Here is a 54,165-nt window from a genome sequence, read left to right on the forward strand (position 1 = left end):
GCTGGCTGGGAAAAAAAATTAAACTGGAACGGGCCGTTCCAAAAATGGAACGGGCCGTTCCAGTTTAACCAAAAGACCTAAATTTAATTTTAAGTACGGGGCGTTCTCCTTGGAGAACGGCCCGTTCCCAAGGGAGAACGGCCCGTTCTCCAAGGAGAACGGCCTGTTCCCAGTGGAGGACAGCCCGTTCTCCTTGGAGAACGACCTGTTCCCAGTGGAGAACGGCCCGTTCTCCTTACAGAACGGGTCGTTCCAGGTTCGAACTTTAGCCAAAATGAGCCTGAAATAGAGAGAAAAAAAGCGTGAGAAAACGAAAAGAGACACAACAAGAACATGAGAAGACGAAAATCAAAACGAAAACGACAACAAAATTTACCTTATTGGAGACTTTAGAAAATGAGAGCGTCACAGATTAAAAAGAAGAATGAAGGGAAAGATTAAAGAGAATGAGAATGGAGGGGAATATAAAAGATTTCTGACGATACTTTTAAAATCGGTTATTGAAGAACCGATTTTGTATACTACATACAAAATCGGTTCTAAAATAACTGATTTTAAAAGTAGCACTTTTAAAATCGGTTCTTAAATAACCGATTTTAAAAGTAGCACTTTTAAAATCGGTTATAGAATAACTGATCTTAAAAGTACTTTTAAGATTGGTTATTTTATAACCGATCTTAAAAGTGGCACTTTTAAGATCGGTTCTTTTATAACCGATCTTAAAAGTGACACTTTTAAGATCGGTTCTTTTATAACCGATCTTAAAAGTACTTTTAAGATCGGTTCTTTTGTAACTGATCTTAAAAGTGTCACTTTTAAGATCGATTCTTTTATAACCGATCTTAAAAGTACTTTTAAGATCGGTTAAATTTTAACCGATCTTAAAAGTGTTCATTTTATTTACAAATTTGCCACCGCGTCACTTTTAAGATCGGTTACCTTATAATCGATCTTAAAAGTCCGATTTTAAATCTAATTTTTGCACTAGTGAGTGAAGCTCCAAAAGGCGCAGATCCAACTTTCTCTTGTTGCCATCTGCAATGTTAGTGTGTATGAAGAAAGCTTAGCACTTCTCTTATTTTTTTTCTATGCTCTTATGAAGAAAACAATGTTAAAATATAGAAAGCTGATACAAGATAAGGCGCAGATCCAGCTTTTCGAAGGCTTCAAGCCCTGTTTCAGCGGAGAGCATGGATTCCCCTGCACTTCTCTTCCATAGCTTAGCACGTTTAAAGGTGCCTACACTTTAATATAGAAAGCTTTTTTACGTCGGATATAATAAAGTCCGACGTAAAATGTAAAATTTACGTTGGATATTAGATGCATCCGACGTAGATTTTACATTAAATCTGACGTAAAAAAGTTTAAAAAAATTACAAAAATATCACCGCGTCTTTTTTACGTCGGTTTTTATTTTGACCGACGAGAAAAGAGTGACGTAAAAGACTATTTTTTTACTAGTGTGAAAAGGTTTTTTTTCATAAACTATAACAATTATAAATTTCATTGTTGGATAGAATAGTTTTTATTTTTGCTTCTGTTTAAAATTTTCATCTTCACCAAAAAAAATATGATTAGTAAAGATATTATTTTCAGAATCAATAACAATGAGTCAATGATCTTAGTAAGGACATTGATAAATTTTTCTACACCTATGTTATTTTTTATAAGCTAATGTATTTTTTTTCTTTATTCTTTTAATTATTTTTACCTATCATAATTCAAATAATAACCTTATTTTTAAAATAAATAAAATTAGTCTGATTCAAATCTTTCAATTTTTTCTTTTTAACCAAATCCTACAACTCAATATCTTTTTTTAAAAAAAAAACTTACCGTCACAATATACGGTGTTTAAGAATGAAACACCAGTGTGAACCCGAGAAGAAAAAACAAGGGTTTGAAAAATGGGACAAATTGTCAAGTAATAACTATAATAATAATATTCTGTAAAAAAAAAAAGTAACTATAATAACACCGGCGATGACAATGTTTTTTAATTCAATCCCATATATTTCCTAAATTTGGGAAATAAAAATTGAAAAGTTGAATGAAATGAAATGAGATCATATTCCATTCCATTGTAGTTTTAATAATTGTTACAATAGAATATGATAAAATGAGAATGACTCGTCCACTTATAAAAGAAAATATTCATTCACTTATCAAAATAAAGTAATAAAATAATGAAATGACTAATTTCTTCTTATATCCCAATGATCCAAACAAAGGCTGTTACTACATCTATCCTTTTCCAAACCCCACTTTGTAGGAGAGCCATGTGGTCTGTCTTCTTTGTTTTTCATTTCTTTTTATAATTACCACTTTCTCCTTTTTATTTCCAAGAAATTTTATTTTTGAACGGTGGTTCTGAAAAGCACGAGAGTTTTGTCACAATCTTTAATAATACAGGAAATTGCAGACAAATGTGATTAATAAAAATAGAACTACAGTGGCAGCAATGAGTAAAAAATATAAATAAAAATATGATGTTGCGTCCAAAATAGTAATGGCATACCAATTTTCAAAACCTTACTCGTATCTATTTTCTACAAGATCTGGGTTTTTGTTACAGCAACAGCTAAGGGCCAAAGATTACTTATTGCCACGCTGAAACATGCCATACATTATAAAGCAGCTGTCTCAGAACACAGAATTTTCTACAAGATCCAATCAATAATTAAACTTCTTGTCAGAAATGATAAGTTCTTTTTCCTTGCCATAAAAGAAATTTGAGAGACATACATTGCTTACTTAAAAAACAAAACAGAAATCTGACAAATTAATGACTGCCATAAGTCCATGTTTTACGGTATTTGAACTTTATATATAGGTGTATGTGATGACAATGTCTGTAGCAGATGTTGAAGGACACAGCAATTATTAGTTTAGTGACTAAGCAAAAAGAACAGCCAAGAAAAGATCGAATATTATTCACAGTGCTGTTATTGAACTGTATTCCTCCATTCATATACCGGCAGCCCCCTCACCTGATCACGTGGCCTCCTCATTCTAATTTCAGCATTTGCCATCTCTATCTTCATGTGTCATGATTGACAAATAACTATGTTTCTTAAATGTTGTTCGGATGGTTGAATGTAGGTGAACCAAAAGATGAGAACTCCAAAGGTGAGACTTAATATTATTGGAGGAAGATGATATTGATCACTTGCAAACACACTTAACCCCTAAGTCGTTAAGTATTTTAGTAGAGTCACGAATGAATTGAAATGCACCATGCCCCTTGACCAATTTTATCTTAGGAATTATTTTTTCTCTCATTAAAACGAGTCCTTTAAGCACCTTGCTTTTGTAGCCAACTCTTCCTACATGTGTCATCACGTTTATAAAATCAAGATAAGTAACTCACTACTACAAGATGCATATTTTACATCGGTTCTCTAAAGTTATCTACATCGGTTCTAAAACCGATGTAGAATAGAGCGATGTAGAAAATGTATACATTTTTACATCGGTTCTGAAAAACCGATGTAGATTTAAGCATAAATCTACATCGGTTCTCTGGAGAACCAATGTAGATTTATGCTTAAATCTACATCGGTTCTCTTTAGAACCGATGTAGATTGCATTTTTTTAAAAAAAAAATGCTTATTTGCAGAAGGGGACCAAATCTGCAACAAGGAAATAAGATATACAAGAAACCAAATCCAAAACAAATTCAGAAAGAACATTAGAGACAACAGCAAACCCAAGTCCTAAACTGAATCTTGAAAGCGAATACTCTGAATTTTGACTCCACTCTTGGCACTTTCATCAGCTCCAAAAAATACTGAAACATAATCAAGTTATTGAATTAACAAAGGTCAAAAGAATTCATTTTAATCCAAGTGTTGATGGTAAAGATTAACAAGAGTAATACAAACTTTTCCTTCCATGCATGTGTTACCGAGCAACCAATCTTTCATTAATGGTAGTTTAGGAAAAAAAAGGTATTTTTAAATGAGATAGTAAAATTAAATAATATTAACTAAATTTTTTGATTAGCACATAAATTAGTTAATTTTTTTTTATATTTGAGCCCGGAGAAAGTATAAGAAGTGCTTTGAAATTACTAAGTTTCAATTCACATTCCATCAATTGTTTCCTTAAAATAAAACTACTTCTCTTATTATGGTAGTTGACTACCTAATTTCTTCTCTCTTATTACTTGTAATTTTTCTCGAAATCAAACCAGAGTATAAGTAGTTTATCCTATCATTACTACTCTCTAGGGGAACTGTACACTTTCAAGACAGCCTAATTATCCTTCATGAAAACTTGAAGACACCAACACATAAATCAGTTATGGATATGCCAAAAAAAGACATCCCATATAAGTTCTCTCTGCTCACATTTGTCGTTTCAAGTATTATTATAATGTTATGGTTAAAAGAAATTAAAAACTATTAAAAGATAGTATTATTATAATGTTTGGATGTGATTTTACACGTCTAAATCAGAGCTACCTCTGGTAGCTTTTGCATCTTGGATGCAATTTCATTTTTGGATATACATTTTGGATGTACATTTTGGATGCGTGTCCAAGCACACTTTAAGGATTGTAAACAAGATTTAACACAAAATTCTTGTTTAATTAATTAAGGTAGAATTGATTTTGCTCCCAATTACATAACACATTAAACACAACCAAAATTAAGATCAGTGAAAATCAAGTTTGCCAATGCTTTGTTATAAATTTAGGACTAAACTTATATGCAGTTCCTTAGGTTCTTTTAGCATGTTCTTCAATCAAAATTAAAATTTCACCTTAGTAATGTATATTGATTTAAGTGCAAATTTTTATTATGCATTGCAGACTACCAAGGTAAGAAAAACATGCATAACTTATACTAGTAATTAACATGTCCCACCAACCCAAAACAAAAATCTACATCAACATCTTTCAAATGAACTAAATTTTACAAAATAGAAAAAAGACATTAACAAATTCAGCCACTTACCAGTTTAACTGGGTGATTCGGATTTATAACAGAAAGTGTAAGGTCTTCATTCCACTCAGGATTCACATCTTTTTTAATCACGCGAGTCTTTAGTTTCTGCCGGAAAAAAAAGGAGAGGGTTCATTAATCATCATCTTCCATAATTAAACAAGATATACCAAGAAACAAATATTACATTTAAAATGCTTCAATCACCAGAATTAAGAACTAGTGATGACAATCACGCATATCCCCAAATGTTATCATGCAAGCCAAAGTGCCAAACTTCAATTAAACTAAAACATGACACAAATTAAGAACTTTTTCACCCACTCCAAACCTATAAAAGATTAAGAACTATTAAAAGAGATGTGGACCATTTACATACCAGGCTTGACAACTTCGCCTGGATTTGACTTTATAAGAAGTTGACGACCATCCAAGTGAGTCAGCACAAATTGGAAGCCACATAAGGCCTCAGTGAGGGACAAGGAGTTCTCCACAAAATGGTCTTCAGACTTTCTTCTGAATTTGGGGTGTTCTTTCTGCTGAAGCACAAAGACTTTAATCTAGCATGTTTAATACATTTCAACCAAGCCCTTTCAGTCTAATAGCACACAACAACCTTCCACCCGAAAAGACCAGAACACAGTAAGCAAAACTATCTGCAAAACTCTTAGCATAAAAAAACAACACCAACTCTTTATTTCTCATAAATAATCACCAAAGTATAGAAAACGAAACGTGAAAGCAATCCACACTAATCACCAGGTGCGCTCGGTGGGCTTGAGCCTCTTCCAGATCCCCTCCACCACCTCCACGAGGGAGTCAAACTCGGTCAACAGGTGCGCGTTGGTGATCCCCGAGACCCTGTCTTGGCTATCGAAGTTGGCTCTGAGGAAGAAGCCGAGGTCTTTGGAGGCGCAGAGGAGCTGCTCCACGTGCTGCGCGAACCACCGCACCTAGGAGGTGGGGTCGGCAGTGCTACGGTGGAAGTTGGAGAGGTTGAGGTGGTTTCTTCCGCCGGAGGAGGGGTAGACGGAGAGCTGGTCCTGGAGGATGAAGGTGTCGTTGCAGACAATGTGGTGCACGAAGAGGCACTTGAGGGCGACGGTGGCATGGTGCGTGGCGTTGAGGCGGTCCATGAGGAGGTCGACGAAGGCGGAGGCAGTGGTGCGTGAGCCATCGGCGGAGGAGATGAGCGTGGCGAGGTGCTTGCGCGTGGGGGGCACGGAGGAGTCGTGGGTGGTGGCGTAGAGGAGGGAGAGGGTGGTCCATTAGGAGAGTAGCGCCGCCTTGCTCTGCGATGCTTTCTCTTTGATTATTCCGATTAGGAGTATTGAACGACGGTCAAGTGGGGGAGTTAGAGGGGGAGGCGACGACAACAGCGTAGGAGTGGAGGAGGTGGCGATGGAATCGAAGAGGGCTTTGGCGTCTTGGAGGTTTGGGAATTTGAAGAGAGGGGGAGTGTGCACCCGCGCGAGAATGTTAGGGTTTCATTTCCACATCGGTTATAAGAAAAACCGATGTAGAACAACTCCCGGATTTATCTTCTACATCAGTCATAAGCAAAACCGATGTATATATGTTTTTATTTTATATTTATTTACAAGTTTGTCACCGTGTTTATGATTTACATTGGTTCTAGTAGAACCGATGTAAATATGGCGATGTTAAATACTGTTTTTGTAGTAGTGACTCTTCAAAAGCCAAAGTTAAAGCTGCTCTTGTATGCGCCATGTAAGAAATAAAATTAATGTGAAACCTACAAATTTTAAATCAGATGATAGAATTAATATTCTGAAAAAAGCGTATATGTTACTGTGAGACCCCTTTATTCCTTTTCTTTCTTCCCCAGACTCTTTTTCACTCTCTTCTCACTCAATTCTCATTTTCTCCTCACTCCCACTCTTCTCATCCATTTTGCTGGCTGTGCTCTCATTGTCCTTGTGGTAACTTTGTATTGAACGTGCTGAGTAGATGATTGTTCTTCCGGGGCCCTGCCGTGCGGAGCTTCTCTTTCGTCCTCTTTTCTTCTCCGTTTATTCCTCTTCCCGGTGCTCGGATTCTCACACCGAGGTAAGGGAAGCTAGTTCTTCCGGATTTTGGTTGAGAGCGAGTTTTAGAAACTCCATTGCTGGTTGATGATTGATGATTCTTAGTTGAGATAGCTGGAAAATGAAGTTTGGGGGTTTTGGGGGGTTTTTGAGGAAATTTGGGAAATTCTTGATTTGTGGTTGCATGTACCAAAAGATGGTATTTTTGAACTCTTTGATGAAAATGTGGTAATTTGAACCGATTGCATGTGGAATTTCCTGATTATTTTGCAGGTTTTTGAAGAATTTTCGAAAGTATTAGGTTTACTACTAAACTCGCGTTGAGCGCAGTTCTCCGCGCCAGGCGCATGGCCATCTGAGGGCAGCATTTAGGCAAGCCCGCCGGGCGCAAAGATGTGTGCGCCGGGTGTGCTTGAAGATGTTAGCCTCTGGATGGCCCACGCCGGGCGAAGGTTGAACCGCGTTGGGCGCGATGTCGGTTGTGACTTGTTTTTCGGATTCTGGCATGGCGTTGAGCGCAATCTTGGTCTCGCTGGGCGCTGGGACTCCTTGGAGTCTCTGCCATGGAGGCGCCGGGCACAATTCGAATTGCGCTGGCCATTACAAGAAAAAGTTAAATTTCTCACGGACAAAAATCCGCCAGAAATTTCCCATGGATTTATATCCGTGGGAAATTTCCGACGGAATTTCTGACGGATTTTTAAATGATGGAATTTTCGACGGAATTTTCGACGGATTTAAATCCTTCTAAAATTTCCGACGAAATTTCCCACGGATTTAAATCCGTTTGAAATTTCTGAACAGAATTTCCCACGGATTTAAATCCATCTGAAATTCCTAAACAGAATTTCCCACGGATTTAAATCCGTTTGAAATTTCTGAACAAAGTTTCCCATGGATTTAAATCCGTCTAAAATTTCTGAACAGAGTTTCCCACGGATTTAAATCCGTCTGAAATTTTTGAATAGAATTTCCCACGGATTTAAATCCATCTGAAATTTCTGAACAGAGTTTCCCACGGATTTAAATCCATCTGAAATTTCTGAACAGAATTTCCCACGGATTTAAATCCGTTTGAAATTATTAAATAAAATTTAAGCCAATTATTTTTCAAATGCAACCAATCCTAATCGCATCGATACACACAACAATGCATTATATAATATTTTCATTATTATATGGGTGTTTTCAAAATATAAATAAGATAAATATAAATCAAAGTGTGTGAGGTATGACTTATATTATATTACCTATATAAAATTATATGTTTAGGTTATTATAAATTATAAACTAATTAGCATAAATGTGTTTTTTTTACTTAAAATACCAACACATGACGTCCAAATTTAAGAATACCATATCTTTTCTTTAATTATTAAAAATCACTCATCTCTTTGAAAATAACGTTATTAATTAAATAAGGGGAAAAAAAGTTAAATTATATTCTGCAAATATCATATATATGTATCTATCATTTATTTCTAAATTACATCCAATACTATGCATGTCATTTTCATGAAAACTTTCATTGATCTTCAATTTTGAAAATAAGATTTTTTTCAATTCATTTTCAAAATTATTACTTAAATTTAATATATTTTTTAAATCACAGTGTGCATGATATTTAAAATAAATTTCAAAAAAGTTGAAATAATGAAATAAGAGATCAAATCTCATTTAATTAATGATATTTGTATTAATAAATTATTTTCTCTTATTAGTATATAAATAGTATTATCTTTATGTGCCACTTAAATAAATAAATAAGAAAATTAATACTCACTTAAAAATTTGAGAAGAGATATGAGTATGACGTTATTGAGAAAAACTTCAAGTAGGGGTTAATGAAATTTTTTCTAGATTAAATCTTCTTTATTTAAAACTTAAAACATTAAAGTTAAAATAATTACACTAAATAATTATTTTTGTTCCTAATAACTGATTAATTTAAAAATCTCTCTTTAAGTTGTAGTAATTTCTTAAATTTACATTTTATTGATTTCTGAAGTTTATATTTAAGTAAATAAGTAAAATACAAAGTAACGAGTATAAATATGAGTATTTAAAACTTCAATGAATCTATATATAAAAAGTAGAGATAAAGACAGAGAAAATGAATGGAAGAAAAATAGTTAAATATATAGTTGTTTGATTATCTATAGTAATAGATAAAGGGAAATATATACGTCATCTTGTAACTGATTTTGTCTAAAAAATAATAAATAATCATACCCTTAACTGATTTTTATTTTATATATTCTAATTTTATTTGTAATAATATGATTATATATTTAAATAGTTTAATTTTAATAATTTTTAAGTATATTTTTGTCTTTTCACTTAAAATATTTGAATTTCTATATTTTAATTTGAATTATTTTTTAAGTATATTTTTGTCTTTTTGTCTTAAATTTTTGAATTTCTATATTTTAATTTTAATAATTTTTTATTTCTATTATTTATTAATTCTTTTCTTTTTTAATGTTTTATAACATTATTAAAATTTTATAATTTTATTTATAATTTTGTCTTACTTTTTATTTTATAAATATAATTTGGATTACTCATTTTATAATTAAATTAAGTTTTTTTTAAATTTTTTATGAGTTTACATTCTAAGAATGTATTAAAACCCCTCAATATTTGATTATTAGATAGCAATAACATGGATATTCTGATTATTAGACATTATGTTATAATTCTACTGATCATACTATATGTTATTTTTAAATTTGAACTCCTAAACTTTATTTGTTATGTATGACATTTTATTTTGTATGAATGAACTTGTTTTGATTTACATAATTATAATTGATTTAATATCTTTAAATAGGATAATTATTTAATACAATTTTGAATTAAAAAAAATTTTCACAGAATTTCCCACGGATTTATCCGTGGGTAATTTCCCACGGACTAATCCGTGGGTAATTTTCCACGGACTAATCCGTGGGTAATTTCCCACGGATTTATCTGTGGGAAATTACCCACGGACAAATCCGTGGGAAATTACCCACGGACAAATCCGTGGGAAATTACCCACGGATTAGTCGTGGGAAATTACCCACGGATTAGTCCATGGGAAATTACCCACGGATAAATCCGTGGGAAATTCTGTGAATTTTTTTTTAATTCAAAATTTTATTAATTAATTATCCTATTTAAAGATATTAAATCAATTATAATTATGTACATCAAAACAAGTTCATTCATAAAGATTGAGGGGTTTCAATACATTTTTATAATGTAAACTCATAAAAAATTTAAAAAAATTAATTTAATTATAAAATGAAGAATCCAAATTATATTTATAAAATAAAAAGTAAGATAAAATTAGAGAGATTAAAATTATAAAATTTTAATAATGTTATAAAACATTAAAAAAGAAAAGAAAAATAATAGAATAAAAATTTATTAAAATTTATTAATAAATAATAGAAATTCAAAAATTTAAGACAAAAAGACAAAAATATACTTAAAAAATAATTTAAATTAAAATATAGAAATTCAAATATTTTAAGTGAAAAGACAAAAATATACTTAAAAATTATTAAAATTAAACTATTTAAATATATAACCATATTATTACAAATAAAATTAGAATATATAAAAGAAAAATCAGTTAAGGGTATGATTATCTATTATTTTTTAGACAAAATCAGTTACAAGATGACGTATAACTTTATATTAAATGTGAATTTTATAAATTCAACCGTTAAATTAAAAAAAAATTTACTCCTAAATCATATATACAAAATGTTATATTAATTGAAGATGATTTCTTATAAACCAAAATTAAATCTGTTGGAAAATTTATATTTTCGATGAGAAAATTTTTGTAGGAAAAGCTATATTATTGGTGAAATATTTCAGACAAATTTATATTTGTTAAAAAATGTAAGAACTGGTTTTAAATTTGATATGAAAATATTATGATATTATTAGATAAGATTTTAAGTTAGTATTTTATTAATGGTTGATAATTAAAAAATAAAACAAGGATAAATACATTTTTTGAATTTTATATGTTTGATTTAAGATAACTTACAAAATAACTCTTGGTAAAGTTATTCCGCTCAATAACTCATGGTGTGTGTTGAATTTTATCGATCCAATTAATTGTTAAATTAAAAGTTATTAAATTTTACTAATAATTAATATAAAAAATTAATTAGTTTTGAAATGAATTATTTGCTAATTAACAATATAATTGAAACATTAATTATTTTAAATTATTTAACTAGAATCTTATTGACAATTTACTATATGATCTTAATATTTTTGTATAACTAATATCTGGTTTTAAATTTGATATGAGAATATTATATATAATTAGATAAGAATTTAAGTTAGTATTTTATTAATAGTTGATAATTAGAAGAAAAAAACAAGGATAAATACATTTTTTGAATTTTATATGTTTGATTTAAGGAAAATAAATATATTAAATTAATTAATAATTTATTTAAAATATTAAAATTTAATTTATATGTATGTAATAAATAAATCTTTATAATTTTATAAACTATATTATCATTATAAATTATAAAATTAAATAATTTAAATTATAATTTTAAATAAAAATAAGTAGATATTACTTATAAAAGTAAGTAGATATAAATAAATAATAATTAAATATATCATTATTATTATTATTAATTATTATTATTTGTAATATAAAATTATTATATATTATTATTATAGTACAAATATGAGATTGTATATTTGAAGATGACTTAAATGAATTAATTTGTACAAGTTATATTGACAACATACATATATATTTCGGTAGCTTACTCATCAGAACTTTACAGTTAAGCGTGCTTGAGCTGGAGTAGTACTGGGATGGTGACCTTCTGGGAAGTTTCCCAGAAATTGCACAGTAAGGATAAAACACGCTAAACAATGAAATATCGTGAAATATAACCCTTGAGAGGTCAAATATGAGGGTTGTTACATTAATAAATTTATTAAAATTAAAAAAAATTATAATTTTCGACGAAAAATTCCTTCAGGGTAATTTCCCACAGATAAATCCGTGGGAAATTTCCCACGGATATATCCGTGGGTAAATCCGTGGGTAATTACCCACAGATAAATCCGTGGGAAAATCCGTCGGAAAGTTACCCACGGATAAAAATCTGTCGGTAAATATTTCAGACGAGCAATTTACCGACGGATTAGTTTTCGTCGGTAATCCGTCGGAAATGCACTATTACCCACGGATTTTTGGCATTTCCCACGGATTTTGGCCGTCTGTAATAGTGAATTTTCTTGTAGTGGGGCGCGAGACCAAGGGAAGTCTCTACCTTCCCCACGCTGGGCGCGAGTTTGGGCACGCCGGGTGCGTGAGACTCCTTGGAGTCTCTGCCTAGCATGCGCTAGGCACAATTGGTTATTACGCTAGGCGCGTGAGAGCCTTGGGCTCTTTGGTTGAGTCCCGCCGGGTGCGGGCATGCTTGTGCCGGGCGCGCTGGCCCCCTGGTGCTCTCTGGTTGTGCTGCGCTGGGCGCAACCACAAGTGCGCCGGGCGCATAGATGATAATTTACTATATGCTGTACAATGTTGTTTTGTGCTGAGATAAATTGAAGTTGATGATTATGATGTGATGACTAGTAGATAAAGTTGTTTGATGATGTTGAGTTGTATCAGATGAATATTGTTGTAAGATGTTTTGATGTGCTGTAAGATGATATGTTGTGCTGTAAAGTTGTGATGTGTTGTATAATGATATGAGTTGTTGTAGGCCATACTGGTTGAGTTATTGTAGGCCATAATGGCTGAGTTGTTGTAGGAGATCTCCAAGATGATGTGCGTGACAACGCATTATTTGCCATTTGCTGGTTTGTTGTGCGATCGATGAGATGTAGGCTGACGATGTGTTGGTAGTTGTAGTTGTTAATATTACTTAAATCTTGCTATATGTTGTTCTTTTATACTAGCTTACCCTTTGTGTTTCCATGTGGTTGGACTGCAATGATCATACTATGTATGGGAGCAGAGCAGGGATAGGTGGGTGGATAGTGGTGAGTCTACAGCTGGCAGGCGGAGCTGATCATAGTAGATGTTTTGTTGTTTTCAGCTACTTGGTGTAGCAGCTTGGATATATTTTTTTGTTGTACATTTTGAATCTAGTCAGACTTGAGCCATGTATATATGTATATTATAGACACTATATGTATGCACTTGTTCCTTTCTGTCCAGTTTTCAGGTGTACTGTGTAGTGTATAATGACCAGCTGGATCGTTACAGTTACTGCAGACATAATAAAATATTACAAGCTATCTAATCATTACGATAATTTTATATGTATTTATACGGAACTTTAAAAAGATAAAAATAGAAATTAGAAAATTTATAAAATATAGTTAAGAATAGTCAAAGTACCCAAGAAGTGTATGTTATCGTAAATGCCACATGACACGATTACTATTTAAAGATGTCTGTACTTCAACGTTGAATCATAGTCTTCGTTTGTTATTGAATGAAGAAAATGGACAAACGGTCCTGTTTATGGTGGAAGTCGTTTTATGGATTCTTTTTACTCGAACTAGCATGTAAATGGTTTCAATTTAGGATTTTTGATTTAAGAACAGGAAAAGGAGTGAACAACTTCAGTAATTACTTGTTTCTAAAGATTCCTCTATAATTAACAAGCAATAATTTTCAGATATGTAAATACTAAGATGAACAGAATGGATAATGATAATATTTGCAATACAAATCATGGTTAATTTGCATACTGTTCCATAAGTACAATGTCAACGTGATGCAATTTCGTAGATTACAAGGGATAAATTTAAATAGCTACACTAATTCTACTCCTAAAAAGCAAGAGAAAAACGGCCAGGAATTAATCATACCCAAAAACGATTCTGTGCATGAAAGCCATATGCGCAAGCGGGAATGCTTGAGAATTGAGTTCTAACAGTATGAATGTTTCCGACCTTTGTTAAGGTGCGTAGTACTTGTATTTATAGAATTAATTAGGGGCAGTTAATTTCATGCACGTACATCATTAGGGGATAACCGCTGCCCACTATGCTCACCACGTGGTTTTAACTTGTAACTTCTCATAACCGCTTATCTCACGTAAATTAACTTCTCGACCCAGTCGTTAACTCTCCTTGTATGACCGTAAGTACTTTGCACCATGTTACTATTTTTCGAGCACATCGAATGTCCCATTTCAAACAATTACCCATTCGTTCATTGGTAGACGCGTGCCTTTATAATCTCTTTCGAGGAATCTTGCAAATATTTCGACTCGTTCGTCTTCGAGTTGCCCCAACAAATGCCCCCCTAGGAATTCGATCTTGAAGTGTATGCTGATCGGAGAGATTCGAATTCCTATAAAGACTTGCTTTGATTACTTACTTGTCAATCGAAGTACGCCTCTTTCGATGATACCCTATTCTAACCTGTACTTGAGTTTGCATTTAATGTACCTGACCGTTGAAGCGACATTGATGGCAAATACGGCGCGTGTGTCCGTTCTTTTTCTATTATTAAAATATCCTGGCGCCCATGTGTAATTTTTAATTTTGAATCTTATGATTTGCAGGCCCATTTTACCTCAAGCCCATCAAACTCCTTTTACCCTAAGGTAAACTTCGTATTCACCACTTCTTTCCTTGGCGCCCAAGTCTTTCTTTGCCACTTCGTTTTCTCCAGTTTATGAATCTTCTTCTCCGACGAACTCTGTACTCCTCGGTTTCTTCATTCTTCCATTCTTTGCTCTTGTTCTGATGGCTTCTTCTGCTGCATCCACCTCAACTTCCGTAGCCTCTTCAATGTCTCCTACTGCCACCACTTCTTCCCCTATTTTGACTGCTACTACTTCTGCTGCCATGACCACCACTCTTGTAACCACTATGGCCACCGCAACTACTAGCCAGGGCACTCCTCTGCTAATGGCTAGTGCTCAAGTTCAAAAGGTCAAAGAGGGTGATGACACTTTCATTCCAATTCCAGGCATGGAGGAGGCCAGTTTGAAAATATACCAATCTCAGGTACTTCTTCCTTTTTCTCTAGAAAATGGTTTTGTTCATGCTTTCCTTGGTCCTTTTGCTGGCCAAAATACCAAGAGATATGGTAATACCCTTTTGCCTGAGGACTCCACCACCCTACCTTTCATTTATTCCTCAGAAATAGACCTAAACCTTTTTGGGGATACTACCAAAATTTTTAGAGCGTTTCCCCCCGTTAAAGAAAGGCACCTCTCTTGGTTAGCTCGTGTAGAGGCTTCTATGTCCTCAGAGTGGAAAGAAACAGGTATTTTTGAGTTTATCCAACTAGCTAAGTTCGACCTCCATCTTTTCGACCCTCAAATGCTCCTTTCTGCTATCTTCTTCTGGAATAAAGAGACTCGGGCTTTCGAGTTTCCTTGCGGCTTCATTTTCCCGACGTTGCTTGATGTTGCTGCCATAACGGGGTTAATGCCTATTGGAGAGAGGTTTTATCCTGACGCCTTTGAAGAGGAAATTTCGATCAAGGATACTTCAATTTCTTGGGATAAGAAGACCTATTTGGCTTTTATTAACGCACATATGGGATAGCCTGGCACGCCTGTCTCACCTTCAGAGCATATTGCCTTTCTTATGTACTGGTTGTCCGCCTGTGTCTTTTGCACTCCTTCGCTTCAAGTCCCAAAATATTATTACAATTTAGCTCAGGCTCTTCATTTGCAAAGAAAAATTTGCTTAAGCAAACTTCTTCTGGCCTCTCTTTATACTTGTCTTGATGAAGCCTCCGAAAGTCTTGCTCGAGAATCTGGGCCTCGAAATCTCTCCGGCCCGTTATGGCTACTTCAACTCTGGCTCAACGCACTGTTGGAGAAGAAACTTCATTTGCCCTCGAAACCAATTCCCATATGTGAACTTGAAGGGGCTCGTTTAACAACCCTTACCCCTCGAAAGCGTCTGGTAGACAATTTCGAGAAATATATTATAGCCATCCTTAGCTTCACTGAATTCACTGAAGATTTAGCCCCTTTCATTCGACCGAATTTGATAGGTCCTACATGGTTGCGTCAAAATAATCAAGTTGGTAGCATAAGTCCAGCCTCAACTGACCTGTGGTTTGGATTCTTGTCCTGGGATGTGATCATGTCGGGTATGAGGCAAAAAGATGTCAGACTTTATCCTTATCATCCCCAACTTTTTGCTCGACAGTTTGGGCTTTGCCAAATGAAACCTCTTCCCCTTCGACGTAAAGAAGGCATTGATGCGGATATTTGTGTCGAAAAAGGGAATTATAAAGAGGTCCTTGACTTCATCCTTCGCCCTGATAAAGAACTCAAGCTTACACCGACCACCTTTTCTCCTTCCTTCTTAGTCTCAAAATGCTACCTTCGATGGTGGTGCCATTATATTGTAGATAAACTCATCAATTTTGATGGTTTTTTGAATAAGTTGATTAACTCTCCTCTCTCTTGTTCACAGGGACCCAAACAATCAGGTACTTTCAAGAATCAAATTATAATTTACCAATTCGAGCAATTTTTTAAAGTTAGTTATCGACCCGACAATGTACATCGAACCATCTTTGATGCTTCCGTCTCCTTGTCGAAAATGGTACAACGGAACATCCGCTCAAAAAAGGTAATAAACCCTCAAGGTAAAACTGATTTCGAAAAATTTTGCCCAAAACACATACCTCCTCTTCCAAATGCTCTTTTTGGTCTGGTTAAACACTTATCTCACCCTCCTTGGGTGAAGACACTCAACCCGTTTTACCTTGAGCGCAAAGAGATTCCTGTAAAGAATCGAGTTACTTATGCGAGATGTTCCGTGTATGATTTTCCTCGAAGCAAATGGTGGCCCTTATGTTGGGTCAATAACGTTAACCCTGCTCCTGGTAAATATTCTTTTGCTTACTTCCTCTTCGAGTGTATCTTAAACTTGTGTTACCTTTTTTCTCGAATTTTGTAGCTGTCATACCTCAGCGTGTTCCACAACATGTTGAGCAAACTCCCAACTGGGAAAGTGAGGATGATGAAGATAAAGAATCTTCGAAAAAAAACCGAAAAAGAAAGACTGCAGCTGAGAAGGTTTCTCTTCGTTCTAAGGTATATTTCTTTTCGACTTTTATCTTCCTTACCATCAAAGTATTTTACCTTGCGTTCATTTATTGCTGATTCTTACCTTGCAGAGCATTGAAACCTCGAAAAAAACAAAAAGTAGGCTCAGACAGTACTAAAACTGTAAGTGAATTATCAATTTTGAGGTTACTTACTTACTCGAATTTTATAATCACATTCATTATTTCCAATATCAGGTCTCAACTACAAAAAAGCAGGATAAAGGGAAGGCAAAGATGGTCATTCCCCTTTCTAAGAGCCCTACACAACCTTCTGGCGAGAAACTGCTTAAAGATGCCATGAAGTCTGTTCCCAAGGTATTTCGACTCTTATTCTTGTCTCTCTCGTCTAATACTTCTCTTATGCTTCTAACTCTTTTAACATTACCTTAATAGGATGTTGAAGTTATCCATCTTGATTCTTCTCGAGAGCTGTCTCGAGAAGTGCAAAAAGACACGTTCCCTGTTATTGAGGCACCCCAACAGGTTTATCATATTGTCGTCTCTTTAGATTCCTCTTTACTTATCTTCTTTTTTGATGCTCAGCTTTACTTTTTATTTCGTTAGTTGTCTGCTCCCCAAGTAGATGCTACGGTGCTTGCTTCTGTTATGGCTTCAATAGAAATTTCCCCTCAGGTCGAAGAGGGTAGGGTTCTTCAATCAGGCCCTTTGATTAATGCGGAGACGCGACAAAATTCTGCTCAAGGTGAACCCTCTTTTGAGCTACAACCTCCTTCCAGTCAGAACAAGGGTATATTTCTTTCGACTTGACTATTTGTATGATGGCCTCTTACTAAAATCTTACAAATCTTCCATTGTGCAGGTTCGACTAAGTCCCCTCGACCCTTTGCAACTTCCCCTTCGACTTAAGGTGGGGGTCACTTCTTCTGTCCAAGGTCTTTCATCAATTCCTTCTCCGGACCTTGACTTGATGAGCTTTTTCGACGACGAAGATGAAGATATCAATAGTATCTTCGAGGTCTTGGATAACTGGACAAGTGGTCCTTCTGGGTCAGAGAAGGAGAAGGAGAAAACCGTCGAGCAAGTCTCTGAGGTTCCTTCATATCAACCTTTGCTTGATTCTTTTCGAGCAAAGGCATATGTTGATGATCTTGATCAGGCCTTCCTTATTCCTGAGTTCAAGACATAAGTTGAACAAATGATGGACGATCTCTTATCCTACTCGAGCCTTCCTCCTGAGGTCCATTCTGAGTTACAAGAGTTTGTCAAACCTTTTAGCCTCGCATGGGACCTTCGATCTCAATGGTCTACTTCCTTTCAAGAGGTGACCCATGTCGAGGTTGAAAGCGAAGAAGACCGTGCTAAACTCGAAAAGCTCCGAACTGACTTGCTGATGATCAAAGACTCAACGGCGGAAATGGTGTCTTCTCTGCAGAAATTACAACAAGACGAGAAAGATATAGAAACCACCATCAAGTCTCTCCAACATGAGTTAGAGAAGGCTCGCTCAAAGAAAGATGCTATTAAGGTTCAAAGTCAAGAGATCAAGCAACGTCAAACGGGTCTTAAAGAGGAAGGCAAGGTTATATCGTCTCGACTTGCGAAGACCTTAGAGCAGAAAAAGCATTTGGAAGCTCAATGTTCCTCTCGAAGGACATGTTTAGACGAGGCTTACAAGGCTTTCAATGTTTTTAAATCGAAATTTTGTAATGATTAAATTTCTCCTGTTCTTCGATTCCTTTTTATTTACCTTTGGCTTGTATCAACTATTCTTTGACTTGTGTCGAACAATTAATATTCTACCCTCTTATGAAAATGTTTCAAGTGTTTCCCATTCATTACTTTCGTCACATTTGAATTTATCTCTTTGATGACGTATGCATTTTTAGAATATGCTTGTTCGACTATGAAGGGGCCTTCCCAGTTATAAGACCATTTACCTAGATATCGAGATTTTTGGTCCATGGGAAGAATTACTTTTAACACCAAGTCTCCAATTCGAAATCGTTTTGTTTTAACCCTCTTGTTGTACAATTTTTCGACTCTTTCCTTTTGTCGAACCATATTTTGCAACGCAATTAACCTTTCCTCCTCTAAAGAAATCAACTCATCATACATTAGATTCCAATAATCATTAGTAGGTAGGTCATTCTGTTTCTGTATATGAATTGATTATAGGTTAATATCAATAGGAAGGATAGCTTCATGCCCATATACTAACTTGTATGGAGTAGTTTTTGTAGCATCTCTCAGAGAATTTCTATAAGCCCATAGTATTTGAACAAGAGTTTCATGCCAACTTCGAGGCCTATTTGATACGTGCTTTTTAATTAGCCCAATCACTACTTTGTTAGCTGCCTCGACTTGACCATTTGCTTGCGCATAATATGGTGTTGAAGTTATTAACTTAATCCCTCTAGATTCTGTATATTGAGCGACTTTTCGACCTGTGAAGACTGTACCTTGATCAGTTGTAATTGTTTGGGGAATCCCAAACCTTGTAATAATGTGATCTTCTATGAAATTAATTATATCATTTTGCTCAACATCTTTTAAAGGAATAGCTTCAACCCATTTTGTAAAGTAATCTATGGCAACCAAAATATATTTGTGATTCTTCGAAGAAGGTGGGTGCATTTGTCCGATTAAATCCATTGCCCAACCCCGAAATGGCCAAGGTTTGATGATCGAATACAACTCACTTGCTGGTACCCTTTATATTGGTCCATGTTTTTGACACTCTTCACAACTTTTTGCAAATTCGATACAATCTTTGATCATGGTTGGCCAATACAAACCTTTTCTTGACAAACCCCATTTCATTTTCTTGCCAGCCTGATGTGCTCCACAAATGCCTTCATGGATTTCTACCATTGCTATATAACCTTCATGATCACCCAGACATTTGAACAAAACTCCGTCGAAACCTCTTTTGTACAATTCATCGTTCAATAAAAGATAACTAAGAGCTTGGAGTTTAATCTTCCTTTCGACCTTTAGATTAGGATTTCGCAAGTATTCGATCAATTTGCTCCTCCAATCTTGCTGACTTGCTGAACCAACATTCATAATTTCTCGATGCTCCACCAATTCATTTTCTGTGTGGATTAAGTACTCGAGACACTCTTCACTTACTTTATACCCTGAGGCTGTTTGAGCCAACTCATTTGCAATGGCATTTGAGTTCCGAGGAATATGTTGTAGCTCAGCTTCATCAAACGCATTAAGTAACTGCACAGCTCGAGTTTTGAATTCGATTAATTTTTCGTTTAAACACTTATATTCTTGCGTTAATTGTTTGATGACTAACTGTGAATCACCTCGAACTGATATGTTTCTAGCACCTAATTCTTTGAGGATTTCGAGTCTCGTTATTAACGCTTGATACTCGGTTTCATTGTTCGAGTACCCTTTGTATGTTTTAAATGATAAGTTAGTCGGGACTCCTCCGGGAGAGATGATTAAAAGACCTATTCCAGCGCCTAACTCGTGTTTCGAGCCATCGAAATATAATTGCCAAGGCTTGATGGTTAGGTAATTAACTTCTTCAGTTCCATTCGAATGATCTACAAGAAAATCTGCAACTATTTGTCCTTTTGTTGCTTTTAGCGGCTCGAAAGTTAATGAGTATTCAGTTAACGCGAGTGCCCATTTGCCAACTCGAGAATGTAACATAGGTTTACACAACATATATTTAATCACATTACTTCGACAAAGTATTACAACATCACGAGTTTTAATATAATATTTCAACTTAGTACAAGCAACATAAAGACTTAGACATAATTTCTCTAAAGGGGAATATCTAAGTTCTGCTCCTACTAACATTCGACTTAAATAGTAAATGACTCTCTCGATGCCATCTTCATCATCTTGCGCCAGCATGCCCGCAATAGTCGAATCGTTAGCTGAAATGTACAACTTCAGTTGCTTCCCTTCAGAAATTGGTGCAAGCACTAGAGGATGAGCCAAGTAATCTTTGATGTCATCAAACGCTTTCTGGTGCTCCTCATCTCATCGAAATTCTTGCTCCTTTTTTAAGCGTATAAGAGGAGAAAATACTTTAGTTTTACCAGACAAGTTCGATATGAATCTTCGAAAAAAAATTTACTTTACCTAGGAGAGATTGAAGTTCTTTCTTGTTCGATGGAGGTTTTGTCTCCATGATAGCCTTCGTCTTGTTTCGATTTACTTCAATACCTTTCTGGTGTATGACAAACCCCAGAAATTCTCCTGCTATAACACCAAAAGCACATTTTAGTGGATTCATTTTTAATCCATGTCTTCTCATTCTCTCGAAAGATAATTTCAAATGACTTAAATGATCCTCTTTTTGTTTCGACCCAACAATTATGTCATCAATATATACTTGTACAAACTTACCGATTAGATCATGAAATATTAAATTCATTGCTCTCTAATAAGTAGCACCAGCATTTTTGAGTCCAAATGACATCATCACCCATTCATAGACGCCTAAGGCACCTGGACATCGAAAAGCAGTTTTCGATACATCGTTAGCTGCAATATAAATTTGGTTATACCCAGAATAACCATCAAACAAACTCATAATTTCATTACCTGCAGCGGCATCTATCATTGTTTCAGCAACGGGCATAGGGTACTCATCTTTGGGAGTTGCCATATTGAGATCTCGAAAATTAATACAAACTCTGAGTTTCCCATTTTTCTTCATAACCGGCACTATATTCGAGATCCAGTCAGGGTATCTCGAAGTTCTGATGAACTTTGCCTTCAGCAATCTTTCAATTTCCCCCTTGATTTTCTCGATAACTTCAGGAGCAAATCTTCGAGGAATTTGCTTCACGGGTTTCTTTCATGGGATCATTGGTAGCCTATGCTCCACCAATTCTCGATCTAGTCCTGGCATTTCATCATAATCCCATGCAAAGCAATCTTTGTACTCATGCAACATTCGAATTATCTCCTCTTTCAGCTCTCCTTGCAAGAATTTACTAATATAAGTGACTCGCTTATTCTCGACGGTTCCCAGATTAACCTCTTCGAGCGGATCTTGGGATTCTAACTTATGTTCTTCATTAGCGGCCTTTTCGAACCCCAAAGGTGAATCATCGAAAATACAATCGAGTTTAAGTTCTAGCTCTTGCTCTTTACCTTCTTGTGTCTTCTCGACTTCTAGGTTTGTTTTTTCTTTTTGCTTTTCATTTTTATCTGAGACTCTTTGGTCCCTTTGATTTTCTGTTTTTTGTTTTTCTCCATACTTTTTTTCGATTTCGAAGTCTTTTCCTTTTATCTTTTGTTTTTCTTTTCTTATTGACTCGAAATCCGTCTCCTCTTTCTTTTTTTGTTTTTCTTCGGCCGAAATGGCCGTGCTAGCCTCATTGTCAAAATGATCTTTCTCGGCCAAGTTGGCCGTTTGATCGGCCACATAGGCCGATATTCGAGCTAAGAAGCTCGAATAAGGATCGTCTCCCTTCATTCATCTAGTGGAGTCGAATTCTTTTCGGCTCGAATCACAAATCCTCTTTTCACGTCCCAACAAAAAGTTTTCTTAACGCCTTCCTCTTCATCCATCACCCCAGAATTGTAGGCGTCAAATGGTTTGGTCTTGGCAAATGCTGTCAGTTGTTGATCAGCAAAATACATGCCAACTTCATAAGTCTTCTGATCAGCCTCGAGAACCTCCAATCCTTCATCTTCATTCCAGAAGAAAATCCTTTGATGAACCGTGGAAGGAACAGCGCCTACCCCATGTATCCATTCTCGACCTAGCAGGACATTAAAATTCGCCTTCGATGGCGTTACTATGAACATAGTAGTCCTTTTCACACTCCCAATCTGTACATCGAGCAGAATCATACCTTCAGGGTTTGAAGACTTGCCTGCGTAATCAAAAATCATTATATTGTGAGGTTTCAGATCAGTCAAAGATTTCCCAAACCTCTTTAACATGGTTTTAGGCAGGATGTTCACAGCTGCACCCCCATCGACTAAGACTTTGTTCACTTCTTGCCCTTCGATCATCAAGGTCAGCAAGAGGGGCTTAAGATGCCCTTTCATTTCTTCCGTGGGAGAGTCGAACACAGCAGAATTGAACTTGGGGACAACCCTCGAGATCTGATTCACCCATATAACTTTGGACTCGTAATTAGGGTCCTCAAAATAATCATCTCGATAGATATCCTCTTGTTCATTCACGGCCTCCATGGCCCCAGCATACTCAGTTGGCAAAATGGACACTATTCCACAGATATCCTCTAGAGAATCCTCAAATCCGCTCTCGAAACAGTCTGTAATCATATCTTCATCATCCTCCAAGAACTTCTGAGAGGATTCCCCTTTTTGGGGTACCGGAATCGAAAAACGATTTCCTTTAATACCTTCAAAAGTAGCTTTCCTCATCCTTTGCTGTCTCCTCCACTAAGTCTTAGTCGGGTTGCTGAAAGGTTGTCGAAAACCGCGCCCATATCCTCCTGTATTAACTCGACTAGGCCCTGTATTGGAGTTTGGCATTCTTCCAGGCACTCCTTGCATCGGGTGAGCAGTATGACTCATGACCTATTTTCCTCGACCCATACCTCCTCCCATCATCATTGGCCTAGGTGGTGCATTCCATTTCCCCACAGGCACATTTGCGTTCGGCATGTAAGTATTGTCGAACCTCGAGGCATTATACATCTCCATTTTTCCTACTGGAGCATTGTATTGAGGCATATGAACTTGCCTCATGGTCAATCCTGCCTTCGACCCTTCATATATTTTAGACCTCTCACGCAGCTTCTCAGCTTTGTAGCTTTTCAGCATTTCCGACTCCTCGAAGGCCTTGGCAGCAGCCTTATCTAAGACGGCACTACATCGAGGGCACAACATGACTTCCTTGTCTGCTTCTTTCTTCTTGGATAAGAACTCGAACAAACTATCCCCTTCCTTTGGGTAAATGGGTTCCTGCTCCTTAGCAAAATCCTCCATTAACTCTTCGAGTTTCTCATCAGAGATAGGTTCGATGCTTTCGTCCTCTTCCACAGTAACATCAACCATGTTGACACCCATAGAGACTGGTTCAGCATATCCAGTATGAGCAGCGAATGGGTCTGTGTCAACTTTCATGTCTTTTCCTTCGAATGCAAGACGACCATCAGTAATCGCCTTTTCAATGAAATCCCTGAAACGTACACAATTATTAGTCCAGTGGCCATACATATTATGGTATTTACAAAACTTCTTGCCTTTTCTTTGCTCAAATGGCGGGATTTTGTGATTTTCTGGAAGAATAATTTGTTTGTCTTTTAATAATATGTCAAATATTTTTTCTGCTTTGGTTATATCGAAACTGTATTTCTTATTCGAATTCCCTTCCATATTACCCCCTGGTTTTAGCATTTGACACTGGTACGTAGGTCCGGGACGTAGTTCTGCTAAATTAATCTCGAAATCTTCACTCGAAACTTCACAGTTAGAATCTTCACTAAAATCAGAATTTTCTAAATACGCTACTTTCTCTTTTCGAACAAATTTGTCAAATTTTCTCAACCTTTCTTTTTCCCATTTAATTTGTTCGATCCTTCTCACCTTCTCAGCAAGTTGGGCCATGTCCCTCAATTGTTCATTTACTAACTTCTTGCATATCAAAAAATCCAATCCTGTTGCTGCAATTCTAACTAATTCATGTTCAGGTATATTAGTATAGCATCGAGATTTCAATTGCCTGAACCTATTCAAATAGTCATCTAACGTTTCATTATTTTGTCTTTTAATGTTCATTAGATCAACTATACTAACTTTTGTTTCTTCTCTAAAGAAATGCTCATGGAAACTACTTTCTAATTGTACCCAAGTATGTATCGAATTAGGAGGCAAAGTGGTAAACCATGTAAAAGCATGTTTGGTTAATGAACTAGGGAAATATTTCATTTTCAAATACTCATTATTTGCTAAATCCCCACATTCAACTCCGTACCTAGCTATATGTTCCACTGTTGACTCATTTAATTCTCCCGCGAATTTCGATAATTTTGGGACTTTTACTCCACGGGGTAATTCTACTTGAGTTATATAATCTGGGAAAGCTGACACAAAGTAAGGGCGTTCATTTCGACCCACATCGAATCCATGTCTATTAAGTATCCTCTCTACCATTTGGTCTAAGTTATCCTGTGGGTTTCTATTAGGTCGAACTACATTCTGATGACAATTCTCATGCCCCCCAGGATTTTCCATCTCATTCAAATTTCCACTCATGGCTCTCGAAGGTGACCTCTCACCTAATTTATCTCTAATTTTATTCATCAATTCATACAGAGGAGTCATAATATTATGCATTTGTGTTGACAGCAAATTGACCATGTCATGATTACTATGGTCCATTTGTTGTCGAAGAGCCATCATGGCTTGGTTACTAATACCCGTAGGTATATAACTCCCTGGTCGAATCAGCGAACCCTCCTGACTTGTCCCTACATGTTGATATGGGTCTTGCATGACAAAACCCAAACCATTTGGCCCAGGGTTGTACCCCTGTGGGGGTACGTGTACTTGTGAGTTAGTCCCTAAAAAGGGTATAGGCATTTCTACGTGTACAGGTTGGGTATTACGCCAATTTGGTGGCATGCCCCAGGGGTATTCTCGACTAACGTTAGTCAATTCTTGAGTCATATTAATTTGCCTAGCCCCATGTTCAAGCCTAGGAACATTTTCGACCGGGGACGATCCTGTTGCCCCCCTTGTTCCATTAGTCACATTATCGAGATGAGGACTCTCTAGTTCTACATCAACATGGTTATCATTATTTGTTTCTCTCCTATTGCTAGCATTAGATGTAGACATAGTTCTTCCACTCCTAAGTCTCATACAACACGTGCACCTAAAACTAGTCCAATTATGTTCACTTTAAACTGGTCCCACTGGGCGTGCCAATTTGTTTATGGTGGAAGTCGTTTTATGGATTCTTTTTACTCGAACTAGCACGTAAATTGTTTCAATTTAGGATTTTTGATTTAAGAACAGAAAAAGGAGTGAACAACTTCAGTAATTACTTGTTTCTAAAGATTCATCTATAATTAACAAGCAATAATTTTCAGATATGTAAATACTAAGATGAACAGAATGGATAATGATAATATTTGCAATACAAATCATGGTTAATTTGCATACTGTTCCATAAGTACAATGTCATCGTGATGCAATTTCGTAGATTACAAGGGATAAATTTAAATAGCTACACTAATTCTACTCCTAAAAAGCAAGAGAAAAACGGCCAGGAATTAATCATACCCAAAAACGATTCTGTGCATGAAAGCCATATGCGTAAGCGGGAATGCTTGAGAATTGAGTTCTAACAGTATGAATGTTTCCGACCTTTGTTAAGGTGCGTAGTACTTGTATTTATAGAATTAATTAGGGGCAGTTAATTTCGTTCACGTACATCATTAGGGGATAACCGCTGCCCACTATGCTCACCACGTGGTTTTAACTTGTAACTTCTCATAACCGCTTATCTCACGTAAATTAACTTCTCGACCCAGTCGTTAACTCTCCTTGTATGACCGTAAGTACTTTGCACCATGTTACTATTTTTCGAGCACATCGAATGTCCCATTTCAAACAATTACCCATTCGTTCATTGGTAGACGCGTGCCTTTATAATCTCTTTCGAGGAATCTTGCAAATATTTCGACTCGTTCGTCTTCGAGTTGCCCCAACAGTTCCATAACATGAAACCAAGGAGTAGGGATTCTGCCTCAGGGTGTGGGAGCTAGGAGGAACGGTCGGTTGGTGATACATAGCAATTTCTCTTTTTCAACAATCGAAAGATTATTCTGTTAAAATAAAATTATTATGTCAGGCAAGTAAGTTAAAAACAAATTCTGCATAATATATTATTATCTGCACTATCATTTTCTTTCACAACGTAGATGAGAGTGAGACTATTTGTTTCAAAAGAAATAAAGTACAAGCATGTTTTTGGTTCATGAGCACGTGAAAATAAAAAAAGTTCTTGAACAGGTGATGATGCCCATCAGGCATCTCACATATATAATCTCCATTATGATCATTATATATGACAAAAGACATGCACCTGTTCATGTAGGTATTTGGGATACACTGATTGATATATGGAAAAAATTAATTGTACGTGATATAGCTAGGTTGTTGCTACCGTATAATATTAGAAAAAATATATATTTTTAACTGAACGGCATGCCCTATTTGTTAAGAGCCAAAATGATTCCCTTCTCTTACTTGGTGGTTTGGCGGAAAGGGTGGTCGTTTGGGGAAAAACCTTGCAAGAAATGGTGATTTTTAATTCTTTCCAATTACCGATGACCTGGTCATAGGGATGACAAAATAGGTTGTGACTTGCGGGCCAGTTCGTTGACCCGTCAAAAATTGGCGGGCCAAGTCTAATATTTTAACTCGCCAAACCCGCCAGCTCGCCAGATTAAATAGGGGGCTTACCCGTCACAACCCGCCTACTCATATACTTTAATTTTTTTATATTTAATTTTTTTATGTTTAATTTTTTTATATGTAAAAGATGAGGATGAAGATAATCAACATAAAAAAGTAGAGACAATTTTCTTCAAAGGAACTTCTAATGTTCTTGAAATAAAAAATTAAAGTTAATTAATTATGTTTGTACTTGTGATCGTTAAAAAGTATCTAGCTCTAATGTGGTTCACATATAATAAAGTTGGATAAGGAAAAAAAAGAAATATATATAGCTCTAATGTGATTCACATATTGTAAAGCGAATTCAACACTTATAGGTGACTTTAAAAAAATGTAACCCCACTTGCTTCAGTTTGACACAGTTAATATCGGTTTAAGTTTAATTAAGTTATTTAAGATTAATTTCTTATATTAAAAAGAAATAAATACTTTCTATATGTTTACGCTTTCAATAAAAGTTAATTATTATTTTTTATGATAAATATTTTATGTTAATATTATAATTAGTTATAAAATAATGTAAATATTTTAATTAATCAAATAAATACGAATGGAAGAAAGATACAAAAGAAAATATTTTTTCTAAAGCGATACAAATTTATTTAAATTAGATAAGACTGTTATAAAAATAATTTAAAAAAAAAACGTTAACGCAATTACAGAACTTCAATTCAAATTTAAAATCAGTATTTAAATTGAAACATTAATTAATCTACACGTTCAATGGTGATTTGCATTTATGTAAAAAAACAACAGTGATTTGCAATGATTTTGTCATGAACTAATTGTTGCTTTGCTGAAAAAGTAGGATGTGGTGGACCATAAGCTTTTGCCAATATTTTCCACTTCGGGCACGTGAGATATTTGTTAGATTACTTCCTATATGGATTAATATTAACAATTCAAAATAATTTCCCGAGTTATTAAATATATCAACAATAAAAATATTAATTTAATTAATAATAATTAATAATAATTATGACGTTTATTAATTAATATAATTTAAGTTTTAGTTTTATATTTTGTATTACTCATGTAATATTATTTAAATGTTTTTAATATATGTTTGTACGTAAACCCTTCCCGTTATACCAATATGGCCGAGAGCCTCAAAGACTTATGACTCATTTATCAAGATATAAGAACTTTTTACTTATTCGGCATCCCTCGCCTACTCTTTTTAGCCTCTGTCTTATATTTGACAAATTAATCATAAATCCTAAGGATCAGAAAATATTGGATCAATGGTTCATAGCGTTCTGTTGTACAAGATCCTCTTAAAGAGGCGAGTACAGAGCATACTTGCTCAAACATGTAGCACTGAGAACATAATACTATAATAGGATCAAGAGCTTTCGAAAGAGAGGAAGAGAGGTTTAGCAATCCATGAGTAATAAACACACAAGAGATTTTATTGCAAACTCGGCTTGGTTACAAACTGAAAGAGAGCCTCCTTATATAAACACGGAGGGGGATCTCATATGACTTACCAACTACGAACATTTTACACATGGGCCAATTCTAATTAGCTGACTAAAAGACGCTTTCAGTAAAGGACCCTCGTGGGGTGTGACTCATACAATCAGACAGATTATTATGACTCAGATGATAAGAACGAGTACATACAAAAAACCTACATAGTCATGACTCATATAAAATACAAGCTATCGTACACACTTATTACATACTGATGGCAGACATGATGGCAGACAGTACGTTTCATCAGCCTTTCTTGATAATGGGCTCGTGACTAGGAGAGAGATTCGGATCTAATGCATCTGAATCGGAACAACTGTCTATCATTAATTCAGCATAGTAACGATCTTCATCGTTTTCTCCTAGATCATTAGCTGTCTGGAACTGTTCATCAGGCACGTAGTACTCAGTTCTGCTCATGAAAGCATTGATACCCTGGTGGTTTGTCTGAGAAGGGATTAATCGACTGTGTGATGAGCTGGCTTCATCTTGACTCCTTTTTTGAATCTTTACTTCTTTGAGATGGTTGATCAATTGTGTCCTGTAACTCTGATCTGGAGGATATGTCTCAAAGGTTCCCCAGAAATAAGCTTCATTCTTAGACCACAGTTGTCCTGTTGGTTTCTGGAAATAAGGGCGACTGATGATGGCAATGGACGTCAAGGACTCACATTGTTTTTTGGTCTTTCCCATTTGATTCTTTTGAAAATCAAGAACCTTTTTTAACTCACTTCTCCACCATGGGAGAGGCGAGAACCATTCTAATAGAGTCCAGAATAAAAATTCTGCTTTGTCTGGATTTATCATAATATTATAAGCTGATTGTGTCTTCGGGGCAATCACAATTGGATGTTGGACAGTTTTACACCATAAGGCCCAAAGAGTTGGTTCACACAAATCCCAACCAATTTCACAGAATAATTCAAAAATTCCAGGATGGTCTTCTGTAGGATCAAACATGGATGGAGGGACGATTTTAAACTTTAAAGTCTCATGAAGATAATAAAAATAATGAGCTTTAGCAAACTGAATAATTTCTTCAGGATTTTTTGGTTCAAGACTAGAGGGATATAGCTTTCTAGTTTTTGCTGTATCAGGTAGAGGTTTTACCATGAAAATCAATGGAAAACTATAGGTGGATGATATGATTATGACTGGGTTTTGAGGTCTCGAAAGGAAGTCAGGAATGATGTAACACCCCATTTTTCTATTTCAATTTTATTTTTTAAGGGTATTTTGGTAATTTTATAAAGGGTGATAGGGGTGATTTAGTAGCTTGGAACGGGCTGTTCCGGAATTGGAACGGGCCGTTCCAAACTACCAAAAAGCATGTGATTTAGTAGCTCGGAACGGGCCGTTCTGGAATTGGAACGGGCCGTTCCAAACTACCAAGTTGTGTGTGAGTTAATAGCCCAGAACAGGCCGTTCTCAAGATGGAACGGGCCGTTCCGGACTATTAAATATGCCATTAACCCTAATTGGGAACGGGCTTGGAACGGGGCGTGACCGTTGTGGGTAATTAATGCACACCAGAACGGGCCGTTCTGGATGTGATTTTGGGCCACGTTTTAAGGGTCCGGAACGGGACGTTCCGAATTTGGAACGGGTCGTTCCGGCGTAAAAAGCCTATAAATAGAGTTGTTTGCCACTCCCAAAAAGCACGCCTCTCATTTCTGATTTCTTTTCTTCTGCTCTCTCTTCTTTCCTCTACTTTCTGCTTCAGACCGAGGGGAACCCAGCGAGGGAGATCAACTAGATCTAGTCTAGATTCAGCTTCTTCATATCCAGGTACGGAGAAAAGGGAATTATTTATATATAGAGTTACATGAGGGAATTGGGTAGAGAAAGAACCCCTTAGAATTATGAGCAATTTTAGAAATATTTTTGATTGAAGAATTATTGGCATTATTTGATTCTGTATATATTTAGGACAATAAATATATAATTTGTTTGTAAAAATGATGCTCTAGGAGAGAGAACGAAATTATAGAAAAGTGCCTGTAGGTTAGGTTTTGGAAAAATTGGATTATTTCTGTTTGAGGAATTAATTATACCATTAGATTCCGTATGTGTTGAGGATTAGAAATATATATTTAAATCGTAAGAATGATGATCTGGGAGAGAGAACAAAATCGTAGAAAAGTGCCTGTGAGCTAGGTTTTGGAACAATTAGGGGTTTTACTGTTTATGTTGAAATTATATTAAATTGTGGTAATTCCGTTGTTTATTATATTAATTTATGAATGTCATTATTATATATTTGATAAAAATTGATGATTTAAATGTGAATTACTTGATACGTGTGAAACCCATTATTTTGGACATATCTGATATATGTATGAAATTGAATTATGAGATGTTGTGTGGAATGTGAATGAGATGTGGTTGTGGTTCTTCACACCTATGACCAGGGGTGAGCACGACCTGAGATTGTTACATGAGTATCGTGACCTTGGTTAACATGTCAGGGGTGAGCACGGCCCTAGATTAGGGGTAACGTGACCTTGACACAATGTTATATCAGGGGTGAGCACGGCTCTGGATTGTTACGTGGGTATCGTGACCTTGGTTAACATGTCAGGGGTGAGCACGGCCCTAGGATAGGGATAACGTGACCTTGGCACAGTGTTATATCAGGGGTGAGCACGGCCCGGGATTGTTAAATGGGTAGCGTGACCTTGGCATAGTGTGAAGTGCAAGATTTGTGATGATTGGTTTGATTGAGAATTATGACGTGATGACAATGCATGATTGATTGAAATACGATATGTTGAAAATATTTACGAATATTAAATAATATATTGTGTTTTCTTATGTGCTATATATATAGATGTTTTCTTTTCTCACCGTGCGATTTGTGGATATTTAAGGTGAGGAAGATCTGGCTACGAGTGGTATCTAGAATGCCAACGGTTGAATTGTCGGGATGCTCTGATATTGTGACATCGGGGCAAAAAGGATTTTTAGAACATAGGTTTTTATTGTAAATATTATTTTGAAAATAATTTGAAAACTCTTGCGTTTCATTTTTTTGTTATTGTGGTTATTGAAGGATAATTTTTAAGATTCTCATGTGAACCTTTTTATCGAAATTGAAAAATTTATTTATAAGTTTTTATTATTACAATATATATATGTTGGGGTAGTAAGGGTGTCACAAATGAGGTTGTGTTTTCCCTTGATATGTTTAACAATAAAATCATACCTGGAAAACCAGTCTTTCAATCTTAGAATCTGAGGTTCAGGTGGTAACTTGTTCTTGAAATCCAGAATTTTGGGGAATGAAGAATTATCCATTTGGACTTCAAAATGATGTCCTTGCAAATGGAAATCAAATTTCTTGATTCCATTCTTTACAGCCAGTGCTTCCTTGTAGGTAGTGTGGTAATGCTTTTCTGCTTCCTTGAATTGTCCACTAGCATGTCCACAATAGAATTTCTTTCCTTGCACTTCTTCAATGAGGACTGCACCCCAGTAATGATCACTTGCATCAGTGTGGAGAATTCTTTTTCCATCTCCTAGGATTTTTAACGCAGGAGGATCCTGTGCGATCTTTTTTATTTCTTGAACAGCCTTGGTTTGTTTTGGTCCCCATGGAGGAGGATCTTTCTTCAGCATTTTTGAGAGAGGACTGGTGTATCTCACAACTTTGGGAATGAAATCCCGAATTTAGTTTATGATTCCAAGGAATTGTTGGATCTGTTTGATAGTTAGATTGTCTTCAGGAAAATTGAGTAATTCTTTAGCAATATGGGGTTGAGGTTGATATGTCCCCTGAGAGAACTTCATTCCCAAGAAGTCAATTTCTTGCTGTGCTAACTGTATCTTCTTTTCTGAGAACATTATCCCATACAGATTTGCTCTTTCTAGGAATTGGCTCAAAAGCTTCTTGTGACTCTCCATGTCTTTGGAAAATAAGAGGATATCATCTATGTAGATAATAGCATTGTCTAGGAGAGGTTCAAGGATTTTTGTTATTGCTTTTTGAAACAATGAAGGTGCTACCTTCAAGCCGAAAGGTAGAACAGTCCATTGATACTGTGCATTGGGTATGCAGAAGGCTGTCTTGTGTCTTTCGCTAGGTTCAACTCCTAATTGCCAGAATCCGAATTTGAGATCAAACTTGGAGAAGATTTTTGATTCTTTTAGCAAGATAGGCAGAGTGGAAGTCTTGGGTAAAGGAAACTTGTCATCTTTCAAGAAATGGTTGAGGGGTTTGTAGTCAACAACTAATCTCTTTTTCCCTCTGAGTCGTTCTGATCTTTTTTCTACATAGAAAGCGTGACACGCCCAGTTTGATGTAGTATGCTCAATGAGACCTTGTCTGAGCAATTCTTGACACTCTTGTTTGGCTAGCTTAAGATCAGATGGAGACATGCCTGGATGGGATGCTTTTGTCGGATTTACATCCTCATTCAGCTTGAATGGTAATTGTACAAAGAAATCAGGATTCTTCCAAAGTGGATTTGGATGAGTGAAATCTTTGTGGTTATCTGAACATAAAGACTTCAACTGTATCTTGATTTCTTCTAATTCTGGTGGAGCTTCAAAAAGAGAATATAGCTTGCTGCAAAGGTCTTGAATTCTCCTTTGAATCTGAGTCCTGTTGGATGGATGTGTAGTTTATGCGCTTGACTGAATACATCCATTCCTATAAGAATATCTTTGTTGGGTAACCGGGTTCCAACAACTTTAGACCAAATCATGCAGTCTCTAAAGAGACGAATACCTATTGGTGCTCGGGAAATAACCTCTGTTTTGAAGGTTTTTCCATCAGCAACTATAAAGAAGGTATCTTCCTTTCTCCATAAATGAGGAGGCAAGATTTCTGGGTTCATCATTGTCTTTGATGCTCCTGTATCAAGAAAACCTATGACTTTGATAGGCTTTTCATATTTAGATGGTAGGATTTCAATCTCCACATTGGGGTGTGAAGGAACAACAGTTGTCATACTATCAAATTGATCGACAGCGAAGATAGGAACTGGTTCTTCCTCTTGACTATCTGTATCACTGCTAGAGTCATCTGAGAAAGAATCTTGTAGAGCAAAGGCAGTATCTTCATCTGCAGAGCTTTATTCTGAGTAGAGAGATTCTACTTCATCTCGGTCATTTAAATGCAAAGATGTAATCATCTTTATGGCTTTTTGAACTTTGTTTGGGCAGGACCTAGCAAAATATCCCTTTTTCCCACAGATGTAACATCTTTGTCCTGGTTTTTTCCCCCGAGTCTCCTTTTTCTTAAAAAACCTATATGGTTTTTTATACTTCTTCTTCTTGAAACGAGATTTGAAATTCTTGCCTTTGAATTTGTTTTTTGGACAGTGGCATAGGTCTTTGTCTTTGCACTTAATCTCCAAGAAGGTTTTTCTGCAAGCTTTGGCATACTTTCCTTTATCTTTTAACATGTTTGAGAAGTATTCATGTTGTCGGCAAAGCTTATCTACAGCCTCTTGGGTCATCTGATGGATTCGACCCATTGTTAGGCATGTGAAGTCTTTATTCATAGCAGCAGCCATTCTGGCTAGTTCTGGCTGAATTTCTATAGGGAGTGAACTGACATAAGTGCTTTTCAAGCTTGGATCATTAAGACCGTTAAGAAGATAGAACCTTTTAAGCATTCTGAGATAATGCTTATCAAGGTCTTTCATCTTAAGTGAACAACACTTCATCTCGAAGAATTCTTGTCTGATTTTTCTGTCCGTGAGAGATCCATCTCCTATGAATTCTTCATGCAGTGCTCCTAGGACTGCAGCTGTATTTCCTAGTTCATGAAATGTGTTCTGACCAACTGGACCTAGGTTGGCATACCATTCTTTTAGGATTCCAGTCATCCTACATCCAAATTCTTCAATGATCTTGTAGGATTCAGTATCTCCTTTCATGAATCTAGTGTCTAGCCAAGCTCCAAATTCAATCAGCCAGGATCTCCATTGGCTTGGATCAACATCATCAAGAGTGCACCAAGGTCCTCTAGTTGGCTTGGTGGCCCCATTTTTGGGGCTTTGTATGGGACTTTCGTTAGGTGATTCATAAATAGGATCTTGTCTGGTAGATGATGCCATTAAAATAGAGAGATCTGCCAAATGTGCTTTTGATGAAGCTGTAGTAATGGAATCTTCATCAGATAGATCTGTGAGAAGATCGTCCTCTGATTTGGAACCTTCAGAGGTTCCTAAAATAGCAAGTTGTTCTTCTTTTTTGATCATCATCTGAGAATAAGGGTCTTGAGAGTCTTGGAAATAATGACCCTTTCCGGAATCATGCCTTTTTGGAGATGACGTTGGGGTAGATTGAGAAGACTTGGAGTCGTCTTCTATTGATTTGGAGATTTTCCTTGAACTAGATTCTGTCTTTCGCCATTGCCAATTTGCAGAGGCAGTGGGAATATTGTAATGTGGTCTTTCCGGTTTAGACCATGAGACAAATGGTGCTTTGAACAGAGAATGAGACACTGGTGCAGGAGGGTGCAAAAATGCGTAAGGATCCACAGAAACTGGATGAGGCTCCAAAGCCTTCTTTTGTTCTATCTGTTCTTCCAGTTGGAAGAGTTGAGCCTTTAGACTCCTGATTTCTCTATCCTTTTTGCTTATTACTGCTCCAAAAGGAGTGTTTCTTATTTCACTTTCTAGCCTGGAAATGTCAGCAGTTAATTTCTGGTAATATGTCTTCATCTTGGATGAGAGATATTCCAGCTTGTCGTCTGACTTTTGTATACTGCTTGATATTTTTGTAATGTTGTCATCAATCCTTTTCAGCAGAGAGTTCTGTGCTTGGGCATTTTCTGTTTGCCAATTGAGAACTTCTTCAGCTTGACTTAGTACTTTTGGTTTTCCGTCAGTACCAATCTCAGAAGGAATGATGGTGGGTTTGGTAGAATACCTCGTATTGAGATTTATTTTTCTTTCCAAAGGAGGAAATTCTATATCTTTGTTTGCTTCAGAAAACATGAAACATGGTGTTGGTTTAGGTGTTGGAGGGGAAAACCTTTTCACCTCGTCTGAACACCTTAGTGAAATCATATTAAAGGAAGATCTGCTTTGTTGATTGGGCCGTCTGTTGAGAGAAGGCCTGTTTTGTGAATCTGACCTTATGTTAGGTTGAGGTGGTGACTTACAGGGTGTATCCCATTCATCATCACTGTCACTATCTGATTCACTGTCTTCTTCCTCACTGGTGTCTCCCGAGTGCATCCAGCAATCACATTCGGGGTCACACATCTCTGGGTTGACATCCCAGATAAAATGGCCATTGATACGGTCAGTGTAGACTATCCTTCCATCGGCATAAACAGAGTCGATGGGTATTCTTCTTTCTTTGACAAATGGTTCTAACATCATGGTTTGGAAAATTGGACCTGAGGGTTTCTCAGGTTGTTGGAAGATTGTTCTGACCGTTCCGTCAATGGATCTTCTGAAAGTTGCTTGGTCCGTCTGAATTGGCTTTCCATGGTGCTTATGGAGATTCTCATAATTTGTCACCCATTGTAATGGGATGAGCTCCTTCAATTGTTCCCTAGAAATGTTTCTAGGAACCTGGACGATCGAAGGGCTTTCTTCTGCCTGGTTTGCAAGAACAAATAAGGCGCTATCATTGATGCTAGGTAAGGCCAGGTTGACTGCATGAGTCTGTAGCCTATATATGATCTGATAATGAAGAGTAGCACAAACAACATCGGAGGTCTGGGCAGCTCCGGTTATCTGGACTTGGACCTTTAATCTTTCTGGTACAATGGGGTCTCTTAAACTAACATTGTAATTGGGGAACAATGTTAGGACGACACTTCCAGCATGGAGTGTAGTCAAGACCGTACCTATCACAGCATTCTCATAGTGAAGGTAGCTAGTGTCTAACAAGGAAATTCTTGACGAGACAGGAAGTCCTCGTCTCCCGTGAAGGGTAAGCATCAACCTGATGGTCCCATAGTGAAGGTGGGTGTAGCCATTAGTTCTCTAGTGTTGGATGAGTTCTCTAGGAATTTCAATGGTAACATACTGTTCTTCAGAAGTAGCCATTAAAGAACACTGTTCCATCTTAGAAGATTGAACATATTCTTTTTCATGTGGACGTGTGGTTCTCACCAACTGCCTAATAGATCTTAGAGTAGATCTTTGGCGTTTGAAGATATTATATGGACTCAGAAGAGGGGCAGTGCTCTCAGAAATCTGAGCATCCTCAGGGATATAAGAGAATTCAACTAGATTTTCGATTTTTGGGGCAAGGTTCTAGAGACATGATTGGGTAAGGATAGGGAGGTATTTAGAAAGGCGAGTTGAGTTTCTGAGGTAGGATTTTTCATGGTAGTAAAGTCTCTCTTCTACTCACTCTGTCCTCTAAAATAGTATTATGGTCTCAGTTTTACGAGTTTAGGCTCTGATACCAATATAATATTATGGGCAGAGACACATTTACATGGCCTCTGATTTTTTTTATTAATTTATAATGTATTTAGTAATTTATTATATAGGTATAATTTATCTGAGAGTTTAATATCTATAGTAATAATAAATGTGATAATTTCATTTAGTTTCCGCTTTTATTTTTTTTATAAAATAATTTATTTTTATAATAATTATCCTTTTTCATTTTAGATAAATATTTTATTCTCTTCATTATACTCTTCATTGTAAATATAATTATATTTTTTAGGAAAATATTTTAGTATCATTTTTTTTAATTTTTTTTATATTTATTTGATTATAATTAATTTGATAGTTGAAGACTCTTTTTTTTTTTTGTCAATAAAGCAAACTTAGACATCCTATATAAGTAAATAACGGCTTAAAATTTCATATATATATATATATATATATATATATATATATATATATATATATATATATATATATATACCGACAAGTATTTTCTTTTCAGAACACTATTATTTGTGTATGTTTGTTTTTTTTTATTTATGGTTTTTTCCCTTTTTTTTTTTTACATTGTTTATGAAATTATGTTTCTTTCTTAACTGCATATGACATTTTGTTAACTATGGATAAACATGATTAATATAAAAGATAATATAGTGAGTAATATAATTTATTATATTTTAATAACATAATTAATAGAATTTTTCTTAACTAGTTTTTTTCTATGAAAACCATTTTTATTATAAATTCACACATATATATATATATAATAAAATTATTTTTTCAATTGACCCTCTAATTTAAAGCTTTGGCTTCATGAATAGTGATGGAGATGAAATTATATTGCAAAAGATGGGTTATAATCACCCATTAGAACAAGTCAAAGGAATAAAACTGACAAAAGGTCGAGAACTTTTGAATTGCAATGTTATTTCTATGATTTAGAAATGTGTTATTCAAAGTTTGTTTAAGCATGTATTGTGTAACATCTAATTAATTAAAATAAGTCTTGTTAAAATTATAATAGTAGATAAGTAATAAAATGTAATGGGCTTGATTAACAAGGGAGGGAGCAAGGCCCACGAAAAAAATACCCATTAACAAGTTCAATAACAATAGTCTAATAGATACATGATGAGTGCACCAGGTGTTTCATGAATTGTGACTTAGAAGAAAGAAAGAGATATGAAAGGGGTTCTACACTTCTAAGTTGATTATCATGATTCCTTGCACGATTGAGAGAGTTGAGTGAGGATTTGTGACATTATATGGTATATGACTTGTTTGTGTGCCTAAGATTGAGAAAAGATAAAAAAAAAAAAAAAAAAAAAAGGGAAAAGGGAAAAGGAGGCCATGAGAGTTTCCTTCATCCAAAATTCATGTCCTAGATGAGCATGACCATGTTTAACTCAAACATCAAACACCGATACAATCTAAAATTTAAAACAAATTTGTAGTTTGAATTGTCGAGTTGTTCAAACATTACAAGAGCAAAATCCATTATTATTATTGTTATTTTTATTTTTATTGTTGTTAGAAAGTGAAAGTGAAAATAAGGTTTTATTTATTTCGACTAAAGTAGTCATTTAGCACTAAAATAGTTTAGCTTCTCTGTGCAGGAAGCTTAAATAAAATACATCAACCGTTCAAATTTAGGCAAAGAAGATATGGCTTCTATGGCAGTGCCAAGAGGCCATGCTGCTTCCACAACAGCATCCTGATATTCAATTTCAAGTGCCACTGTAATCTCTTGCAAAGGATCTAGGCCTACAAACAAATGGAAAAACAATTAAAAACATATATATACACACACAATATTAATTAATTCCAACGTATATCAACTTCAATTCAATTCTCATAATAGGGGTTAGGTTTGCGTAATATGCACACATTTTTAGATTTAAACTCTTATACTATCAAATAGAAACATTTATATAATAGTGCAAAAAACCTACCAAATCCATCAACAAGCAACGCATATTGATATGCACTATCGATGCACACATATGGAAGTTTGTCCTGAGTAAGAAGTGGATAAACGGATTTGACATCTTCAAATGCTAATCGACAAGCTCGCTTAGCCACACTTTCAAAATCTGCTGGACGAACTATGCCACTGGGTGCGTTTGCATCAATGATACCAACCTATAATAGAAAAATAATCTAATTAACATGGCCTGAGGAATAGAGTCAAAATTAGAAGCTTATGCAATGATTAACTAAAATATTATGTAGTTATTACATCTTGGGCTAGGTAAAAGAAAGATGAAGTAGCATAGAGAGTTCTCTGTCCACTTCCTCTTCCACCATCCCATATCCCACCAAATGTGCAATTTGGATGAGAACATGGCTCGTTCACTTTCAGAGCTTCCAAAACTATCTCTCTGCATTTTTCATAGCTAGATCCAGAAATCGGAGGGAACAATGCATACTCCGCTCCTGAATATGTGTAGGTCCCTTTAAAGAACCAAAAACAAACACTTCACTTGTCATATATTGGCATGTTATACACTTCCTTCAACAAAGATATATACATGAATACTCACAATAATTTCACATTTTGTCACCATATATTATCTATCATATCTATAGATATCTATTAATTAACACACATATACACCCATACATCTCCGTAAAATATACTTTTTTTTATCATTATTTATAAAACCATTTTAATTAATTTGCACCTTTAAGAAAATAGTTAATGTAATTAATTATATTAAATTTGTCAATAATGTGTATTATTCTATCAAAAGTACTCTTAACTATATATTTTTTTTTTAAAATTATTTATCTCTCTAAATTATTTCTCACTTAAGTAATTAATTTTAGTGATTGAGAGAAAATAATTGAGGTAAATGTACAAGGACATAAGTTGAATCCTCATCATATTGTCTTTGTAATTTTTTTATATAGATAAAAAATTTAAAAAATTAATGTTTGGAGTGAGAATAATTGACTAAAGGTACTTTAAGAAAACAATAATTTAATTTGTGCATCTAAAATATTAGAAATGAACTTATAAAATAGTACAAGAAATGTTTTGAAAAGGGTTTTATGAATAGCAATGATGGTGGTAGTATTATTCTAAATATATATGCATCGATCCAAAACAATATGTTTACCATAATAGCCATCTAAAACGCAAGGGTTAGCATAACCATCAGTGACCTTCAAAATCTCAGCACGAGCTGCTTCTTTACCATAGTGCAAGTAACTGAAAAAGATGTTAACAACTATATATTAACCATGACATTTGTCACTTATATATATTCATCTAGAATTTAAAAGTAATTGCTTTAAAAGCATGTAAATCCAAACTTAATAATCCCATGTGTGTGTAGGTATGAAGAATTAGACAAGAAACCTGTGAACATAGAGATCGTATTTCTTTCCCTTGACTACTAGTTTCTTTATGTATGGCTCCTCCCCATCAGGTACTTTTGGGGCATTTTTCGCTGTGTTCCTTGAAACCGCATATGCCATTTGAACTGATCCACCTCCAAGATCAACTACTCCCACTGTCTTGGTAAACTTTTTTCCCAACTTCCCCAATAGATAGTTAATTGTCAACTAGAATTGATAAAGATGAAAGATAATTAGTGTCAAAATACGGCTACACCATTCAAATACAGTCCAAAGAATACCCAAAAACAAAAAATAAAAAATCATTATTTCTTTATTGAAAAATTATCATTCATACATTCATTTTCTCTTCTATCTTACTTTCACTTCTTTTTATTCTTTATTTCTTTCTTCTTTTTTCCATTACGTCACCTATATATCACTTCTCTTTCTTTCTTTCTTTCTTTTTTTTTTATCTTTTTTTTTTTTTTATCTATCTCCTAATTCCTCTCCCAATCCACTCATTTAGGCGAGTGAATATCATTACTCTTCTTAATTAACAGATGAAGAGATATAATAAAAGAAATGAATTGTAAAAATGTCAGATGGTATGACAAATATTGTAATATATATCTTATAATGACTAGATAATTAATATTATTTTATTTTTTATTATTCAATTATAGGGTTACAAATTTTTAAATGCATGGTGGATGGATCATGGGCCCTTACGAGTATAAAATAGCAGCCTTCTTTAGTCTTTTGTGGCGGTGTTTTCTGGCCATGGGATTATTAGTGTATGGTTACATCAAGAGTAAACACCTTTTATTTATTTATTTATTTAATGACAACTACTCTGACATATTATCTTGTGCTATGATGGGTTTCTTTTTTGTTAACTATGTTTTTGATTTTATTTCTTTATCACCCACAGCTATATATATAGAATTATATTATTCACATAGTATTTTATACAAAATACAATTTTTATATTGTTATTAACATTTTTCCCGGTCTTTCTTTATCACATTTATCATTGTATATCTTAAATTTTTATTTTTTCTCATCTCTTTTTATTTATAACTATTTTTTTTTTAAATTCTAACAATAAATTTCTATATAATTTTATAATAAATATAAGAAATTGTAACAATGTAATCAGAATTTATGAATGTATCAACTCAAAAATAAAATATGTTCATCCTTAAGAAAAATAAAAACTTTGTAAGATACTTTTCAGAAGGTGTTACTATATAATATAATTTCTCAAAAATTAATATCATTTTGTAATTTGAAAGATATTGATAAGAAAATATAGTATGGTTAAACGGTCATGAGATATATCACATGTTTTTACCAAGTGTTTTCTTTAAGTGGGTAGGATAAAAAATTTTAGAAAACAAAAATCTGTGTTGAAGCAAACACTTTCAAATATGTTCAAGATCAGGCAAACAAATTTTAAAAACAAAAAAGAAAATTTTTGAGAAAGGATCTTGGCAAAGTGGAAGTGATGGTTTTGGATAGATTCAGAAGTTTTTTGGTCTAAGTTTATCTTATATATATATATATATATATATATATATATATATATATATATATATATATATATATATATATATATATATATATGATCCTTTGGATCACGTGATTTCATATAGATGCCAAAATTCATTTTTTATTTGGTGGGCTATTGGAGGAGTTTCTTTAATTTGTTCCTCCTTTATGTATACTTATGTGCGGTGGAAATGGGGCACAGGTAAAGATTTGGCATGATTACCATTTTGGCAATTTTACCCTAAGGATTCATTTCCAAGATTATATTTTCTGTGATAAGAGCACGTGTTACTTATATGGGAGAGCATAAGAAGTGATGTTGGAAATGAAAGTAGAGAGGCAAAATTTGTTTGTGGGCAAAGATATTAACTCTTGTGTAGCAAGATATTTCGATGGTAGAGTTAGTAACTTGGTAACAAGAATCCTAAGGTTTATCTATACAATTAATAAAAGTGATTATTTTATTTATTGCATATATTTTTTGAACCATTTATCTTTATATATATTTACATATCATATTATTCTTTCTTTCTCAACCTTTTTCAAAACACTCCTATAATTATATTTACTCAAAAATTTATTATTAATCATTTATTCTTATTTTTTTTTTATAAAATTACACAACGGTACAAAGTGTCTTTTTTATGTTAATATATAAAAATATACGCAATGAGTAGGGATGGAAGGAATAGTTCCAACATATATTTTATGTTAATTAAATCTACTTTCTCCTATTTGCAAGCTGAGCTGAATCATGGGGGTCAATGCTGTTCACTGTTTAGGAATTTTTGGTTGCTTTACCATTTATTTGGTGTCTACAGGTGAGAGTTGAAATTTTTTTTCTATACATAATTAGACACAATAACTCAATTTATAAATTCTTAACTTTTCTTTATCCCAACTAGCGGTGGACTTTTTTTTTCTTTTTATTTTTCGACATTTGACGATCAAAATCATTTCTTTCAACAAGATAGCTTTTCTTAAAGATAAAAAGTTTACAAATTTTAGACATGCCATTACATGGTCTATCCGAATATAAATAATAAGATTATTATTTGAAGGGAGTTTCTTTCGTTTAGATTGGTATCTTAGCTCTTGTTAAAGCAAGATCACAGTCCAAGGGTGGGTGTTGAATTGGGGTGTGTGAGTCCAATCAATTGTATTAGAAAATGTTAATTTTGCTTTCAGGTAAGCCTTTCGTACTTACTTTAATATATATTTTCGTCGAAAAAAGGAAAGCGAGACTTGCAATAAAATGAATGAACTTTTTTTTTTAAGAGGAAAATGAATAAAGTTAATTGATTAGGAACATAAAGAAATGTCATACCCATAGATAAGAACCTTCTTGGGTGCCATCAATAATGGCTACCGCATCAGATTGAACGTTTAGTGTACTTCGGTTCTTGAACAGATCCGTAACCTAAAATATAAGAAAACGAACACTTAAGACGTTGAAAGCCTAGTTAACAAGATGAGCTAGAAAATTAAACTCATGGTTACCGCTTGCAATATTTTTTCGGAAGCATCCCCATCTAAAAGCCTTAAACCTGCTGTTGCCTGCATAAGCAGTTCACAGTTCACACCATAAAAAAGTATCACTTTGTGCATTTTCAATGAAATTCTTATATATATACGTTCTTAAAGTTAAGCACCGAAAATATTATATTAAGCAACTCTCACCAGGTTTGCTTAAAAATTAAAAATAAACAATTTTCTTAGTCAAAATGATAATTTTTGCATCAGTGAAGTAATAAAAAGACGTACTGAAAATACTAGAGTGGAGTATTGGGTGTATCTAAATATTATGTAACAGTTAATAAAGGACCTAAATTGAGTTTTTGTATTAAAGATGCACAAATAAGTGACAATTCATAGAGAAGAAAAAGAAACACTAACCCCAAGTTTAAGGGGTGTCTTGGGGTGCAGCTCCACAGGGACAACATTTTCAGCTGCCTCTAAAAGTGGAACCAGAGATTCTGCGGCTTCTTCAGGATCACTAGCATATGAACTTAAACCTGGTGTAACCTACATATCCACCATAAAGAAGAACCAGCAAGTAGTTAATTAAGAATAAAATGATTAATTAATTAATTACTATAACTTATATGAATTAATGGATTAAAAAAGGTATATATATAACTTATGAAGCAAAATCATAGGCCATCACCTTTTTGTAAAACTCGAGATCGTTGCCAATGTGAAGGAGTTCTAAGTTCTGGTCAAAATGGTAGACATGAACACGACTCCCAGTGCTACCAGCATCAAAGATGACAGCATAAGAGGTTATGTCTTCTTGTTTGGGCAAGATCTTACGATTAGTTCGAGGGATGTTTCCAATATTTTGGGATGAAGAGAGTGCAGGCATTAACAAGAGTAGAAAAGTTATGATAGTTGAAAAGTCCATGTTCTTGTTCTTAGTCCCTCCAGACAAGAGCCAAACCATTCTCAAAACCTTCTCACAGACTCACTGAACACTCCCTCGCGTATATAGTGGGAAAAGAACCTTCGTAACCACTCCCACATATAAAAACATGTGCACATAGAATAATAATATTTCAATATTATCTTTTAAGTTATTAGAGACTATCTGTTAACATCAACTATAATTCTAAATCTTATATTTCAAATATTTTTTTTAATATAAATCTAATCGATTTTGAATATAATGTAATATTATATATATGATCATAAAATTATTTAATATTTTATTATATTATTTTTGGAACATATAATATAATATTTAAAACATGTGTAAATATTTATTTTAACTTAAATATTTAAAAAAATTTAAATCATGTCAAATTTGATATATATAATTTTGAATATAATATAATATAATATAACGATTGAATCGGTTAAATTTATATTATATAAAAAGTTATTAAAAGTATAAAATTTGGTATAAATTTTTAAACTTACACATGTTGTATTCCAACTATTTAATTATAAACATTTCATCAATAATACTTATTATTATTTATCTTTATCTATGTTCCTACCAAATCCTATTATCATAATTATATTTTTCATAACATTGTACCTAAGTGAATTGGGTAAAAACTTACACCTTTGTATTCCAACTATTTAATTATAAACATTCCATCAATAATACTTACTATTTATCTTTTTTTTTTTGTATTTTCCTATCAAATCCTATTATCATAACTATATTTTTCATAACATTGTACCTAGGTGAATTGGGTGAATTATGAGAGTCTTTGGTTAAAGGTCCAATTGACCTTGAGAGGAAAGGTGTATAAGGTTTCTTCTACGAGTTGAGCTTCATAAACTCAATTTCTTAGAGACCTTAGAGAGAAAAAGTAGAGTAAGAAGCTCTAGATTTTTTATACTTCCTCTCTTTTTTCTAGATTCCCTAGAGGCGGGAGAGGCTCTTGTTGATCCTCAGGGTGATGATCTAAAGACATAGGAGTTGAGGATTGGTGCACGTGCAAAGTTCTTCTCTTCCTCTTTCATTTCTTCTTCTAGGTGGCTAGGAATTGATGTAAGGGAAGCTAGACTCAATTCTTGTTGAGTTGTTGGGTTGTATGTGCCTGAGATTGTGTAAAATTCTTGTTTGTTTGGCAAAATCTAAGGTGAGATTTTAATGCGCGTTGAGTTCTTGGTGTTTTGAACTCATAAGGATAATTTTGGTGAATGATGCAAATTGACTTGCATGTGTTGTTTCTTGATGATTTTGAGTTGTACATGGTTAGTATGTGGATTTGGATGCATTGTATGTCTATTTGAAGTCTACAATTGCATATTTCTAGTATCACATTGTGTGTGCCTTTGTGGCACAAGGTGCAGCTTTAACTAGATGGCTTTGTCTTACTCACACTAAGTGTGTAGAGAGAGACTCATCTCAGGTTGGGATGATGTTAAAGGTGATTTGAATGGTGTCAAGCATGATAGCGTCAGAAGGTCTCTAACTTGGTGACGCTAGACCATAGTTGGATGGTGCCAAGCGTAATCAAGACAAGGACTCCTTACCTAAAGGAAGTCGAGCACCATTGAGGTGACACCATGCAAGAGTCAAGTAGAAGCTTTTTGCCTAATATAAGGTTAAACATGGGTTTTGTCATGTCAGGTATGAGTTCCCAAGGGAAGGTCTCCACCTCGACTACGCCGGGCGCAATTTGGATGACATCGGGTGTGAGCGAAGCAAAGACTTTCCTACCTCAATGGCGTCGGAAGTGAGGTACATTACATTGGACTCGAGATGCCTAGATGATAGGTAGGCATGCCCAACACGATATCAATTTCTGCACTTCTGCAAAATCCAATTTTTCCCAATCTACCTGAAATTCAACAAACCTAGCAACATGTAATGGTATAAACAACATATAGATAACATATACAACTCAACTACACTATCAGAAACAACATGCAACAAACATCTATCAAGAATTCACCCCATTTCTCTTACACCACTTCAAGTTACAAAAGAACTCTCTTAACTTCACCATGTTTACCATCCAATATGCTTATCAACTTAAGAATCAAATCATATTCAACATTTCAACCTCACAACATACTCAAGAATCCAAATCACAACTTTCCTTGCCTTCTTAGAGAAGGTCCGCAAGGAAGAGAAGAAGAAGATGACTCTATACTTCCACTTGAGCTCCAACCTCGGGAACTCCAATCTTCACCGCCCAAACTAGAATTAGTTGAGAAAGGAAGAAAAGGAGGATTCCAACTCTCTGACTTCTATCTTGAGTTTTAGAAAACATGAATTATGAGTTTCCTTTTGAAAACTCTTCCTTTTATACCTTTCCTAAGTTGGCTCCACTTATGTTTGGTCTAATCATCCAAAGATAAACGTGCTCTCGGGGTTTCTCAGCCCTAAAACTCTCAACAGCAACTATCAAATCAAACAATAAAGTTATCAGATGATAGTGTTATAGAAACTATAGTTCTATATATGTTGATTAGACATGACATATGTAGATGTTTATATGGTGTTGGATGGCAATGAACATATGTATGTATGTATGATATTGTTGATCTATATATATTAACTGGATGTGATGTATATAGATGATGTATGGTGAGGTGTGGATGCTGAAAATGTGATATGGCATTAACACATGTTAGCTAACTTAGGACTTGAGGAGAGAAAATTGTTTTTGAAAATTGAAGATCCCACAGAGGGAATCTTTGGAGTGGTGCTCAAGTAGGCCATTGTTGGAAAACCCTCTTTGAGTAGGTGTGTCTCTTAAAGTGGGTTTTGAGGTGTTTTGATGTCTCCTCTACGTCTTTAGTTAATTGTTGAGTAAGGTAGGAGGTCGAAGATTACAATCATTAACCAAATACCTAGAAAGGTTGCATGGCTCCATGAGGATTATCAATGGGAAAATTCTATATGTGACTTGGTAATGCAAGGTCGTGGTAAGCCTATACCCAACTGTGTTATTCCTAATGGTAGAACTGGACTTTCCTAGCGTAAGTAATAAAACTTGATAAACCAGAGGAGGGATTTTTATCCTATTTTGTTGTGATCAAGCCAACGTTTCAAGTGCAAAAATAATTGGGTTGGTTCAGTAAGGTAGAGTCACTTATACTACTCATGTTGTTAGAAAATCTACATAGGTGAATGTGTTATTATGCATTAGTTGAGGTGTTTTGTATATAATGTCTATTGTGGTTTATTCATATGTATTATTGGATGTCTTGTGTGACATAGTTTGGATGAAATATGTGTTTAAAGTATGATGTTGTATGATATAGAATCGTTTTCCATATTTACATGTTTGCAAGCTCTAGTTTATACTTCTGTTTTTGTAGTAGTTTGAACTGTGATGTCATATATTGTATGAAAGAAGACCAAGACTTGGTTTGAGAAGTGGTCACTAGCAAGTGATGTGAACTTTTGTTAGTGTCAATGTTACCAAATGTAACTTGTATAATTGTACCTGACCGATAATAGGAGATAGTATTATTTTGAGATTATTATATACATGTATATAATTTATTTATACTAATACAAATGTTCTACTTTTATATTCACTTATATATATATATATATATATATATATATATATATATATATATATATATGTATAATATAATATTTCATTCTTTAATTTTATATATTCTAGTAATTTAATGTTTACTACTACATATAATGATTTCTTTTAGTGTAGGAATCCCTCGTGCCTTTACATTTTCTTTACTTTTAAACACATATCAGCCCTACTGCCCCTACTGTTGTTATTTAAATTATCATCTCCATGCAATTGGTGAGCCTGAATGTTTTTCTTCTTTTGGCCTGAACTGCCGGCGATCTCGGTGCAAGGATATACGGGTCACTGTCACTTGACTCAATTCTATATTTCTATATTTTATCTTTAGGTTTCAGAAAGTGATATCCATTGCCCAAAATCGCCTAATCCCTTGTTTTTATTAGACTTTTATGCTGAAGTAGACGTTCCACCTTTATATGCATTTAATTTACACATGCGCAACGTGACGATTATAATAACAAATGTTAATAACGTTTTTCAACGATTAACCTTTTTATTATATTATCTATATCTAACTTCAAGCGTGTGGTTTAGTGGTAGGGGCTGATCCACGTTTAAGCAAGGTCAGGGGTTCGAATCCTGTCTTGTGTGTGCAGTCACGTTAAATCTTGAGGCCAGCTATCGAAAAAAAGTATATTATGAAGTGTATGTTTGATTTGATGTCGAGAAAAATTGATCTTTGAACGTAAATATGTACTATGTGAATTTGACTTAAAATAAACAAGTTAATAGAAGTAAAAAGGATATATAGTAGGCTAAGAAATGGTATAATAAAAAGCTTAACATATTTTTAGATATAAAGAAATTTTGAGAAGAGCCCTTATTAATTTAAGAACATGAACTTGATTTGGTAAGAAATAAGAAATGGTATAATTAAATGGAAATCTATTTTATTGAAATTAATGATTAGTTAATTTTAAATTGGTGATAATTGAACCATCGATCGATTTGTTGGTGACTAATATAGATATACTTAAACCGGCGTTCCTTTATGGGTTCATTACTTCATTTGTACTGTTGTAGGATTGTGGCACGTTGGATTCCTCTAAATACAATTATTTCTATTTATAATAATAATTTCAATTCGTATTGCTGACACCAGAGTACGATAAAATTGATCTCAATATTTATATCACGTTGGAAGTTCTCGAGTTGCACGAGGGTGTATTTAATAATAAATTTAAAATATATCAATTCTAGCCATTAAAGCATATCAATTCTAGTCATTGATGAGAAAATTGAAGTGTATATTTGTACATGCATAGTTATTTTTTATTGAAAACCGGAATTATTTTTTTAATTTGATAAAAGTGTCCATTTTAGTGTAATTTTTTTTAATATTAACTAATTAAAATTATTTTAATGTCATTTTAAAATAACTATTATAAAATAAATAAATTATTTTATATAATATATTATAATTGAATCGCAATTTTAAGAAAATATTATAGCATCAAATATATAATTATTACTTTTTAATTTATTAAATATTATAGTATCAAATATGTCACTATTATTTTTTAATTTATTTTATTCTTTATGTATGAGGTTGTCTAACTTAATTACTAACTAAAATATCACTGAAAAAGGTATACAAACTCAAATAAATTTTAAATAATTTATAGAGAAAATTAAGAACTTGACCGAACATAACTTTCAAATCATTATTAAATTTAATTGGACTGAATTTCTTTTGTATTATACTTTGATTAAAAATAACTTTCAAACTATTATTACATTTAATGGAACTGAATTTCTTTTGTATTATACTTTAAAGGTAGTATACCAACATTAATTGTGCTCATAGTATTCATAGTTTTTGCTTGAAATTTGTCACTATTTTTAACAATGAATACTTTGTATTAATATTGTAGCTAACTTTAAGTAGTTCAATTAATTTTTTTAGACAACAAATAAATAGTATATTGAAGGGTAAAGGGGTACCAAACCTATATACAATAAGATGTTAAGCACTAACCTATATTCAAAATGCCAAACAAAAACTCTCCACACAAGTTTTATGTCTCCCAACAAGGGCACTACAAGGCCAAAAACTACAACCCTCAATTTTGTGATCACCCTGTGATAGTAATAAACCATTATCCCACGACTCTATTCTACAGACAACCAAGGCCTCCATAATTTAATTTTCCAACTATTGTTGTTTATGACTTGTCAATATTGTTGTACAATTATCACCTCACTCTTTTAGAGTCATCCCACTACTACATATCCATCATCTATACTTGAGTCTTAAGCAAACACAATCCTAGATTTAAGGACCATTGATAGAAAGAATAATTGAATGACTTTTGTATAGAGTTTAGCCAAAGCCAAATTGTTTGTAGAATCTCCTTCATTATAAGTTCTCTATCAAACGAGCCTCCTCTAAAAACACACATTTCTATATTTCCAAATAGTCCATGTTGTTGTTGTTGTTCAGGTAGATTGCAAAATTTCCCCACCAATTGTAAAACCAAGGCTAGTCGGAGTGTAGTTGAAATGATCCTTTAGCAATTGTTGTAAACCCATGGGGCTATTTAACCATTCCCGCCACAGTTTTCATACTTCATCTGTTAGAAATTTTATTTCTTATAATTATTGTGGGCTACATATATTATTTGTAGTATTTATATTAGTTATTTACATTTAGTTAGACTCAATAAAAGTGATTTAATTTTAGTGAGCCTTTAGACTGCCAACAGGAAAAACTGATATGGGCTCAAATAAGTGGAAACCAGATTTAGCCCGTTAGGGGTTAATGGGAACCCTAATAGGTTTAAAATCATAAAGATGGTCATGGTCCCCAATATGCCAAATCAGAAACACACGTCTCTCTGTCTCCCCATCAGAAGAGTAACATCAAGTCCCATCAAGGAATCCAGTGATTTGGCTGAGGAAGATCATTGCACCAAAAGACTATTCCGCTGCAACCTTTTGATCAACGTTAATGGATACAGGTACGTGTTATTATCATTAACTCTGTAATCTGAGACAATGGTTCATATTGTTTTTATTAAATGGAAAATTTCTATTTGGCTTAAGAAATTTATCCCAATAAGTGGTATCAGAGCCGCCGTTGTTATTAGGTTATGGGGTTCTAAAGTGTATTGTTACAAATTTTTTTTTCTTTTCATTGATAATACGTGTATTTGAATGTGTTGGTCTTTTTTTTTCTTCAATTTGGTTTAATTGATTATACGGATAAAGAGATCGATTAAAAATTAAATTTTTATTAAAGAGAATTTTTGTGAAATTGTATAATTTTCTGTGAATGTTATAAATTTGTATATGTAACAATTTTGCAATGATCCTGAAAACATTGTCATATGTAGAAATTTTTTAATTTTTAATTTTCTCACCGGAAGTGAGTTAATTGTGCAAAAATGCAATAAAGGAATATTTTCTCACCAGAAGTGAGTTAATTGTGCAACAATGCAATAAAGAAACATTTTCTCACCAGAAGTGAGTTAATTGTGCAACAATGCAATAAAGAAATATTTTCTCACCAGAAGTGAGTTAATTGTGCAAAAATACAATAAATGAATATTTTCTCACCAAAAGTGAGTTAATTGTGCAACAATGCAATAAAGAAATATTTTCTCACCAGAAGTGAGTTAATTGTGCAACAATGAAATAAAAGAATATTTTTCTCACCGGAAGTGAAAAAATAATATTGTGTTTGATCCTTTGAGTACCACCAGAAGTGGGAATTTTTGTTTTTTTTGTCAAAATCATTGTTGTTATATTAAATTATATTTGGGAAAATTATATAATTAATATATATTGAATTCCACGTTATCGTTTTTTTTTAATGGCATTCGCGTAAGAATTATTTTCTTGAAATTTGATTGATATTATGTTCAAATTTAAATTGATATTTTTTTATATCAAATTTGAGTGCGAATGTTGGCAGATTATAGACCTTTTTTTTATTAATTAATTTTTCTGGTAATTTTTAATTAAATAAATTGATGTAATATATTGCCAAAGCAATCCCTATTATAGAAATTAATTTGATTAAAAAATTACAATAGATGTTAGTATGAGATTATTTATGCGATTTGTGCTCATCCTAAAGGAAGACACAATTTGGCCAAATAATAACATGCCTCTGATGATAAATATGTGACAATTATAAAGTTACAATCATGTGAATAATAGTCGGTCCAAAGAAAGGCTATTATTTGACCGAATTAATTGTCAATATTTGATCGTTGCATTGAGAGTACCACTAACAAGTTAATTTGTATGTCCAAAGACAAAGAATTAATGTTGTGCTCGATATCTTGTAATGGGTCTATTATGAAATAATCTGCATGTTTTATTTATTTTATTTTACTATGAGCATGTAATTAAATTAAAAAAAATTTATGTTCTATTACAGTTGCTGTTGCTAGTGCTGTTAACTTATCTGCTCAAATTAATTGTATACCTATGCTTAATGGGACAAACTTTAAGGCCTGGAAGGAAGCAGTTGAGATAATTCTTGGCTGCATGGATCTTGATCTTGCACTTCGGGCTGAGAAACCCACTCCAAATCCGGAAAACCCGGATGAGGATAAGGTTGAAAAGTGGGAACGCTCAAACCGAATGTGTTTGATGATCATGAAGCAATCTGTTCCAGAAGTTTTTCGGGGCTCTATTTCTGAGAGCCACAATGCTAAAGGTTTCCTTGATGCCGTTGAGTAGTATTTCACCAGTAATGAGAAAGCTGATGCAAGCAATTTTCTTGCTAAACTTATCTCTATGAGATACAAAGGTAAAGGAAACATAAGGGAGTACATTATGGAAATGTCTAATCTCGCGTCAAAACTAAAAGCACTAAAGTTAGAGTTTTCTGATGACTTACTCGTGCATCTAGTTTTGATTTCTCTTCCTACACACTTTGGACAATTCAAGGTGAGTTATAATACTCAGAAAGATAAATGGACCTTGAATGAATTGATTTCTTACTGTGTGCAAGAGGAGGAAAGGCAGCAAAGAGAAAAGACTGAAAGTGCTCATTTAGCGTCAAGCTCTCAGAATAGGAAGAGAAAGAATAATAAGGATGTTGTAGAAAGGACTTCTCAACTAAAGAAAGTCAAAAGGGATGAGAACACACCTACTTGCTTCTTCTGCAAGAAGCCTGGGCACATGAAGAAAGAGTGTCCCAAGTACGCCTCTTGGCGTGTAAAGAAAGGTAATTTTCTCTTTTTTGTTTGTTCTGAAGTTAATTTAGCTTTTGTACCACGTGATACTTGGTGGGTAGATTCTGGTGCTACTACTCACATTAGTGTATCCATGCAGGGTTGCCTTTGGAGTCGACCGCCAAGTGATAATGAAAGATTTATATATGTGCGTAATGGCAACAAGGTCACGTGGAGGCTATTGGAACATTTAGATTACAGTTAAAAACTGGATTTCATTTGGATTTATTTGAGACTTTTGTTGTACCGTCTTTTAGGCGGAATTTAATTTTTGTTTCTAGTTTGGACAAATTTGGTTTTTCTTGTTCATTTGGAAATAATAAATTTAGCCTCTATCAAAATTCAAATGTTGTTGGTTCTAGTTCTGTAATTGATAATTTATACTTACTAGATGTAGTTAGTTCCAATAAAGAAAATTTTAACATTGATTCTCGTGGTACGAAGCGTAAAATAAATGAGAACTCAGCCACCTTATGGCATAAGCGTTTAGGCCATATCTCTAAACAGAGAATTCAGAGGCTTGTATCGGATGAGATTCTTGAACCCTTTAACGTGTCAGACTTTGAGGTTTGCGTTGAATGTATTAAGGGTAAACAAACAAATTCTAGAAAATTAGGTGCCGAAAGGGCTAAGGACGTTTTGGAATTAATTCACACAGATATTTGTGGACCATTCCCTACAACATCTTGGAATGGACAACAATATTTCATTACGTTCATAGATGATTATTCAAGGT

At 34.3% G+C, this 54,165-nt stretch overlaps 2 protein-coding genes, 1 long non-coding RNA gene and 1 pseudogene across 3 annotated transcripts; all 4 read right to left on the reverse strand.

Annotated features, from left to right (window-relative positions):
- Positions 1-3,716: 3,716 nt before the first annotated feature.
- LOC145957155 (putative clathrin assembly protein At4g40080) lies at positions 3,717-6,436 on the reverse strand (annotated as a pseudogene).
- Positions 6,437-19,754: 13,318 nt separating this feature from the next.
- Positions 19,755-20,714, reverse strand: LOC145957156 (uncharacterized). The gene has a single exon (XM_083073372.1). It carries the CDS (start codon positions 20,712-20,714, stop codon positions 19,755-19,757), a length of 960 nt encoding a protein of 319 aa, XP_082929498.1.
- Positions 20,715-26,103: 5,389 nt separating this feature from the next.
- Positions 26,104-27,177, reverse strand: LOC145957022 (uncharacterized). Its single transcript, XR_014433458.1, has 2 exons — positions 27,097-27,177; positions 26,104-26,836 (listed from the first exon to the last, which is right to left on the reverse strand). It is a non-coding gene; the product is annotated as an uncharacterized LOC145957022 (long non-coding RNA).
- Positions 27,178-38,856: 11,679 nt separating this feature from the next.
- On the reverse strand, positions 38,857-44,698 carry LOC109802056 (nucleoside-triphosphatase). Its single transcript, XM_020363263.3, has 9 exons — positions 44,382-44,698; positions 44,111-44,239; positions 43,715-43,771; positions 43,542-43,634; positions 40,683-40,888; positions 40,441-40,532; positions 39,558-39,772; positions 39,271-39,460; positions 38,857-39,082 (listed from the first exon to the last, which is right to left on the reverse strand). Exons 1-9 carry the CDS (start codon positions 44,655-44,657, stop codon positions 38,940-38,942), a joined length of 1,401 nt encoding a protein of 466 aa, XP_020218852.1. The 5' UTR covers positions 44,658-44,698; the 3' UTR covers positions 38,857-38,939.
- Between the last annotated feature and the right edge of the window lie 9,467 nt (positions 44,699-54,165).

This window comes from Cajanus cajan, chromosome 4 (genome assembly GCF_000230855.2).
Source record: "Cajanus cajan strain Asha chromosome 4, NIPB_CcT2T_4, whole genome shotgun sequence".
Classification (NCBI taxonomy): domain Eukaryota; kingdom Viridiplantae; phylum Streptophyta; class Magnoliopsida; order Fabales; family Fabaceae; genus Cajanus; species Cajanus cajan.

Excerpts from the sequence above, each read along its gene's own strand:
- LOC109802056 (XM_020363263.3), bottom strand. The coding sequence starts at position 44,657 with ATGGTTTGGCTCTTGTCTGGAGGGACTAAGAACAAGAACATGGACTTT. Across the intron at positions 43,635-43,714 it reads CCGAAAAAATATTGCAAGCG|GTTACGGATCTGTTCAAGAA; the intron begins GTAACCATGAGT and ends CTTATATTTTAG. Across the intron at positions 39,773-40,440 it reads CGTTTTAGATGGCTATTATG|GGACCTACACATATTCAGGA; the intron begins GTAAACATATTG and ends GGTTCTTTAAAG.
- LOC145957156 (XM_083073372.1), bottom strand. The coding sequence starts at position 20,714 with ATGTTACATTCTCGAGTTGGCAAATGGGCACTCGCGTTAACTGAATAC.